General features: G+C 55.9%; 5 protein-coding genes across 5 annotated transcripts; 3 read left to right on the forward strand and 2 right to left on the reverse strand.

The window, feature by feature from the left end:
* Positions 1-710: 710 nt before the first annotated feature.
* On the forward strand, positions 711-1559 carry TOMM5 (translocase of outer mitochondrial membrane 5). Its single transcript, XM_036403292.2, has 2 exons — positions 711-907; positions 1217-1559. Exons 1-2 carry the CDS (start codon positions 787-789, stop codon positions 1249-1251), a joined length of 156 nt encoding a protein of 51 aa, XP_036259185.1. The 5' UTR covers positions 711-786; the 3' UTR covers positions 1252-1559.
* A 3505-nt stretch (positions 1560-5064) lies between these two features.
* EMC4 (ER membrane protein complex subunit 4) lies at positions 5065-7163 on the reverse strand. The gene is made up of 5 exons (XM_036403183.2): positions 7074-7163; positions 6892-6991; positions 6359-6512; positions 5371-5531; positions 5065-5144 (listed from the first exon to the last, which is right to left on the reverse strand). Exons 1-5 carry the CDS (start codon positions 7148-7150, stop codon positions 5109-5111), a joined length of 528 nt encoding a protein of 175 aa, XP_036259076.1. The 5' UTR covers positions 7151-7163; the 3' UTR covers positions 5065-5108.
* Positions 7164-12075: 4912 nt separating this feature from the next.
* Positions 12076-21053, reverse strand: POLR1E (RNA polymerase I subunit E). Its single transcript, XM_036403952.1, has 12 exons — positions 20929-21053; positions 20742-20845; positions 19447-19523; positions 18380-18465; positions 17718-17773; positions 16485-16629; positions 15104-15211; positions 14660-14756; positions 14350-14483; positions 13561-13642; positions 13318-13449; positions 12076-12426 (listed from the first exon to the last, which is right to left on the reverse strand). The coding sequence occupies exons 1-12, from the start codon at positions 20987-20989 to the stop codon at positions 12267-12269; spliced, it is 1242 nt and encodes a 413-aa protein (XP_036259845.1). The 5' UTR covers positions 20990-21053; the 3' UTR covers positions 12076-12266.
* Positions 21054-21278: 225 nt separating this feature from the next.
* On the forward strand, positions 21279-28182 carry ZBTB5 (zinc finger and BTB domain containing 5). Its single transcript, XM_036403940.2, has 2 exons — positions 21279-21356; positions 23973-28182. The coding sequence occupies exon 2, from the start codon at positions 23977-23979 to the stop codon at positions 25999-26001; it is 2025 nt and encodes a 674-aa protein (XP_036259833.1). The 5' UTR covers positions 21279-21356; positions 23973-23976; the 3' UTR covers positions 26002-28182.
* Positions 28183-35018: 6836 nt separating this feature from the next.
* GRHPR (glyoxylate and hydroxypyruvate reductase) lies at positions 35019-44014 on the forward strand. The gene is made up of 9 exons (XM_036404036.2): positions 35019-35344; positions 35951-36081; positions 36155-36227; positions 40032-40148; positions 40315-40403; positions 41435-41539; positions 42017-42152; positions 42488-42618; positions 43751-44014. Exons 1-9 carry the CDS (start codon positions 35274-35276, stop codon positions 43870-43872), a joined length of 975 nt encoding a protein of 324 aa, XP_036259929.1. The 5' UTR covers positions 35019-35273; the 3' UTR covers positions 43873-44014.
* The last annotated feature ends 24376 nt before the right edge of the window (positions 44015-68390 follow it).

Below are 68390 nucleotides of genomic sequence, written 5' to 3' on the forward strand. Positions count from 1 at the left end.
CCCCTGGCTGCTGTCACTGCCCAGTGCCACGCTGGCTCTGTCCCTGCTGTGCCTGGGGCTCCCTGCCCTGTGCGCAGCCCAGCTGTGCCCAGAGTTTGTCCCTTCTCCTGGCACTGTCCCCGCCGTGCTGGCAGCCCCTGCGTGTCCCTGGCAGGGATCTCCGTGAGCGGGGCTGCTGCGCTGCCCCGGGGCAGCCCTGGGGAGCTGGGCTGGCTCTGCCCAGGCTGGGCACGCTGTGAGCTCACTGCCTGCCCAGGGCTGGGGTTAAACCTCCTTTCCTGAGCCCCAAGTGCTCCAGGCTGCCAGGGGTTTGGGTGCTGACAGCCTCTGCCCGTGCCTGCGACACGCCACAGACTCAGCTGTCCCTGTCCCTGTTTTTGTTCCTTGTCCCACTCCCTGCCCCTGAGGCTGTCCCTGTCCCTATCCCGGTCCCCCTCTCTGCTCCTGTCTCTGTCCTCTGTTCCCTGTCCCTCTGTCCCTGTCCCTCCGTCCCCTGTCTTCCTCCTTGTCCCTCTGTCCCCGTCCCTGTCCCCCTATCCCTTGTCCCCATCCCTGTCGCTGTCCCTCTGTCCCTGTCCTTCTGTCCCCATCCCCGTCCCGCTCCCCTCACGCCCGACCGGAAGTGGCGCCATCCCCGCGCGCCGGCGGCGTCCCCGCGCTCCGTGCGCACGCATGCGGCCGCCGGTGTTGCGGGAGGCGCGGCGGGTCCGGTCACGTGTTTCCGCCGCGCGTGGCAGCCAGCGGCGCCGGGGCAGGGTCGGGATCGGGATCGGGCTTCGGTCCGGGATGTTCCGCATCGAGGGGCTGGGGCCCAAGATGGACCCCGAGGAGCTGCGCCGCAAGATGCGCCGCGACGTGCTCGCCTCCGTCCGCAACTTCGTCATCTACGTCGCACTGCTGCGGATCAGTGAGTGACCGGCTGTCGCGGCCCGGGCGTGCGCCGGGCCCGGGCTCCGGGGCTAGGCCGAGCCCTCGTTCCCGCGAATGTCCCGGGCGCATATGCCGGTCCGGGCTCCGGGGATGTCCCGGCCCCGCGTTTCCGGGATGTGCCGGTCCGAGCTCCGGGGCTGTCCCGGCCCCGCGCTCCCGGGACGTGCCGCGGCTCGGTGCCGTGGCGGGGCCGCCCGGGGGGTGTCTCGGCGGCGGGCGCGGTGTCTGAGCTGCTGCACCAACCCGCAGCAGACTGCGCCCGACTCGGCGATGTTTTCTCCCCCAGCTCCGTTCATCCTGAAGAAGCTGGACAGTATATGAGCCCTGGGAGCCGGCGGGAGGACCTGCGGCTGCTCTCCCCGGGCACCCGCGGCGGAAGCGGCGCCACATGGCTCCCGAAGGTGTCCCCTCGGCGGGGCCGGACGGCAGCGCCCGCGGCGCCGGCAGCGCGGGCGGGCCCGCGGGGGAGCTGCGGCCGTGACGGAGCGCTCGCCGTGCCGTGAACAAAGCCCCTGTGCACCCCACACTGCGGCTGCCCAGCTCACCCCCCGTCCGTGTGAACGCCCAGCCTGCCCTGCACCCAGCCCAACAACAGCCTGATGGAAATAAACGGGAGAGCAGCTGTGCCACGGCCCTGGTCCTGCTGTGTTTGTGATAATTGATTACAGTCATGGAGCTGGCTGGGGCTGGTTCCCTGGCTGCTGCCTGGAACCCCGGGAGGGGAGGGGAGGCAGGGCAGAGGGGCAGGGGCACAGGAAGGTGCAGCTGGGGCTGGGATGTCTCCAGCCAGGGACACTCCAGGCCCTCCCTGGGCAGCTGTTCCAGGGCTCTGCTGTCCCTCCATGGACACAAGTTCTCCCTCCTGCTGCCCTGCACCTCGCTGCCCTTTATTTGATGGCCACTGCTGCTCATCCTGGCACTGGCAGCACCGAGCAGAGCCCGGCCCGTGCTCTGGCAGCCCCTGGAGATGTTGGGATGAATTGATGGCATCCCTGGCAGCGTTCCCTTCTGCAGCCTGCCCAGCCCAGCTGCCGCAGGCTCTGCCCAGCACACGGATGCTGCACAGCCCAAACCATCACACAGCCCAATGGCTGACATGAGCTGTGCTCTTTTTAGGGTCTGGAGCTGGATCAGGCCTGAAGCTCTCCCAGAGACCTGCATGCACTAGGACCCCACAGCTGTACACAAAAATGTGTTTGCAGGTGGGGCAGGGTGGGGCTGTGCCAGCTCTGGTGGCCCAGGAGCCGCCAGGATCTGCCCTTGGCTCATAGGTTTGGGGTCCTGGAAGTGCAGCTCAGCTTTGGGAATTGGGTGATAATTTGGGAGCAGTACCCTGTGCCTTGGAGGCTCCCTGCTTGCAGCCTCAGGTGCCTGCTGCATCCAGGCAGGTTATCCATCTGCATGTGGCTGTGGATTCCCCTGGGAAATGAAATCCAGGGCATTCCTGAGCTCAGCTGACCTGGAGGCTGCAGGGAGGAACAGGGCGGGGGGATTTCCTTCTGTTGTGGCCCAGGAATGTCCCTGCCAGGTGCTGGTGCTGGGGACAGTGCTGACAGCAGGCTCAGGGCTCTGAGGTCTGGCTGGGGTGGCTGTGGTGTGCCACACGCTGACCTTGGTGAAAGGATGTCACACAACACACTGGTGTCCAGCACAGCCCCAGACCCCCATGAGATCCACATGGGATGCCCAGGCCCTCGTGCCCCTCAGAGCAGCTGTTTCTGTGCCTTGGTGTGCCCAGAAATGATCCAGCCATCCCAGTTTGGTGCAGCTCTCTCATCTTCCAGCACTAGCCAGGTGTCTCTTCCCACCTGTCACCCACACTGGTGTGTCCCTGCCTTACAGGTGGCTCTGCTGAGGGTCCCCTCCCGGGGCAGGCTGTGTCATTCCTGTCACACCCACTGTGACTCCTGCTGCTGTGCAGGATGAGCAGGAGTGTCTGAGCCGCAGGTGCGGTATGGCCTTGCCAGAACCTCAGGGAATGGGGCACACAGGGGGAGGAGACCCTCCCAGTGCCACTGGTGTGCAGTGTCCCCTGGAGGGACAGGGGGTGCTGCCAGGAGAGACCAGAGCAGTGGCTCATGGCCATGATTCCAGGTGGCCAGGAGGGCCCAGGGCTGTGACAGCAGCACAGGGCAGTGACTGTCCCTGTGCTGGCCCTGCCCAGGCTCCATCTCCAGGGCTGGGTCCAGCTCAGGCCCCTCAGCTCGGGCAGGGCCCTGAGGGGCTGAAGAGTGTCCAGGGAATGGAGCTGGGAAGGGAATGGAGCCCCAGGAGGGACTGAGGGAGCTGGGAAGGGAATGGAGCCCCAGGAGGGAGTGAGGGAGCTGGGAAGGGAATGGAGCCTGTCCAGGGAACGGAGCTGGGAAGGGAATGGAGCCCCAGGAGGGACTGAGGGGGCTGGGAAGGGAATGGAGCCTGTCCAGGGAATGGAGCTGGGAAGGGAATGGAGCCCCAGGAGGGACTGAGGGGGCTGGGAAGGGGCTCAGGTGGAGCAAAGGAGGTTCAGGGGGACCCTGTGGCTCTGCACAGCTCCTGACAACGCTGCCAGATGAAGAATGGATTGCACCTGGTGGGTTAATACAATGATCATTTAGGGAAATCATTAGACTATGGAAGGGCACAATCCAAAGCGCAATAAACATTAACCAAGGAAAGGAGTGAGACGCTCCACTCCAGTGATTCCAGGCCCCACCCATTACTGAGTTAGGCCAGCTCTGCCAGCCTCTCTCCTAACTGGGCACAGCAGCACCAGTTCACCGAGTGCTCAGACACAACTGGGGGGCACTGGCCAGAGACACCCCTGGGACAGGAGGACACGTGTGCCGTCAGGGCCACCAGAGACAGGAGCACGTGTACCACCACACCCCGGGACAGGAGCAGAGGGAACGGCCTCAGGCTGGGCCAGGGCAGCTCAGGGTGGGCACAGCAGGAATTTCCCCATGGAAAGGGGGCTCAGGAACTGCCTTGGCACTGCCCAGGGGGTTTGGAGTGCCCAGCCCTGCAGGTGTCCCCTGGAGGTGGCACTCAGAGCCCTGGGCTGGGGACAGGGTGGGGATCAGGCACAGATGGGCTGGGTGGGATTTTCCAGCCTGGATGAGTCTGTGGCAGCTGTGGCCATTGGGAAATGCTGTACTGGGGTGACACCCCGGGACATGCACAGCCCTCAGCTGAGTGAGGAGTGACACCATCCTGTCCCCACCGCATGGCCCTGCCCCATCCCTGCCCCAGTGCAGCTGTGGTGCCACTGGGAACACTGGGAGCTGGTGGGATGTACTGGGACTGGGCTCTGGACCATCCTGGAGTCATGGATCACACTCCAAGGCCTGCAGAAGGCACAAGGCTGAACTGGGAGGCACTGGTCCGTACTGGAAAGCAGAGGTCTGGGCTCTACTGGGAGCAACAGTGGAAGAAATTACTGCAGAAGTGGGGACAAAAGTATGAAAGAACAAGAGAAAAGGGCAAAAACAGGGCACAAATGGCAATAAGTGGTGAGAAAAACAGTCAAAATGGGGAAACTACCACAGTAAAATGGTGAGATGTGGCAGAAACCAGCAGTGTGGGCACACCCAGCACCATCCCAGTGCAGGCCCAGTGCTCCCAGTACAGCACTGGCCTGCACCACAGGTCTTGTGGCACAATCCCAGTAAGGGCTGCCACAGTCCCAGTGTGTGCCCAGTGCCTCCAACACACCACCAGCACTCCCAGTACATGCCAGTGAGCCACAGCTCTTCAGGCAGGGTCCCAGTATGGCCCCAGTGCTCCCAGAGTGACACCAGCATGACCTACAGTCAGATCCCCAGTGTTCCCAGTATGAACCCAGTGCTTCCAGCACAGAGCCAGCCTCAGGCTGCAGCTCTCCCCAAGCGGGCCACAAGTATATTCCCAGTGTTCCCAGTATGGGTCCTGTGGCTCTGACAGCAGCTCCCGTGCACGCCCCAGCACAGGCCCCAGAGATCCCAGTGCTCCCAGTGCAGGTCCCAAGGTTCCCAGGGCACTCCCAGCACAGGTTTCAGTGCACTCCCAGTGCTCTCCCAGTGTTCCCAGAACAGCCCAATAAACATTTTTCAGCTCACCCCAACCCAGTGCTGCTTGGGCTGGGTCCCCAAACACTCAGAATTCCCCCCAGAAACGATGTCACCATCCTGCCATTGCCTTTATTGGTGGGTGGGCGCAGGGGGTCACAAGATCAGGCCCCCCCCAGTGAACTCCATTCGCTGCCAAGAGGGGAGAGAGGAAGGGGTCAGTGGGGGGCCCTGGGGTCTGACCCAGCACCCCTGACTCTGCAGTGTCCCCAACACCCTTCACAGTCGGGTGACCCCAGAACCCCCCGACTCTGCCCCCATCACCCCTGACCCTGCAGGCTGAGCCCAACACCCCTGACTCTGGGCTGTCCCCAGCCATCACCCCCCACTCTCCAGGTGTCCCCAGCAGCCGTCTCACCTGCGGGGGGGTGACAAAGGCCAGCCAGTCTGAGGGGCGGGTGGGCAGCAGCCCCATGGCCTGGCATTTGTAGAGGGCCAGTGCCAGCCCCAGCCCATTGCCCACCAGGAACACGAGCCCCTGCAGCGCCCGCCGGCTGGAGCTCTCCAGGGCCTTCAGGGCTGGGGACACAGGGGATTGGGGTGCCTCTCAGTGACACCCAGGCTGCGGGGCTGGCATGGGGGCAGGGGGGTGGGCAGCGTCACTGGGGAACTGCTGGGCACAGGGGAACGGTGGGGGGATGACTGTGGGAGACATCTGTCTGTCTGTCCATGGGGCTGAGGGGACACCCAGGGGACTGCGGGGACACCCAGGGGACTGCGGGGACACCCAGGGGGCTGTGGGGACACCCAGGGGACTGCGGGGACACCCAGGGGCTGTGGGGACACCCAGGGGGCTGTGGGGACACCCAGGGGACTGCGGGGACACCCAGGGGGCTGTGGGACACCCAGGGGGCTGTGGGGACACCCAGGGGGGTGAGGGGACACCCAGGGGGCTCAGGGACACCCAGGGGACTGTGGGGCCACTGTGGGACATCTGGGGAGTGTGGGGACACCCAGGGGGCTGTGGGGACACCCAGGGGACTGTGGGTACACCCAGGGGACTGCGGGGACACCCAGGGGATTGAGGGGACACCCAGGGGGCTCAGGGACACCCAGGGGACTGTGGGGATACCCAGGGGCTGTGGGGACACCCAGGGGGCTGAGGGGACACCCAGGGGGCTGTGGGGGCACCCAGGGGACTCTGGGGACACCCAGGGGAACTGTGGGGCCACTGTGGGACATCTAGGGACTATGGGGACAGCCAGGGGACTGAGGGACACCCAAGGGGCTGTGGGGACACCCAGGGGGCTGTGGCACATTCAGAGGGCTGTGGGGACACCCAGGGCTCTGCAGGGACACCCGGGGCTGTCCCCGTGGGGCTGTCCCCACACGCGGGCTGCACTCACTGGCAGACAGGGACATGAGTGCCTGCAGCGGGCGCCAGCCCATCATGCAGACCATCATGGCCGGGAAGATGGAGATGGTGTTGCCGGCCATGTACATGATGAACAGGTTCATGGGGATCTGCTTCAGCGGCGCCAGAGCCACGTCCCAGCAGCGCTGCAACCACAGGGGACAGGGGCATGGGGACGCGGTATTTGGGGACCCAGGGAGGGTGTGGGGACTCGGCATTTGGGGGATCCCGGGGCAGGGAGCGCCCGTCACTCGTGCCCGGGGCTGGGGGAGGGACGCGGGGCAAGGACCACCCCCACGGGGAGCCTGAGGCAGGGAGCGGCCCCCAGAGCTGCCCGGGGTGTCGGGGACCAGGGAGCACCGCTGGGGACCCGGGGGGACCGGGCCGGGGGCTGCCCCGGTGGGGTGGGAGTGCGGGGAACCCGGGCCAGGGACCGCTCCCGCAGAGGTGCCCGGGCCGTGTGGGGACACGAACAGCCCTCCAGCCCCGCGGAGTGCCGGCCGTCCCCCGCTCGCTCCCTCACACCTTCTCCATGAGGATCTTGTCGCTCTCGTGGACGCCGCCCTCCCCCAGCTGCCGGTCAGCGAAGCCGAGCGGGCCGCGGCCCTCGGCGGCTCCGCGGGGCCTGCGGACAGCGGGGCGGGTGAGGGGCCGCTCGGGTCCCGGGTGTCCCCCGGGTGTGTTCCGGGTGTCCCCCCGGGCCTCACCGAGCCCCTGGCGCCGCCCCCAGGTCCAGGGCCCACTTGAAGCGCCGGCCCCGCAGCGCCGCCGCCGCCGCCGCCATCGCTGCGCCGCGTCACGGGGACAGCCGCGTGCAACGTCATCACGGGGCGCCGGCCGCGCGACAGGGACACGCCCCCCGCCACAGACTGACCGACTGACACGGACAGACAGACACTGACAGACACTGACACACACAGACACACACAGACACACAGACTGACAGACTGACGCGGACAGACAGACACTGACAGGCACTGACACACACAGACACACAGACTGACCGACTGACACGGACAGACAGACACTGACAGACACTGACACACACAGACACACAGACTGACAGACTGACACGGACAGACAGACACTGACAGACACTGACACACACAGACGCACAGACTGACAGACTGACGCGGACAGACAGACACTGACAGGCAGACAGACAGACACAGACACAGACACACACAGACACAGACAGACACACAGAGACAGACACACAGACACACACAGACACACACAGACAGTGATAGACAGACACACACAGACACAGACAGACAGATACAGACACAGACAGACACACAGACAGCCCCTTCCTCACACAGACTGAGAGACAGATACAGACGCACACACACACAGAGGCACACAGACAGACATGGCCCCTTCCCCACGCACAGACAGACAGACACACAGACAGACAGCCCCTTCCTGACACACACAGACAGACACACACAGCCCCTTCTCCACACACAGACAGACACAGACAGACAAACACACACACACAGACATACATACACAGACAGAGACAGACACACACAGACATACACAGACAGACAGACACACACACACAGAGCCCCCCCGCCCCGTTCTGCCCCCGTGTCTCGTTTCTGCCCCGCGCTCCCCGCAGGTTTATCCTGGGGGAGCCGTGATCTCCAGTGAGCTCGGCTGGCTTCTGTGAAAAATGCTATTTTGTGATTGGCTTTTGGCAAATATTCAAGTGAATATTATTTGTGTTGTGTTAGAAAGTTATGCTGTATTAATTCTCTTAAATAGTGTGTTAAATATAGTTGTAGGTTATAACATAATGTTAAAATAGAAACTTTGCTATGTAAGATACTTTTCCTAAAGAAAGGACTGGCACTGAGATGGCAGCCACAGGACACCTGAATCTTTCAGAGAAATGGAATTTATTGCTCCATTATCAGAAGAAATGAACTTCTTCCTGCCTCACTCAGCCCTGAAGAGCTGTCAGCATTCAGAGGAAGCAGCTGACACTGCCCAGACAGAATCCTGTCTTTGAATGGAATTGATGCACCATGGATGAGGTGTATGAATGTGCAACAGGCTGTTGTTTTAAGGGTTAATCCTCTGTTAATGTGGGCCTTTTTTCAGGCTTATTTTGCCCAGAAAAGGTACCCAGACTGTCCATAACTCTTTGTTTTTATTGTCTCATATTATCCTAATCCAAATTGTCCAAATTATTATTACTCTAATTGTATTACTATTTTGATAACCATTTTATTACTATTAAACTATTAAAATTTTAAGAACAAGTGATTGGCGTTTTCCACATATACCATTGCCCTCCTTCCCCTCGCTCCCTGCTCTGGTGAGCCGCAGGCTCTGGGCAGCCCCAGCACGGCCTCGCCGACACCGGGAGGGGCCCGGGGGTCCCGCAGCAGCTGCGTGGGGGCTGCCCAGGGCACGGCAGCACCTTCTGAGCCCTCTCTGACCCAGGCTGAAGGGTGCTCACCGGCCTCCCCGAGCTCCTCTCTCCAGAGCCGTGCAGGGAATGCGCTCACAGCTCAGGGATGGGGCCCTGCCACACCAACTGCAGCAGCACCTCACTGCAAACACTGCTGCGAAAGCAGCTGCTGCTGTCTCCCTCCTCCCCCTGAGGCAGCGGCTGGGGTAATCTACAAGCAAGCAGGTCCATAGTTGTCAGCACCCAGGACATCCCTCTGTCTGTCCTGAGCAGCCCAGACCCTGCCAGGGGGCTCAGAGACCCTGGCACAGAGCCCAGGATGCCCCTGTGGGATTGATTGTGACCCCTGGGGCAAGTTACCAACCTTAGAGGAAGATCAGCAGGCGATAACAGTTTAGATAGAATAATAGTGAAGTTATCACGAGGTGAAAAAGTAGATTTTGGGGTTTTTGGTATGGGGGTTCAGGGGGCAAGATGGAGGGATCTGGGCATGTCCAGCCTTTCTCCTTCTTCTTCTTGGCCTCCATCTCCTGGGTGATGTTGGCACTTTTGGGTTGGTTTAGAGTAGAAGCTCAGTGTCTAACACAGGTGACAGGTATTGGGAAGTAACTGTAAATATTGCACAGGTAGTTTTTAGTATAAAAAGATAACCCTGCCCTGGGGCAGGCAGAGTGCCTCTGACTGTCCTGCTGAGCAGACCTGGGCAGGACAGGAGAAATAAGGAACAATAAACAACCTTGAGACTGAGAAATGAAGAGCTCTGACTGCTTCTTTGAGTGCCAGGCTGGGAAAAGAGACTTTCTAACACATCTTGGGGTCACTGTGAGCAGCTACAGATCCCGACACATAGTGATGCCATTTTGGATTTTGCCTTTTTTCTATGTTCTCTGTATTCTTCACACATATCTTTGTAGCTCCGTAGCCTATTGTATTAGTGACTAGATTTCCCAGTAATTTTCCATGGCCTTGCCCTAGGGAAAAAGAAAAATTCCAGAGCTCAAGCCCCAGGGGGACAGAGCCCCTGTGCTTTCTTGGCTCTTTCCTGGCTCCCAAGGTTGAGAGCAGCTCTTGGAGATAGATTTCATGGACAAAGTGCAGCCAGTGCCAAGGGAGAGCTCCAGAGAAGGGGCTGGACCTGGGGGTGGGGAATTCCATCACCAGTTGTGCACCACTTGGTCCTTTTTTTGTCAATTATGCTGATTTGCTGAACTTAAGACAAACTGTACTCATCCTACATGAGTGGGATTTTGTGGACATCTTTCCATAACTGCCCCTGAAAGCCTCCAAATGAAAAAAAAAACCTTTTATATTACCTCGTTGCTTAAATTGTGCCAAGTTTCATTTCCAGGATAGGGAAAAAGGCAGCAGTACAGGGAATGTGCTCTGCCAGGACCCCCAGCACGCCTGGCTGCCCCGGGCTGGAGAAGCCCCCCATCCTGGAGCTGCAGCACTGGGAGCTGCTCATGTTGCAGCTGCTTTGGCAGCGAGTCCCTGTTTGTGCTGGGAGGGTCAGGGACGGACACGGTCTGTGTGTCTGTCCAGCCGCCAGCCAGCAGAGTTGGAACTGAGCTCATCTCCTCCCTGCTCAGCCTGGGGAGCCGTGTCCAGCTCTGGGCTCTCACTTCCAGGCACACACACACTGGGCAGCCCAGGAGGACGCTGAAGGGGCTGGGGCATCACTGCTGCGAGGGACAGTGAGGGAACCAGGGACACTCAGCCTGGAAGGCCCAGGGGCACCTTCTCCATGGCTATAATGCACACAGACCTATGGTCCCCTGCCCCAGAGCAGGCTTTGCCCCGAGCAAGGCAGTCCTGTCCGGATAGCTCAGTCCCTCCTGGGGACACAGTGCCTGAATACCCAGGCCACTCATAGCCCTGGCTACCTTAAGCAAGCTTAGTGGATTTCAACTCTTTAGTGATTATCAGCTCTCCTAGGATTCCAGCTCTTTGCTTGCTAAGGCACCTGTGGGCTAGAGGGAAAAGCAGAGAGAGGAGAAGGAGAAATAGTCCTGGTGGTTCCACAGCAATGGTTTTATTGAGGGGTCTGTGAAGGGTTCCAGCGATGGCTCTTCTTCTGTCGAATGGGCTAAAACAGCCCCTTTTTATAGGGTACAGAGGGATCCAAACTTGCCCAATAGTAGGGGTTAGGGGAAAGTGACCTATGGGGTTACAGAGATAAGCTATGGGGCGAGAGGCAGAAGACAGGAGCTTATTTTGCTGTCCCATCATGACTCAGCAATCCCTACTGTTAAGTCTCAGCCCTCCACGGAGCCTTAGCCAATTCTATGGGGTCTACACACACCTATGCATCTATTTCTTTTGCCACAACACACTGCTAAAGCTGAGACCACAAGTCCCTACTATGGCCAGGTCTAGTCATTCCCACATTCTCCTCAGGGGAGAAGGGCAGCTGCAGGGAAGGTGGCCGGGGACAGGCCAGAGGCCAGAAGCACACAGGGTCAAAGGAGGCGCCCTCTGAACATCTGGAAACTGCTTCACTGTGAATTTGTGGAGTTCCTGTAAGCAGAGGCACTCCAAAGTCACCTGGACACAGCTGGGCAGGGTGGGCCCGTGCTGAGCAGGGAGAGGGACTGGACACAGAGACCTGCAGAAGCCCCTTCCAGCCTCCACCAGCCCTGTCGATGATTCCTTGGAGCCTGCAACTCCCCCAGCAGCAACGAACACAGGGTGTTTGTGCCACTGCTAATGAGGGGTGAGAAGTGGCTCTTTGAGGTGTGCCAGGAGATACACACATCCCACGAGGACATAACAAACCCAAATTACTGTGTGATGTCAGAGAGATGATGTCCTGTGACATTCCATGCTCTTGTTTCACACGCACCAGTGTGGTGGTGATCCTGTTCCTCACGAGCCCTCCCAACTCCCAGAGCCTTACTCAGTCATCAGCTCCCGTGAGGCTGACCACAGCAGTGAGGATTCAGAGGAACCAGACTAAAGGATCTCTCCAAGGGGCTGGGAAGCCACAGCTGTGGGCCCATATTCACTGCTCTCCATGAAGGTGAGACCAGCTCCAAATCACAGAACTCTCCCTTCCCCCAGGAAAATAGCCAGGATAGGAAAAGTGACAAAACCTGTGAACACCTTTACAGGTTTTGAACACAGGATTACACTGGCACTCCAGAGAAACGAAAAGGTGTATGTAAGTCACACTCTTGGGTCTCCCTACTTCTGACCTTGAACCTGGGAGGGGCCATGAACCAGAACCTGCCACCTCAAACTGTTCCCTTGTGCTCCAGCACAACCTCCATTTCACACCCACACTGACAAACTAGAAAAAAAAGGTTTTATTATAGCTTTTTCTATATAAATAGAAAAAAAGCAGCATTTTTCTGAGGTGAAACCCTCAGCTTGGGTTTCAGCTGGGTGAGGGCTGATGCTAGACCCCAGCCCAGCAGATGAAGGCATCCCCATGACATTCTGAAGGAGGGGCTGTGTCCCCCCAGAGCTCCTGGGCTGCTCAGCTCATTTTCTTGCGCTTGCGCTGTCCCTCTGGTGCCTTCTGCGTGGGCAGGGGCAGGGACAGGGTGCCCAGCTTGTGGTTCTGCTCATTCTCCAGCCCTGGCACCCCCTTGGCCTTGGACACCCTGAGCCGCAGGGCCTTGGCGATGTCCAGGATCCTGGAAAGCAGGGGAAATGCCATTGGGGGGCTCAGCCCCACAGGAGAAATGCCATTGGGGGCTGAGCCCCACAGGAGAAATGCCATTGGGGGGCTGAGCCTGCAGGGACCCCACAGGAGAAATGCCATCAGTGGGGCTGAGCCTGCAGGGACCCCACAGGAGAAATGCCATCGGGGGGCTGAGCCCCACAGGGACCCCACAGGAGAAATGCCATTGGGGGGCTGAGCCCCTGTGCCTGACCCCACGGAGGGCCTCGAGGTGTCTCTGTGCACAGGGATGCCCCGGAGGCAGCAGCTGCAGCACCAGGGCTGCGACGCAGAGCCCTCCTGGGACAGGCACTGCTGCTTTCCCAGCAGGTCCCAGCCTCCTCCCTGCTTCCCCAACAGGCCCCATGCTCCCAGCTGCAGGGCAGCACCACCCAAACCCAGCATCCACTGCCAAAGCCAACGTGGACTCCTGGAAAAGCTTAGTCCCAGAAAGAAAAAGGGAAAATGGATGGAAACCGACAGCAGATTGCTCTTAAAGCCACTAAATCCACCACTTCTGATCAAAGAATAGAGGATAACTGTGGGCAAAATAAGTGGTGGCATCAAAACCGATGAGGAAGCTTGAAAACCAAGCAGTGCCCAAGGGCTTTGGTAAGACCCAGTAATAAGTGAAGTTTTGGCCAGAAAGCCTGATCCAATGGACTCTGCAGGGCCAGGGACAGGAGCACAGCTGGAGCAGAGCTGCAGCTGCCAGGGAAATGCAGGTCCTGCACCCGCAGACTACTGCCTATCCTTGCCCCCCCAAGGGAAATTAAAGCCCTCCCCAGGTCCAGAGACACTCCAGGGCTCTCCCAGGCTCCCTCTGCAGAAGGATCCTGGCAGGTGTGAAGAACAGGAGACTCACCTGCTCTCTGAGAGCTTCAGGTCGTTCTGCAGCACGGTGAGATCCGTCTGGAAGTTGTTGATGTGCAGAGCCAGGGCAATGACATAGGCGGTGATTTTGGCCTTCATGGATGCAGAGATTAAATTCTGGATGCTGTGTGGCAAGAGGGAGAACTCATGAGATGTGGAGTGTAAGGTGTGTCTGTGGCCCCTCAAGCTGAGCTCTGCCATGCCTGTGCCTCGAGCCCCACACACCATCCCTTACCTGCCATTGTTGTAGGTCAGCGAGGTGAAATTCTTCATGAGCTTCTTGCTGATGATGTGAGGGCATTCAGGACCCATTGGATCTAGGGCAGAAAGGGGCTTTGCAGTGGAATGAGGAGCACACTCTCTACCTTGCACTGCCCACCAGCACAGCAGCACGTGTATCATCCTGACACTTAGCATGGAACAGCAGAATGTGTGTGACCCGCTGTGATCACCGAGTCCAACCCCAGCAATCCCAGCACTTAGTGCCTCTTCCCAGGAACACAACAAACCTAAAACATACCTCTCAGTGTTCATTTCTAGGTCTCTTAATGCTTCAGGCCTGAGAGAATCCCTACAGCTTTTATTTTCTTAGTAAAAGCAGCCTCCCAGTTCCATTCTGTACAATCTAAAATGCACACACACCTATGCATTATTTCTTTTGCCACAAAACACTGTTAAAGCTGAGACCACACCAACAAGTCCCTGCTATCACCAAGTCTGGTCATTCCCACATTCTCCTTAGACAAGTCCTGGGTGACAGCTGTGTCACAGCAACACAGGAAGATACTTAAAGCCAGGCTTGCCTCTTCCTCCTCCCTCAGCCCTGCCGAGGACTGACAAAGACACACAAGTTCTAAGGAGGATGGCAAGTCTGGAAAATCTCAGCCAAAATGTTTTGTGTGGTGCTGTTTCAAAAGCAGGACCCTGAGCATGGCAGGGGTATGATCCACACACTCAGCTGGCAGGCAAAGGATGACGAAGACATTCCCAAAAACATGTGTTTATGAGCTGAAAACTCTCTTACGCTTCTTCTTGATCACTTTCTGCTGGCTGAACTTGATGAGGGTGTCCAGGAACCAGAGGCATCTGGCTTTGTGGTCCCTGCTCTTCTCATCAGTGGGCAGGAACTTCAGCTCCTCCAAAACAAAGGAGCAGAGGCTGCAGGAAAGAGAGGGGGAGCTCAGCTGCCCTTGCTGCTGTGCACACAGGTGTCCCCCACATTCCCCGAGGCAGGGGCTGCTCTGCTACGCCCGGATCCCACATCCTCCCTCTGCCCTGAGCCGTGGCACGGGCAGCAGCAGCCCAGTGCCCCTCAGCCCCTGCAGTGCCCTTACCTCCTCTCCTCTGCCCTCTTGGCCATCTCCTCTGCAGTGATGCTGGCCAGGGCGGCTGCTGGCACCCGCAGCGCCTCGTACTCGGCAGCAGACAGGACTGGCAGGAGCTTAAGGACAACAACAAGCCTGGCCTCGCCCTCCCAGCAGGGCAGCTCTGTCACACTCAACTGAGGAGACGTGGGCAGGGCAAGGGGATGGAGCCTCCAACAGGCTGTGGCACAAGCAGAGCCCACCAACACTCCCCGTGGAATGCTCCCAGCAGAGGCAGAGCATCCTGCTCTCCACAGGAATGGGCAGGACACGGCACCTGCAGCCCCAAAACCCCAGGGCAGCATCACCTCACTCGCTCCCAGCCCTTGGCCTGTGAGGGGCAAGGGCTCAGCTTGCCCCCAGCACACCAGATGGCTCCGTGGAGACTGAAGCCACAGTGCACAGAAAAGATACTGTCCTCAAACCTGTAGACGTGCTCTGGCCGCTCAGCATCCTCGTGGCACGGTGGGAGGAAGGCAGAGATGTTCTGCACATCATCCTGGGCCACATCCTGCATCAGCCCTGGGGAGGGAACCGGCACAGGAGCGCTTGGGTCGTGATAACCAAAATGCAAAGAACAGCAGCACAACCCAAATCCTTCCTTTAGAAGCAAGTTTAATCCAACGGGTCAACACTACTTTAGTCACAACTGGAGTTTCAGACATTTACAACTTCTATCAAGAACCTTCTTGTCACAGACATCTTTTATGAAAAATCCTTTCCTTAGGATTTTTCCTCTTGAGAAGCTGAGGGGCCTCAGGAACAAAATGTAACCAATGGTTATCTGCTGCTGTGGAATGCAACAGGGGGATCTGAGATTGGGCTCATGCTGGTTTTTTCTAATTAATGGCCAATCACAGTCAGCTGGCTTGGACAGAGAGTCCGAGACACAAGCCTTTGTTATCATTCCTTCTTTTTCTATTCTTAGCTAGCTTTCTGATGAAATCCTTTCTTCTATTCTTTCAGTACAGTTTTAATGTAATATATATCATAAAATAATAAATCAGCCTTCTGAAACATGGAGTCAGATCCTCGTCTCTTCCCTCATCCTAAGACCCCTGTGAACACGGTCACACCTTCTGTCATAAAAATTTAGAAAGGCCTCTCCGGACTAGAGAAACATCTAGGAAAGGAGGGTACCAAGATGTGGGCAGGACACAGTTTTGGCACCTGTGTTGCAGTGGACACCCACTTGGCACAGAGCAGCTCTGAGAGCACAGTCAATATCCACCCTGGAACAAAAGGGACGAAAAGTGGTGGGGTCTACAGCCAACAGACACCTCTCCTGTTTGTGCCAGGGACACTCCTAGGATCCCAGAACTGCTCTGGAGGGGTCTTGTCTGCCCTCCTGCCCACAGCCAGGGCAGCCCCAGCTCCCTTCTGCCACAGCCTGGAAGCCCCCAGGGATGGTGACACCACATTGCGCTGTGCTGTGTCCCAAGGCTGCACCACCCTGAGGTAAGAAGGTGCCTTTTCAACAGCCATGCCACAGAGCTCAGACCAGCTAAAGGCATTGCCTTTCTGCCAGTGAACCCATACCGCACAGGAGCTTCCAAAGCAGGCAGGAGGGACACTGATGTCACAGGGACCTTTCCTCACTCAGCTAACACCAACACCAAGCCCAGCAGCACCAGAAAGCAGCGGTTCCTCTCCATGTACCCATCCCAGCTGCTGAACCAGCTACTTCCTCATCACTTAAAGAAAAGCCCTCTTCTTCCTGCCACACTTGGCATGGACAGACAGCACAAGGCACTTCAGGCTGTGCTGCTTACAGCCCGAGGCAGAGCCCCCTCACCTGTCACTCCCTTGGCATCGATGACGTTGGCAGCTGCCTTGGTCACAGCCGTGCTCACGATGTCGCTGCCCACGGCGTTCATGCGGCGGGAGCTCAGGGCGCGCTTCTGCTTGCTGGTCCCGAAGGCCTCGATGCACAGATCCATCTGCACGGGGCAGAGCACACTCTGCAGCACCCTGAGCACCCCGGGGAACACCAACCCTGCTGCTCCTTACACACACACGGCCTCCAGGAGAGCTTTAAACTCCTCACGAGGCAAAGCCCGCAGGCGCGGGATGTGCAGGGCTGCGAGGGCAGGAGGTCACTGGGGTGGGGGCCAGCCCAAAGTAACCAGGAAAATCAGGAACCCAGGATAATCAGGAGAACACTCCTGAGCCAGGCAATGTCACTGCCGCATTTTCTGAAAAATCCCTTCACCAGGATTTCTTCTGCTGGGAAGCTGAGAAGCCTCAGAGAAAATGAAAACAATTTTATCTGATTTGCTTCTCCTGCGTTTGCTGCTTTGGAATGTGGTTGGAGATTGTTTATCCAACTGGTGATTGTTTCATTGGATTCTGCTGAATTGTTTTCAGTTAATGGCCAATCACAGCCAGCTGTGTTGGACTCTGGAGAGCCACGAGTTTTTCATTATTATCTTGTTAAGCATTCTGTATCTTTTCTTTATTATTTAGTATCATATCATATCGAATCAATATCATATCAATGTCATATCATATAATGCCATAAAATATCATATTTATATTTCATTATATGATATAATATAAATATAATAATAAGTTATAATAATGATATAATAACATTATAATATGATATAATAATATTATAATACTATAATATCATATCATATTGTATGAATATCATATCAATATCATATAATATCATATTTATATTACATTATAAGATATCATATAAATATAATATGATATGATATAATGATACAATAAAATATAATAATATAATAATAATGTAATAATATAACAATATTGTTTCAATATCATACAATATCATATCATAATAAATTAGCCTTCTAAGAACATGGAGTCAGATTCATTTTTCCTTCCTGCCACAGGGGACCCCAAAAACACCCCAAGGCCATGCCTGTGCTGCCTCCTGGGCACGGGGGGAACGCTGGGCCTGCACAGGTTTGCCCTGCAGGACACCAAACCTCCCAGGCCAAGGCAAGCACCTGTCCCTGTCAGCCACAGCAGGACATGGCACAGCTCCCAGCTTTACCTTCTCCCTGTAGGATTTGGTCTGGTAGTCCTTGGTGTCGTCAGGCATCACGTTATCTGCAAAAGAGCAAGAGTCACTGTGCTTGGGCAGGAGCAGCCAGCAGGGGAGTGCCTTCAGCCCTGTGATGACAGACTGGCACAGGACCTCCTCCGTGTGACCTGGCTACTCAAAGGACACACCAAACATGAGAACCTACAACAAAAAAGGCTTTTTCTACAAAGTCCAATTCATGGACTATGGCCAAACCCACGTCCTGCTGCACAGGGTAAAAATCAGCTACCAAAAGATGTGATCTTTTGGCTTCTTATCCTGGGTTCAATGGCAAAAAACAGTCCTGCTGGATAAAACCTGGGTGGGGTTTTTTTGGGTGGGTTTTTGTTTGTTTGTTTTGGGTTTGTTTTTGGGTTTCTTTGGTTTTTTTTTTTTTTTTTTGTTTTTTTTTTTTTGTTATTCAGGGATCCAATTCCTGATGAGTGCCAGGCCTCCCTCAGCAGAACACACCCAGACAAGGCTGCACCTGAGCAGTGACACCTTGTGGGTGACTCCCACCCCAACGCCCAGCCTGTGCTCCCCTCTCCTGGCACGCTCAAGTGAAGGATTTGCCCTTGCTCCCTGCCAGGAAACAAGAGCAGCCCAGCAGCTGTGACTGCCAGCACCCCCACCTGAGAGCAGGGGCTGCATGTTGAATATTTCAGCATTGTAGACGTCCATCTGCCCAGAGCTCTTGTCCAGCACTCCAACAAAGTACCTGGGGAGAACAGGGGCAGTGATTAGTGAGAGGCAGAGCAGTGGAAATTATCTAAATTACAAGGTCTTCTCACACCCCAGCAGCTCTCCTGCCTTCAGCACTGTGATAAACCAGGCTATCTCCAAGGCATGTGGACATATAAAAACAGAAGGACTTGATGCTCTGAGTAAATGCAGAAGTCTGGAAACAACTGAATTGGGTAAAGTGTAGGTGCCAGGGTTCTGCTATTTTCTTTTGCCTTTTTTTGTTATGCCAGGACTTGATGGCCATAGCTTGAACAACAGCCAAATGTCCAAATTTCCTCCCAGAGCTCAGGATCTCCAGAGGTGCAGGCAAGCAGCACTTCAGCCCACAGAATGACCTGTTCACCAATGTTCAGAGGCAGGAGCACCTAACTCTGCCCACAAACAACACTGAATTCACAGCTGCACCACACACATTTGTTAAACTGCATTTATCTCTCCAAACCTGAGCAGAAACAAACCCTCGGTGCTCCTTTTTCAGCTGCAGCATCTCACTGCAGATGGACAGATGGACACTGCTCCATCTGAGGATCCACCTCTGCTGGGTCAGTGCTCAGGCAGCACAGAGGCTGGTGTGGGCATTTTTGAGAGGCTCTGCAGGAGGGAAGCGAGGTCCTTGTGCAGAACATCTCAGCTGGAAGGGCCCCACAGCATTGACCCTTCAGCTGCTGATAAAGGCAGCTCCTCCAGCCCAACTCCTCAGTAACACAGCTCCATCCTGCTGCTGCACTGCTCCATATCCTCACCCCAGACAGGTTTTCAAACTGGTCTGATTTACACAGCACAGCTTCCACCAGGTGTGCAACAACAGCCAGAGCTTCCTGCCCCAATCCCTGAGCCCCAGGGAGGGAGCCCTGAGATGAAGGGAAGGGAAAGGAAAAAGGGGAGAGGGAAAAGGGGAGAGGGAAAAGGGAACTCTGTGTGTGAGCAGGCCCTGTGCTCCTCCCCTGCCCCATACCTGCACAGGGAGTTGCACTTCATGACCTGGCTGCCAAAGTTGTGCCCCACGTAGCAGAGCCGCTCCGTCTCCGAGACCTGGGAAAGCAGGAGAGATCCTTGGGAAGGGCTGGGGGAAACCAGGAGAGATCCTGGAAAGGGCTGATGGGAAGCAGAGAGATCCTGGAAAAGGCTGAGGGGAAGCAGGAGAGATCCTGGAAAGGGCTGGGGGAAACTCCCTGGAGCTGCCTGAGCTCTGCAGTGCCAGGCAGAGGGATCAGCACAGCAAACCTGCAGAGTGTCCTGCAGGGCCCACCCCAATATTTCAGTTTAAAATGTGTTTTCCAAGGATTCATTCAAGGTCCAGAATTGGCAAGTGCCTGAATTCAGCAGCTGCAAAGGCAGAGCCAGTCCTGACAGGAGTGCCCCAGGCACCTCAAGGTACCCTCAATGCATCATGACAATGTGGTGGTTTCTCTGCCCTGCTGCATTGAGTTTCCCAAGGATCTGGGCTGAAAACTCATTTATTCTTTGAGTGGATGTAAAGATTAAAGCAGCATCAGAAAGCACCTTCTGATTGCAGCTCAGCTCCCTCCTCACTGAGAGACCCCGCTTGGGCTGCACTTGAGCTGAACAAAGACTCCTTAGGAGGAGATTTCCCAGTCAGGGCAGAACACACTGGATTCCATTACCAGGTGCCCCCCAGGAGCTGGGCAGCAGCTCCCCAGAGTTCAGCGTGTCCCTGCTCTGCCAGCTGCCCCTGCAGTGTCCCTCAGCCAGTCCAGGGACATTCCTCTGGAGCCCAGGGACACATCCCAGTGCAACACGCTGGGCCAAACTCGGATTGTTTCACAAGGTCTGCTGCAGAGCTCGGCAGAGATCCGCACACTCCCACACTGGTCTGGGTCATTAGAACGCTCAGAGCCCACCCAGTGCGAGCCCTGCCATGGCAGGGACACCTTCCACTGTCCCCGTGTCCAGCGTGGCCTTGGGCACTGCCAGGGATCCACGGTGGGCACCCTGTGCCAGGGCCTGCCCACCCTCTCCGGGAGGAATTTCTCACCCCAACGGGAGGGAAGCCAGGGCCACGGCCCTCCGCAGCAGGAGCTGCTCGGTGGGATCGCAGTCGGGAGCTCCCTGGGCCGGACCCGGCCCCGCTCCCCGTCTGCACCGGCCCTGAAGCGCACGGGAGTAATTAATGACATTTATCACTTTTACCCCGTCGCGGCCGTTATCCGGCTACTGCCTTAGGGTGTACAACTATCACTGTGCCCGAACGTTTCTGTGCCCGGCGTCCCGGAGCCCCCGCGGCCTCACCAGGATCCGGCGGTGCCTCTTCCGCGGGTGCGCCGAGTCCCGGTTCCGGTACACGGTGAAGCGCAGCGACTCAGGCCGCTCCAGCCTGCCGTTGGCGAACCGCACTGCGGGACAGGAACCCGTGAGCTCCGGGGCCGGCCGCGGTGCCCCGTGACCCGCCCCGAGCCCCCGGCCCGCTCCCGCTCACCGAGCGCCGCCGGCCGCTCGCCCTCGGGGTCCCCGCGGTAGCGCCAGGTGGCGGCGGCCATGGCGAGGCGGTGTGTCGGGATGCGCGGCGCGGTTCCGATGCCACTCCCGGTCCCGGCCCCGCTCCTCCGCCTCTTCCGCCGCCGCCTCCTGTCGTGACAATAAGCTCAGCCCCGATTGGCCCAGACGAGACTCTGCCGCGGCGTAGGAGTAACGAGGCCGTCGATTGGCTGTGGGCAGCGCCCGCGCCGGCAGCGGCCGGAAGTGACGCGAAGTGTCGACGCGGCGGGGCGGGGCGGGCGGGGCCGGAGCGGCGGGAGCGGGGCCGGGGCCGAGGCCGAGCCCAGTCCCAGGCCCAGTCCCGAGCCCAGGCCTAAGCCCAGTCCCGAGCCCGAGCCTCTCACGGCCCTTCCCGCACGGACACCGCAGGTGAGCGGGGCGGGGGGCGGCGGTGAGGTGGAGACCGGTGACCCCGGCGTCAGGCGGGACCGGGGCTCTCCGGTCTCCCCTTTATGTCCCGTGCGCGGCACGGAGCGGAGTCTCCCGGTGCCCGGAGCTGGTGCCGCGCTGGGTGCAGGTTCCTCTCTGGGAGGGGCGCGCATCGTGGCTGCTGTAGGTGATGCGCAAGGGAATAAACCGGGCAAAAACAAGGCAGAGTCTGGGGAAGAGCGCCCGTCAGCAGGAGACACCGGGTATCCACCGCCAGTTACCGGCCGCACTTCTCAAAGGCTCTACATGACTCGGTTTTCGCCGCGCTGAGTATTCCAGTGATACCTGGCGATGCTCTCCGTGTTCTGAGTCCACCCAGGGACACACGGTGGGATCCCTGGCATGTCCCGGGCAAGGTGAGGAGCTGCCCAGCAAACACAGGCATGAGTAGAAAGAGAAAAGCAGCGAACTGTCCACGTCTGAGCATGGACTTTCTGAATCAGCAGGCTTTCATTTGGTCCCTCCTCAAAAGTGTGATTCTGGCCGTGTGGCCTTTTTTTTGGCTGCTTTATGGTCCTGTGCCCATCGATGCTGTGGAGTTGCTGCTGGAGAATAAACGTGAGCACAGGAACTTGTGCGTGTGTGTGCCTTGGGCACACCGATCTCACCAGGTCTTACACTTCGCTGTTTTTTCATGAGGAAGAGTTTGGATATTGCCGAGGATCACCATGTAGTGTTGAAATGAATCCACTAAGACAGGGCTGATGCTCTGTAAATGAGAGTTAGGGAAGGAACCACCCTGCCTGGTGCTGGTTGTGCTGCTGGGCAGTGCTGTGCTTTGCCAGCAGCCCCAGTGCTCCTGTGGAGGGTTACCCACCTGTATGAGCAGGGTATCAGAGGGGCAGCACGCTGTCACTGTGATCACACTGCCTTACAAGCCAGGACTGAGTGTTTTACTCACGGCTGTGAGGTCACCCACGCTGTCCAGCACAGCTCTGTGGTGCTGAGGTCAGCTCTGTGGCACAGCCTGGGCTGTCACTGCGCGTCCTTGTTCTCCAGACTGCTGGCTTTGGTACTGTGCCCATCTGGTGGTGCTACACTCAGGCCAGTTACTGTTTGTCTGCTTTTCAGCCGTCACCTTTTGTCTTCAAAAATGCCAGCTTTAGGAGGTGGAGATGAGGGTTTGAGTCCTTTCTTCCTGAGATGGGGGTAGTGGGGTAACTCTAAGAAGGGGTTTAGTCTTCCATCTTTGGCTTACAAGACCAATGTTTTTATAAACTATTAGAGTTAATTAGAGTTTGAGTAGTTTTCTAAGGTGGCAGTACGGAATAAAACTAGAATGATTGTGAGTAAGTGAAAGAGGCTAATTGCCAGGTTCACTGCAGCCCCACCAGGACTCAGCCATAGGATCATACAGCAGTTGGGGCTGGGAGGGCACCTTGTCTTGTTCCAGCTCCTGCCACAGCAGGGACACCTCCCACTGCCCCAGGTGCTCCCAGCCCCGGTGTCCAGCGAGGCCTTGGGCAATGCCAGGGATGCAGCTGGGCACCCTGTGCCAGGGCCTCCCACCCTGCCAGGGAGCAATCCATGCTCTGCTCCTGTCTTTCAATTTGAACCCACTCCCTTTCTCCATCCCTGCAGACTCTCATAAATGTCTTGTCCCACCCTTGCTGCAGCCCCTTCAGAGCTGGAGGGCCATGGTGAGGTCACCCTGCAGCCTTCCCTTGTGCAGCTGGGCAGTCCCAGTTCCCTCCCTCTGCTCACAGCACGCCCGCTGCCCCGCTCTGTGGTATTCACGCCCTCTGAACAGAGAGAAGCTGTGAGACGAGAGAAGAAGGAAAACACGATTCTTATCTCGCTTGCTGTGCCCATGTTGTGCTAAAGTAGAATGCAATATGGAGATGATTTACCCAAAGTGAGGATGTTTTGTGCCCCTGGCCTATCAGGGCCAAGAAGTGTGTGTGTGTGGGACTGTTGTGATGATGTTCACAGGGGTCTTAGGATGAGGGAGGAGACGAGGATCTGGCTCCATGTTTCAGAAGGCTTGATTTATTATTTTATGATATATATTACATTAAAAATATATGAAAAGAATAGAAGAAAGGATTTCATCTGAAGGTTAGCTAGTTAATAATAGAAAAAGAAAGAATGATAACAAAGGATTGTGTCTTGGACAGAGAGTCTGAGCCACCTGACTGTAATTGGCCATTAATTACAAACAACCACATCAGCCAATCCCAGGCCCACCTGTTGCATTCTGCAGCAGCAGATAACCATTGGTTACATTTTGTTCCTGAGGCTTCTCAGCTTCTCAGGAGGGAAAAATCCTAAGGAAAGGATTTTTCATAAAAGATGTCTGTGACAGAATGTCACGGGACAGTCAGGGGAGAATCAGAGATGAGGGCAGTTCTGTGCAGTTGTGAGTAAGAGTGAGTGCATGGCAGATTCAGTTTAGATGAAATGTACATAGTGTAGTATAACAAAGTAATTCTTTAGCCTTCTGATGGTGGAGTCAGATGCGTCATTCTCTCTCCCCTTTGTCAGAGTCACCTTTGATGTACAATACCGCTCTGCTCAGCCCGCTGGTCCTCACCGCGGTCCTCTTGTGCTTTGCAGGACCATGGATTTCCCGGGGCACTTTGAGCAGGTCTTCCAGCAGCTCAACTACCAGCGGCTGCACGGGCAGCTGTGCGACTGCGTCATCGTGGTGGGCAACCGGCACTTCAAGGCGCACCGCTCGGTGCTGGCCGCCTGCAGCACGCACTTCCGCGCGCTCTTCACCGTGGCCGAGGGCGACCAGAGCATGAACATGATCCAGCTGGACAGCGAGGTGGTGACGGCCGAGGCCTTCGCCGCGCTCATCGACATGATGTACACCTCCACGCTGATGCTGGGCGAGAGCAACGTCATGGACGTGCTGCTGGCCGCCTCGCACCTGCACCTCAACTCGGTGGTCAAGGCCTGCAAGCACTATCTGACGACGCGGACGCTGCCGCTGTCGCCGCCCAGCGAGCGCGCGCAGGAGCAGAGCGCGCGGCTGCAGCGCTCCTTCATGCTGCAGCAGCTGGGGCTCAGCATCGTCAGCTCGGCGCTGGGCTCGGCGCAGGGCGCTGAGGAGCCGGCGGGCGCGGCGGGCGCGGCGCTGCGCGGGGGGCTGGAGCAGCGCGCCGCCTTCCCCATGCGCCGCCTGCACAAGCGCAAGCAGTCCTCCGAGGAGCGCGCCCGCCAGCGCGCGCGGCCCGCCCTGGACGAGCCCGGCACTGACGGCGCTGCGGAGAGCGGGCAGCCCGTCGTGCACTCCCGCGAGGATTTCTTCTCGCCCGACTCGCTCAAGATGGTGGACAACTCCAAGGCCGACGCGGTGGCCGATAACCAGGAGGACAACACCATCATGTTTGACCAGTCTTTCGGTGCTCAGGAGGATGCCCAAGTGCCCAGCCAGTCAGACAATGGCGGGGGGAACATCTCCCAGATGTCCATGGCGTCCCAGGCCACGCAGGTGGAGACCAGCTTTGACCAGGAGGCTGCTGCTGAGAAGAGCAACTTCCCGTGTGAAAACCCAGAGGTCAGCCTGAATGAGAAGGAGCACATGAGGGTGGTGGTGAAGTCTGAGCCCCTGAGCTCCCCGGAGCCCCAGGATGAGGTGAGCGATGTCACCTCCCAGGCAGAGGGCAGTGAGTCCGTGGAGGTGGAAGGAGGGGTGGTGAGTGCAGAGAAGATCGAGCTGAGCCCTGAGAGCAGCGACCGCAGCTTCTCGGACCCCCAGTCCAGCACCGACAGGGTGGGGGACATCCACATCATGGAGGTGTCCAACAACCTGGAACACAAGTCCTCTTTCAGCATTTCGAATTTTTTGAATAAAAGCAGGGGAGGTGGCTTTGGCGCCGGCCAAAACAACGACGACAACATTCCCAACACCACCAGTGACTGCAGGATGGACAGCGACGCCCCGTACCTGATGAGCCCGGAGTCGGGGCCCGCCGGTGGCCATTCCTCTGCTGCTGTCTCACACGTGGAGAACCCGTTCAGCGAGCCCACGGACTCCCACTTTGTGAGGCCCATGCAGGATGTGATGGGCCTGCCGTGCGTGCAGACCTCCGGCTACCGAGCAGCAGAGCAGTTCAGCATGGATTTCCCCCGCTCGGGGCTGGGCCTGCACTCGCTGTCCCGGGCCATGATGGGCTCCGTGAGGGGAGGAGCGGGCGGCTTTCCTGGCTACCGGCGCATCGCCCCCAAGATGCCCGTGGTGACCTCCGTGCGGGGCTCGCAGCTGCAGGAGAGCTCGTCGGGCTCGCAGCTGATGCTGAACGGCGGCGCGTCCTTCGAGGGCGGGCACCTGTCGCAGCCGGGCCCGCCGCAGCTGACGCGCGCCTCGGCCGACGTGCTGTCCAAGTGCAAGAAGGCTCTGTCGGAGCACAACGTGCTGGTGGTGGAGGGCGCGCGCAAGTACGCCTGCAAGATCTGCTGCAAGACCTTCCTGACGCTGACGGACTGCAAGAAGCACATCCGCGTGCACACGGGGGAGAAGCCCTACGCCTGCCTCAAGTGCGGCAAGCGCTTCAGCCAGTCCAGCCACCTGTACAAACACTCTAAGACCACCTGCCTCAGGTGGCAGAGCAGCAACCTGCCCAGCAGCTTGCTGTGAGCGGAGCAGCCTCGCTGCCGGCGGGGAGGGACAGCGGCGCGCCCGGCGCCGGCACGGCTCGGCTCTGCCTTTGGGGATATCCGGTACCTACCTCGCGGGTGCCGCCGCCGGGAGCCGCGCGGCGGGATGGGGATGCGACCCCGCGGCGGGGATGGGGATGGGGCCCCACGGCCACCAGCCCCTTTGCAGGGCAGAGGGGCGACAGCACGGGGGTCTCCTGAGATGGCACGGTCTGACAACAGCAAACTGACAAACTGACGTGCGCGTTTCTTTTCTCTTTTTGTTTTTTTTTTTTCCTTCTCTCTAAAGCATTTTGTAACAGTGAAAGCATTTAAATGATTACTGTAACATGAGTTGCTGCATTACATGAGGATGGTGGTGCAGACCCCTTTACCTTTAAAAGAGAGAAACGGCTTAGGCTGCACCTGTCTGACATAATGCTTTAAAATACGCTAATTATGAGGATAGTTCTAGGATTATGAATGTATGTTTGGCTGTTTTGTAGTAAAGGACACTGTGTAATCAAGGTGCTTAAATTAAATCCCAGACAAGTAACTTTTGGACTGTCAGGTGTACATATAACTTTAACACAGCAAGATCTGGATATTTGGCTGTTTTTTTTGGTTTTTTTTTTTTTGTAGAAGCGAGTATTAAGTGGTAAGTGAAGTACTGTCTCTTGTTTGTGCTATTCCTAGCAGTATTTTAACCAGTTTGTATCTCCAATGTTACACTTCTATATACGCAGAAGTTTGAGCAGAGCTTGTCTTTGTCTGTTGTTTTGAAGGAGAGGGAATTTGTGATGGCTTTTTTGGCCGCACAAGGCAGCACCTCGCTGTTCCCAGATGCCCACAGCCCATCTGGTCCCCGTTATGGCGCGAGCACGTTGTCTTTTGCTCTTATCTCCAGCCTTTAATTTCCTGCCCTGCGCACTGAGTGACTTCCCTTGGCAGCTGTGGGTCTGTCCTTGGAGCCAATGGCTCCTGGGTCAGGAGCAGTCCTCCTCTGCCATATTGCACAGAATCACAGAGTATGCTCAGCTGGAAGGGAGCCCTCAGGATCACTGTGTCCAGCTCCTGGCCTTGCAGGGGATACCCCAACCATCCCATTTGTGCCTGACACTTCTTCGCCTCAGGCAGCTTTGGGGTTGTGACCCTGTCCCTGGGGATCTTGTTCAGTGCCAGACCACCCTCTGGGTGAAAAACCTTTCCTGATAGCCAACCTAAACCTCCCCTGATTCACCCTCAGCCGTTTTCTCACGTCCTGTCACAGGTCACGAGAGTGAGGAGCTCTGTGCCTGCCCTTCTGCTGCTCCTCAGGAGGATGATGAAGGCCCTGGTGAGGTCTGACCTCAGTGTCCTCTCCTCCAGGCTGAGCAAACCAAGTGCCCTCAGCTGCTCCTCATGAAGCTTCCTCTCCAGAGCCCTCACCACCCCCTGGCCTCCTCTGGGCAGCCTCTAACAGCTTAATGTCTTTGGTATGATGGTGCTCAAAACTGCCCCAGCACCTGAGCTGAGGCTGCCCCAGAGCAGAGCAGCACAGGACAGGACAATCCCTCCCCGACCCTGCTGCTGACACCCCCAGGATGTGGCTGGCCCTCCTGGCTGCCAGGGCACGGCTGGCTCACATCCTGTAAAACGTCCTCCTCAAATCCACTTAAGATAGTGTCATAAAAGTACTTTTCCCCTTACATTTAAAAAAAAAGCTAATGTAAATTTAATTTTTTTAAAAATGGCACCATACGCACGCAGCAGAAATTTATCTTTTTCTACATAAATCATGTAAATCTCTTTTTAATTTCCTCTTCTTGGTGCCACCATTACTTAACACTGCCTGCAGCCTCCTTTCTCCCTTGTCAAAGGGGCACACGCACTGTGCTCAGCAATGTTAAGTTTTAAAATAAATTTCCAGAGCCTTTCTGCTGGTGGTAAATGCAGCTCAGCTGAGAGGGGCTGGGTCAGGGCTGCAGGGTGTCCTTCTGCTCAGGTGAGGCAGGGGAGTCCCTGCACCTGCCTTGTCAGCAGGTGTTGTTTGCACCTTGACCATCTGAGGAGTGCAGAAACATAGGAGATGGGTGGGTTAATTCCTTTAAAATGTTACTATTTTGTTATAGGAGTTACTTAATGGTCATATCTCTGATTTTTTTTTTAAGCATTAAAATAACACTTTTTTGAAGCAGTGGGATATGCTGTGTTTTGTTTTAAATTTCAGTATTGGGGACTAACAGCACTGAGCTGCATAAACACTCTCCCAAACATCAGTAAAATGCAGTATTTTGTACTTTAATATTTTCTTGTGTTGCTTTTTCAAGTAACACTGTTTCATCTTCATTGCATTTCTAGTGTTTTGCATTTCAAAAACAAGGCTTTTTTTTCACTTTGTGTTTCCTGTAGCACATCCACATTTTTGAATTGTTGCAATGTTTTGGAATAAAGCATCTCTTTGCGCAGTGAGACTAACTAGGAACTAATATGAGCAGATAAACACTTGACTGGACTCCTGAAGTGTTTTTATAAAGATTTTGATGTGGAATATCAGTTCTGTATTCTTTCTTTGTGAAGAATTTCTGAAGGAGCGCTTTTGGCAGCGGCAGCTTTAAATTCCATGGTCAGTTGGTGTGAGCCTGGAGCCTGCAGCTGCCTCGCAGCCTTCTGAGTCTTCCTGAACACAGCAATAAATTCCTGGGGATAGCATGAATGAACACGCGGGGCCTGAGCTGCCCTCTCCACCCCACAGCCTGGAGAGCTGATGCTGGACTGTGCTCAGAGCTGAGCTTTGCACAGGGGATCTGGCCTGGAGGCCTGGGGCTGTCTGTTCCAAAGCACCTGGAAATAAACCCTGCATTCTGTGTGGCTGTGTCTGCCTGGCTTCACTGCTGCGGGGCTCTCCACGCCAGCCTGTACAGAAAAAATTGTGACTGCACAAGGGATCATAAAAACCTCACCTTGGTAATAATTTTGTCCCCTGTAGCGTTCTTTGGATTACTTTTGTTGATGACGTAATATTTACACAGCACCTGTGAAATTCATGATCCGTGGTCACTGCTCCTCTCTGAATCCCTCATGGGAGTGTGAAAAACACCAATCACTTGTTTTTAAAATTTTAAAAGCTTAATAATAATAAAATGGTTATTAAAAATAGCAATACAATTAGAGTAATAATAATTTGGACAAATTGAATTAGGACAATATGAGACAATAAAAACAAAGAGTTACAGACAGTCTGGGTACCTTTTCTGGGCAGCACAAGCCCCAGAAAGAACCCAGGTTAACAGAGGATTAACCCTTAAAACAACAGCCTGTTGCACATTCATATACTTCATCCATGGTGCATAAATTCCATTCAAACACAGGATTCTGTCTGGGCAGTGTCAGCTGCTTCCTCTGAATCCTGACAGCTCTTCAGGGCTGAGCGAGGCAGGAAGAAGTTCATTTCTCCTGATAATGGAGCAAGAAATTCCATTTCTCTGAAAGATTCAGGTGTCCTGTGGCTGCTATCTCAGTGTGAGTCCTTTCTTTAGAAAAAGTATCCTACATAGCATGGTTTCTATTTTAACATTTTTTATAACCTAAAACTATATTTAACACACTACTTAAGAGAACTAATACAGCACAACTTTCTGACAGAACACAAAGAATATTCATTTGAATATTTGCGAAAAGCCAATCATAAAATACAGGCATTTTTCACAGGAGGATGTCTCAGGTGCAGGAGGTGCTTGTCTCAGGGGAGTTCTGGGATGGACACCTGAGCCCCGTGCTCCAGTCCCCGTGGCAGCTGATTTACCAGCTCATGTCTGCTTCTTTGAGCACCTGGGGAGCCTGGCACACCTGCTCGGACACCAGGCCAGTCCCTGTTGTCACCAGAAACCTCTCAGATGCTTGGCCACCATCCTGCAGTGTCACAGCAGCTCCACCACCACCACCACCAGCATCCCCAGAGTCAGCACTGAGGACTCTTGGAGAGCAGTGAGCTCCCCCTGGACCCACACCTTCTGGGTCCTGGCCACCCTTCCCCAGCTGCCTCATCCTACTCCAGAGAAGACAGCTCTAACTCCTGGCCCTGCACCTGTCCCATGTCCCATGTCCCATGTCCCATGTCCCATGTCCCATACCTCATGCGTGGGACATGGTTTTCACAGCAAATCCAGTGCTCATTCCCACTGCAGTCTGGGCAGTCCCCAGCCAGCTGGGATGCCCAGAGCACACTGCCTTCCTCCCCACCAGCATGGCCACCAGCCTTTCCTGCTCAGTCCAGGTTACAAACCTCCAGAACTATTTCTGGCAGGCCCGCACAACCAGCCATGCTTGTGGATCCAAAGTTACTGATAAATGTGTTACAGTTCCTCCCGTGATGCAGGGCAGCTCCCCCCGCCGGTACTGCTACCAGAGAAGTGATCACTGATATCCCCAGCCGGGGCCTGTGCACAAACCACAGACAGGACAGGGCTGCTGGGAACGTGCCTGGAGCTGTTTGATTTCCCAGCATCACTCCCATTCCATGGCTATGGCAATGGGAAGATGCCACCAGCTCACATCCCAGGCAGCAGACACACAACTCAATGTCACAACTCACTCCAGGAGTTTTTTGCCCAATCCCACAAAGCAAAAGCACATTGACAGTGTTTATATCTGTACAGTAACTATTCTATATTGACAGTAGTTCTGTCCAATCACTATAAGCACAGGTACCTGTGGTTAAACAATGCTTGCTTATTTCAAATACAATACCTGCTTGTGAGCCTTAAAGCACAATGCACAGAGCTCCGTTATTAAGCTTCAAACTTCCCAATATCTTGCTAGATAAACTTTCTGTAGCTCAGGGAGTTATTCCAGACAAGCATTAATACACAGACCATTGCTCTATTTGTCCTTGCTTTTCTACTTTTTACATAATTTTTCTGCTGACCAATCTCATGGCTGCTGCTCAGCTCCAATCCCAGTTCTGCTGTCTCTGGGGCCTGCCTTTTGCAGCTTTCCTAAACCCCTCTGATTTTGAGGATTCCCACAGATTGGGATGGGATAATTGGATAATGGGGTGATTGGGATGGGATGGGATGGGATGGGATGGGATGGGATGGGATGGGATGGGATGGGATGGGATGGGGTGGGATGGGGTGGGATGGGATGGGCAGACACCCACCCCATTCTCTGGCTTTTTGCAAGGGGCTGCCACGCCTGTAGAGGCTCCTGTATCCTCTGAAGCGCTGCCATCTGTGCCTGGGGTGGCTGAGGTTTCCCTCCAGAGAGGGACAGCTGGGGTTTGTTGTGTCCCACCCTGGCATCAGTCAAACACCAGTTGTACCAGAGAGGGTGGCATTCCCAGCTCTGCCCAAGTCCTTGCCTCTTGGCAGCAGGAGGGAAGGATGGATGGATGGATGGATGGATGATGGATGGATGGATGGATGGATGGATGGATGGATGGATGGATGGATGGATGGATGGATGGCAGTGTGGAGGAGTGGCAGCCACACCTGGGGGGCAGAGAGCTGTGGCAGTGTCCCACCACACACTCCTCTCCCTCTCTTCCAGCCCTCTTTGAAAGGTTTTCAGTTTCCCAGAGCTGGGACAGTCAGCTCTGCCTGCAACAAACCGCGAGGTGCAGACAGAACCAGGCATTTACACATGTGTGTGGGTTTTACCCAGAAACCCCCAAAACGGGAAACTGTAGGAGTGTCGGGGGGTGGGATGGTCGGAATGGATGGAGATGAGAGATCTCTGCAGCCAGGGCTTGGAATTTGGGGTTTATTGCAAAGGGCCACGTGCAGGGCCCTGCTGGAGCTGGCAGCCACAGCTCAGAGCAGTAAAAAGAGAAGAGAGGGGTAAAGAGGATGAGAGGGTGAGAGAGTAAGAGAGCAAAAGCATAAGAGAGTAAAAGGGGTAAGAGAGCAAGGTTCCCATTGCAATACCATAAATCTTCTTCTGTGTTGAATATTCTGATTCTCACTAACCAATCTAGTACAAGGTACAAATCCTATAGCATTTACATACAGCCTGGAAGAATCATTACATTACCACACTGTGCTACATTTTAAACACTAAAAACTCCTCTTTGGGCCCTTCTGCCAAGCTGGCAGGGCCTGCTCTGAGCCTTGGGCCTGTCTGCAAGCAGAGGGTGTTGTTCCATCAAGAGGGGATCACCTTCAGCAGCCACACCATTGTTTTCCAGTTGTTCAGTAACTGAGGGATCTCAAGGCTTGCTTTCATTTCAGTCTTGCTTGTAGTTCCCATATTCTCAAAATGTTTTGCCAGGCAATCATATTTGTAAGACTTTCCTGTTCCATCTTCCCCAACAGGAAACAAGGGATGGTTATCCAGAGCCAGGGTCACCCTGAGGGCAGTGTCAGCACCACAACCTCCCCTCAGCAGGGACCAGGGAGGGCCGGGGGACTCCACACCACGGTAAAGGAGAGCATTTACAGGTGCTTGTAATGGACAAAACCAGATTGTGGCCAGAAATGTGCACTCTGTTCTGTAAATAAACCTTCTCCGGGGGTCTCTGTCTCTCTGTGCCCCTGGCCCAGAGCGTGGAGGCTGCTGGAGGGTCTGGGGGTGCCTGCACCACGTCCATGGGGGAACTGGAAAAGCCCAGCAGGAGGAGCCTGGAGGTGTCACCCTGGAGAGCAGGTGCTCCTGACACTAATCCAGACTGATCAGGGGGCAGAACAGGTGTCAGCCCAAATGACACCCAGCTCAGCAGCACAAAACAAACTTTCAAGCAATTATTAAAAAATAAAACCAATTCTGCTGGCATAATCTGACAGCGTGCTGATGGTACATCATGATAAGGGAAATCCCACCTGGAGCAGCAGAATGAATCCCACATGGAGCCATGTTCTGGTGCCTGTACCTTAAACTGCACCTTCCCCCTGCTCACAATGGTGTCGTGTGTCCCTGTCTGCCTCTGCTCCTTCCAAGAGACAGCACTAAGCTGTGTGAACTGCCGAGATCACCGTGCCCTGGGTGTCGTGTCCCTAGCTGCTCACAGTGACTTTAAAAAATGTTAGAGAGTCTCTTTTCCCAGCCTGACACTCAAAGAAGGAGTCAGAGCTCTTCATTTCTCAGTCTCAAGGTTGTTTATTGTTCCTTATCTATAAAATCCTTTCTCCTGTCCTGCCCAGGTCCGCTCAGCAGGACAGTCAGAGGCACTCTGCCTGCCCCAGGGCAGGGTTATCTTTTTATACTAAAAACTACCTGTGCAATATTTACAGTTACTTCCCAATACCTGTCACCCATGTTAGACACTGAGCTCCTACTCTAAACCAACCCAAAAGTGCCAACATCACCCAGGAGATGGAGGCCAAGAAGAAGGAGAAAGGCTGGACATGCCCAGATCCCTCCATCTTTTCTCCTGAACCCCCATACCAAAAACCCCAAAATCTACTTTTTCACCTCGTGATAACTTCACTATTATTCTATCCAAACTGTTATGGCCTGCAGATCTTCCTCTAAGGTTGGTAACTTGCCCCAGGGGTCACAATCAAACCCACAGGGGCATCCTGGGCTCTGTGCCAGGGTCTCTGAGCCCCCTGGCAGGGTCTGGGCTGCTCAGGACAGACAGAGGGGTGTCCTGGGTCCTGACACCTGGGCTCCTGTGGCCACATTTCTCCTCACAGAGAAAAGCAAGGCCCAATCCTTCCCAAGAATATTTCTGGGTTTCACATTCTCTCAACCTCAGAGAAAATAATAATTTCATTTATTTATTATAATATTGTTATTGTATTTATTATTATCTGATTTGCTGTGCCTGTGTTTGTGCCACAGCAGAATGCAATGTGGAGATTGTTCACCCACAGTGATGGAGTTGTGTTTCCTTGGCCTGTCAGGCCCAGGTGTGTGTGTGTGTGTGTGTCAGGACTGTTGGGTGACAGTCATGAGATTCTGGGCAGTGTGAGCAGGGTTGAGTGCTTGGCAGATTCAGTTTAGATGCAATGTAACATGGTGTAACATAGTAAAGAATAATATTGTATAATACAGTAATTAATTAGCCTCCTGATGAGATGGAGTCAGGTGCACCATTCTCTCCCCTCCTCGGAGGTGAAAATATCCCCTGCCCGCACCTGCAGTCACACAAGGTGTTGGAATCAGCTCTCCAGGCAATTTAATCTGGGTTAATTCATGAGCAGAGTCTCACAGCCAGGCGAGAGGAGGCAGGTGACCCCCGTGGGACACCCCAAAGCTGCCACCAGAGGCTGTGGGGGGGTCTCAGGCCACAGGAGCCCCAGCGCTGTGTGTGTGTGAGAATGCGCACACCTGTACGTGTGCACACACACACACCTGTCCGTGAGAGAAAGCGTGAGCACAGGTGCGTGTGCATGCACGTGGGCATCACAGCGCCATGGACCCGTCAGGCTGCACGAGAACTCTGACATCCCCACCCTGTCCCCAGCCCAGGGCTGAGTGCCACCTCCAGGGGACACCTGCAGGGCTGGGCACTCCAAACCCCCTGGGCAGTGCCAAGGCAGTTCCTGAGCCCCCTTTCCATGGGGAAATTCCTGCTGTGCCCACCCTGAGCTGCCCTGGCCCAGCCTGAGGCCGTTCCCTCTGCTCCTGTCCCTGGTCCCTGGAGCACAGCCCGGCCCCCCCGGCTGTGCCCTCCTGGCAGGAGCCGTGCAGAGCCACAAGGGCCCCCTGAGCCTCCTTTTCCTGCGCAGGGACGTCCCCATGTCCCCGGCAGGGATGTCCCTATGTCTGTGCATGGACACACCTGTCCATGGACACACCTGCCGTGCATGGACACACCTGTCGTGCACGAACACACCTGCCCGCTCAGGTATGGACACACCTGCCCATGCATGGACACACCTGCCCGTGCATGGACACACCTGCCCATGGATGGACACACCTGTCGTGCATGAACACACCTGCCCGCTCAGGTATGGACACACCTGCCCATGCACGGACACACCTGACTGCCCAGGTACGGGCGGCCGCACGCACGGAGCGACCCCGCAGGAGGCGGGCCCGGGGCGGGGCGGCCCCGGAGAGGCGGGCGGGCGGTTCCGGCGTGCCCGGGGCTGTTCCGCTGTTCCCGCGCTGTCCGCGCTGTTCCGGTGTTCCCGGTTGTTCCGGTGTTCCCAGACTGTTCCGGTGTTCCCGGTTGTTCCGGTGTTCCCGGTTGTTCCGGTGTTCCCGGGTGTTCCGGTGTTCCCGGTTGTTCCGGTGTTCCCAGACTGTTCCGGTGTTCCCAGACTGTTCCGGTGTTCCCGGGTGTTCCGGTGTTCTCGGGGCTGTCCCGGCGGCTCGGTGACCGTGGCGGGTCGGGTGGCGGCGGCCATGGCCATGTCGGTGTTCGTGACGCGGCGGATCCCGGCCGAGGGGCTGCGGGTCCTGTCCCAGGCCAGCGGGTGAGCGCGGGGCGCCGCGGGTCCCGGTCCCGGTGCCGGTGCGGGTCCCGGTGCGGGTCGGTCCCGGTGCCGGTGCGGGTCCCGCTGTGTTCCGGTGCCGGTGCCAGTGTGTCCCGGTGTGTCCCGGTGTGTCCCGGGTCCCGGTGCCGGTGTGTGCCGGTGTGTCCCGGTGTGTCCCGGTGTGTCCCGGTGTGTCCCGGTGTGTCCCGGTGTGTCCCGGGTCCCGGTGCCGGTGTGTGCCGGTGCCGGTGTGTCCCGGTGTGTCCCGGTGTGTCCCGGTGCCGGTGTGTCCCGGTGCCGGTGCCGATGTGTGACGGTGCCGGTTCCGGTGCCGGTGCCGGTGCCGGTGCCGGTGTGTCCCGGGTCCCGGTGCCGGTGTGTCCCGGTGTGTCCCGGTGTGTCCCGGTGCCGGTGTGTCCCGGTGCCGGTGCCGATGTGTGACGGTTCCGGTGCCGGTCCCGGTGCCGGTGCCGGTGCCGGTGTGTCCCGGTGCCGGTGTGTCCCGGTGTGTCCCGGTGTGTCCCGGTGCCGGTGTGTCCCGGTGCCGGTGCCGATGTGTGACGGTCCCGGTGCCGGTGCCGGTGCCGGTGTGTCCCGGTTCCGCAGGTGCCGCGTGCAGCAGTGGGACTCGGAGGAGCCGGTGCCGCGGGCCGAGCTGCTGGCGGGCGTGGCGGGCGCTCAGGGGCTGCTGTGCCTGCTCTCGGACCGCATCGACCGCGAGGTGCTGGACGCGGCCGGTGCGTGCTGACCCCGCTCCCCCGGCCCGCCCCGGGCCCCGACAGCCGCCGCAGCGCCCCTCGTGTCTTGCAGGGCCCGGCCTGAAGGTCATCAGCACCCTGTCCGTGGGCTTTGACCACCTGGCCCTGGACGAGATCAAGAAGCGGTAACGCTGCCCCTCTCCTGCCCTGCTCCGACCCCGATCCATTCCCTCCCCCGCTCTGCACCCCCTGCCCCGTGCCCCATTCGGGACCCCCTCCCCGGCACACCCACATCCCACTGGTCCCTATTGGCTGGTGGGCTGCACCCCTGTGCTGCTGGGGTCCCCCCCTGCATGGCTGGGGTCACCCTCTGCACCCCCTGCATGGCTGGGGTCACCCCCTGCATGGCTGGGGTCACCCTCTGCACCCCTGTGCTGCTGGGGTCACCCACTTGCATGGCTGGGGTCACCCCCTGCACCCCCTGCATGGCTGGGGTCACCCCCTGCATGGCTGGGGTCACCCTCTGCACCCCCTGCATGGCTGGGGTCACCCCCTGCACCCCTGTTCCGGCTCCCTGGCCACTGGGATGGGCACAGGGCTGTCTATGGGCACTGGCACGGGCACAGGGCTGTCCCTGGGCACTGGGATGGGCACAGGGCTGTCCCTGGGCACTGGCACGGGCACAGGGCTGTCCCTGGGCACTGGGATGGGCACAGGGCTGTCCATGGGCACTGGCACGGGCACAGGGCTGTCCCTGGGCACTGGCACGGGCACAGGGCTGTCCATGGGCACTGGCACGGGCACAGGGCTGTCCCTGGGCACTGGGATGGGCACAGGGCTGTCTATGGGCACTGGGATGGGCACAGGGCTGTCTATGGGCACTGTCCCTGGGCACAGGGCTGTCCCTGGGCACTGGGATGGGCACAGGGCTGTCCATGGGCACTGGGACGGGCACAGGGCTGTCCCTGGGCACTGGGATGGGCACAGGGCTGTCCTGGGCACTGGCACGGGCACAGGGCTGTCTATGGGCACTGGCACGGGCACAGGGCTGTGCTGGGCACTGGGATGGGCACAGGGCTGTCCATGGGCACTGGCACGGGCACAGGGCTGTCCATGGGCACTGGGATGGGCACAGAGCTGTCCCTGGGCACTGGGATGGGCACAGGGCTGTCTATGGGCACTGGGATGGGCACAGGGCTGTCCATGGGCACTGGGATGGGCACAGGGCTGTCTATGGGCACTGTCCCTGGGCACAGGGCTGTCCCTGGGCACTGGGATGGGCACAGGGCTGTCTATGGGCACTGGCACGGGCACAGGGCTGTGCTGGGCACTGGCACGGGCACAGGGCTGTCCATGGGCACTGGGATGGGCACAGGGCTGTCCTGGGCACTGGGATGGGCACAGGGCTGTCCATGGGCACTGGCACGGGCACAGGGCTGTCCCTGGGCACTGGGATGGGCACAGGGCTGTCCATGGGCACTGGCACGGGCACAGGGCTGTCCCTGGGCACTGGGATGGGCACAGGGCTGTCCTGGGCACTGGCACGGGCACAGGGCTGTCCTGGGCACTGGGATGGGCACAGGGCTGTCCTGGGCACTGGCACGGGCACAGGGCTGTCCCTGGGCACTGGGATGGGCACAGGGCTGTCCCTGGGCACTGGCACGGGCACAGGGCTGTCCATGGGCACTGGGATGGGCACAGGGCTGTCCATGGGCACTGGCACGGGCACAGGGCTGTCCATGGGCACTGGCACGGGCACAGGGCTGTCCCTGGGCACTGGGATGGGCACAGGGCTGTCTATGGGCACTGGGATGGGCACAGGGCTGTCTATGGGCACTGTCCCTGGGCACAGGGCTGTCCCTGGGCACTGGGATGGGCACAGGGCTGTCCATGGGCACTGGGACGGGCACAGGGCTGTCCCTGGGCACTGGGATGGGCACAGGGCTGTCCTGGGCACTGGCACGGGCACAGGGCTGTCTATGGGCACTGGCACGGGCACAGGGCTGTGCTGGGCACTGGGATGGGCACAGGGCTGTCCATGGGCACTGGCACGGGCACAGGGCTGTCCATGGGCACTGGGATGGGCACAGAGCTGTCCCTGGGCACTGGGATGGGCACAGGGCTGTCCATGGGCACTGGGATGGGCACAGGGCTGTCTATGGGCACTGTCCCTGGGCACAGGGCTGTCCCTGGGCACTGGGATGGGCACAGGGCTGTCTATGGGCACTGGCACGGGCACAGGGCTGTGCTGGGCACTGGCACGGGCACAGGGCTGTCCATGGGCACTGGGATGGGCACAGGGCTGTCCTGGGCACTGGGATGGGCACAGGGCTGTCCATGGGCACTGGCACGGGCACAGGGCTGTCCCTGGGCACTGGGATGGGCACAGGGCTGTCCATGGGCACTGGCACGGGCACAGGGCTGTCCCTGGGCACTGGGATGGGCACAGGGCTGTCCTGGGCACTGGCACGGGCACAGGGCTGTCTATGGGCACTGGGATGGGCACAGGGCTGTCCCTGGGCACTGGGATGGGCACAGGGCTGTCCCTGGGCACTGGCACAGGGCTGTCTATGGGCACTGGCACGGGCACAGGGCTGTCCCTGGGCACTGGCACGGGCACAGGGCTGTCCTGGGCACTGGGATGGGCACAGGGCTGTCCATGGGCACTGTCCCTGGGCACAGGGCTGTCCCTGGGCACTGGCACGGGCACAGGGCTGTCCTGGGCACTGGGATGGGCACAGGGCTGTCTATGGGCACTGGCAGGGCACAGGGCTGTCCCTGGGCACTGGCACGGGCACAGGGCTGTCCCTGGGCACTGGCACAGGGCTGTCCATGGGCACTGGGATGGGCACAGGGCTGTCCATGGGCACTGGGATGGGCACAGGGCTGTCTATGGGCACTGGCACGGGCACAGGGCTGTCCCTGGGCACTGGGATGGGCACAGGGCTGTCCCTGGGCACAGGGCTGTCCCTGGGCACTGGCACGGGCACAGGGCTGTCCATGGGCACTGGCACGGGCACAGGGCTGTCCATGGGCACTGTCCCTGGGCACAGGGCTGTCCTGGGCACTGGGATGGGCACAGGGCTGTCTATGGGCACTGGCACGGGCACAGGGCTGTCCCTGGGCACTGGGATGGGCACAGGGCTGTCCTGGGCACTGGCACGGGCACAGGGCTGTCTATGGGCACTGGCAGGGCACAGGGCTGTCCTGGGCACTGGGATGGGCACAGGGCTGTCCCTGGGCACTGGGATGGGCACAGGGCTGTCCATGGGCACTGGCACGGGCACAGGGCTGTGCTGGGCACTGGGATGGGCACAGGGCTGTCCCTGGGCACTGGCAGGGCACAGGGCTGGGATGGGCACTGGGATGGGCACAGGGCTGTCCCTGGGCACTGGGATGGGCACAGGGCTGTCTATGGGCACTGGGATGGGCACAGGGCTGTCCTGGGCACTAGGATGGGCACAGGGCTGTCCCTGGGCACTGGGATGGGCACAGGGCTGTCTATGGGCACTGGCACGGGCACAGGGCTGTGCTGGGCACTGGGATGGGCACAGGGCTGTCCTGGGCACTGGCACGGGCACAGGGCTGTCCCTGGGCACTGGGATGGGCACAGGGCTGTCCATGGGCACTGGGATGGGCACAGGGCTGTCCTGGGCACTGGGATGGGCACAGGGCTGTCCCTGGGCACTGGGATGGGCACAGGGCTGTCCCTGGGCACTGGGATGGGCACAGGGCTGTCCATGGGCACTGGGATGGGCACAGGGCTGTCCTGGGCACTGGGATGGGCACAGGGCTGTCCCTGGGCACTGGGATGGGCACAGGGCTGTCCATGGGCACTGGGATGGGCACAGGGCTGTCCTGGGCACTGGCACGGGCACAGGGCTGTCTATGGGCACTGGCACGGGCACAGGGCTGTCCATGGGCTGGCAGGGAGCACCCAGTGCTGGCTCCAGCTGCCCTGGCAGCCCCCAGAGCCCGCTCTGCTGCAGGGGGATCCGCGTGGGATACACCCCGGACGTGCTGACCGACGCCACGGCCGAGCTGTCGGTGGCGCTGCTGCTGTCAGCCTGCCGCCGCCTGCCCGAGGCCGCCCAGCAGGTCCGCAGGTGAGCGAGGGAGGCAGAGCCCCGCGGCTGTGCCAGGGCTGTGACAAGGGGCTGTGACAAGGGGCTGCGGCCAGGGGGCTGCAGGGGTTGGTGCAGCTCGCACCGAGCGCCTGGGCAGGGCTCTGTCCGGTCCCTGACCCTGTTCCTGTCCTGCTCTCCCTGCCAGCGGCGGCTGGACCACCTGGAAGCCCCTGTGGATGTGTGGGCATGGCCTGTCCGACAGCACCGTGGGCATCATCGGGCTGGGCAGGATAGGTAAGGCAGGGCTGGGCTTGGGGCCTCACCCTCAGCCTGGGCTGCTGAAGTGCTCCTGCTGGAGCTGGGAGGGCTGGAATGAGATGGTCTTTGCAGGCTTTTCCAGCCCACACTGTTCTGGGTCTCTCTGTGGCCTGCTGCTTAGCTGTTTAAAGCCTGTGAGCACAGCGAGGGGAGCCTGCAGAGCATCCCCAGCAGCTCTGCTGCCCCACCAGCCTCAGCCCTAAAGCCTCAGCTGTTCCTGTGCTTCCACCAACCCCAGCCCCGCAGCAGCCTCTGCCTCCTCCTGCCCTCAGTTGCACAAACGCAGTGGCAAAGTCCATGGGACACTTGGCACCATCCAGCTGTGGAGTTTGCCATCAGGCAGCCCTTCCTGTCCCTGCTCCCAGGACAGCCACGGGCTCGGTGTCCCCTTTCCAGAGCAGGACCTCTCCATCCAACCCACAGCCAGACAGGGTGACCCCACTGCTGCAGCCCTGCAGAGGCTGCGGGTGCTGGTCCCTGGGCTGCTGTGGAGCCTCGGCAGCCCAGCCCTTCCTCCCTCACTCCAGGTGTTTTGTGGAGAGAGCCAAAAACTCCACAACTTTGTGAAAGTTGCAAAGCCGGTATGCTTATTATTACAGCGCCGGACGCACGTGGGGATTACTCTCCTTAAAAGACATCCGTACCTCTGGGAACTTTAGGTCCCTTTTAATCCCCTCTCAGATACATATGCATATAATTTCCCAATAGGTTCACACATATTCATTTTTACAAATTTTCCGTGACATTTGCTGCTAGTTCTTGTTTATCAGAAAGAATTCCTAGGTCAGGCTGACCTGCTCTCACAGCTGTCTCTGTCTCTCCCTATCACCCTCTGTCTCTCCCCCCTTATCTCTGTCCTTCACTGAAGCAGTTTCTCTGAGCCCAGGCTTTTGCAGTCAGGCTAAATAGCCATGATTTCCAACCACAGACTCAGCTCAAAAATGTACGTTTCACCTAAATCGAAATGGATTTCTGCTCTGGAGAATTTCTGCTCTGTCTCACTGCAGGACAGGCGGTTGCCCGGCGCCTGAAGCCCTTCGGGGTCAGGAAGTTCCTGTACACTGGCAGCGGCCCCAAGCCCGAGAGCGCGGCAGAGTTTGGGGCTGAGTTTGGTGAGGACAGCCCCAGGGCAGGGCCAGGCACCTGCCCGGGAGCGGCAGGGGGGTCACTCAGGGTCTGTCACCTGCAGGTGGGAGGTGGGGGTCTGGGGGCTCCTGGGGGTACCCGGGGTGAGGGGCTGCCACGTCCCGGCCGTGCCCCACGGTGGGGCTGACAGGAACCCCTGCCTCCGAGCCAGGGGATGGCTGGGCTCACAGGGGTTCATCAGAGCTCTGTGGGAGCTGCAGCTGGTCCTGCTGCTGTGCCCCTGCCCTGTGAAAATTGGGGATTTTCTGTCAGCTCCATTCCCACGAGGAAGCTGGACACAGAGAACGGGAGCAAAATGTGACAGCTGCTCCTGGCAGGAGGGGGCTCTGGTGGGCTCTCCCCACGGGCTGGGTTCCAGGGGTCCTGCAGGGGCTGCAGCTGGCCCTGGAGCTCTGCTGAGGGCAGGGCTGGCTGCAGTGGGCCGTGTCCCTGTTCCTGCCCAGTCCCGCTCGCCAGGCTGGCCGAGGAGTCCGACTTCGTGGTGGTCACCTGTGCCCTGACCCCGGCCACCCAGGGCATGTGCAACAAGGACTTCTTTGGCAGGATGAAGAAGACTTCTGTGTTTGTCAACACGAGCAGGTACTGGCAGCCCTGACCTGTGCCTGGAGAAGGCAGACCTGGCCCTTGCACAGGTCTGAGAGGGTGGGGGGATCTGCTGGGCTCTGAGTCCAGGCAGCAATGCAGCCTTCATGGCTGCAGCATGGGAGCATTGGGAGTGAGCCAAATACAAGATCAATAATCCAGGAGCACCCAGCTCTTCCCCCAGCGTGGGCAGCTGGAGCAGGGCAGCTCGGCACTGCTGGGACACTCAGGCACACCAGAGAGGGTCAGAGCTCGGCTCAGGCACTCCTGGGGCCCTGTCCCTGTGTCCCTGGGCTCTCAGCAGTGACCCAGGCTGTCCCCTGCCCGCGCAGGGGGGCTGTGGTGAACCAGGAGGATCTGTACGAGGCCTTGGCCCAGGGGCAGATCGCGGCCGCCGGCCTGGACGTGACCACGCCGGAGCCACTGCCCACTGACCACCCGCTGCTGTCCCTCCAGAACTGCGGTGAGTGTGGGGCTGGCAGCCCCTCCTCAGAGCTGCTGCTCCGCAGGGACGGGTGTGACAGGGACACCTGGGCACCAGTAGTGCTGGCAGTGGGTGCTGGAGCACAGGACAGGCCCAGGGTGTGTTTAGGTGGGCTACAGTGCAATGCAGGGAGCTGCTGTGGGGTAAAAACCCATCAATGTGATGCCAAACAAGTGTGGGAGCTGTTTTAATTTTCCAGAAGGGCATTGAGATAACCCCTGTGATGGCCCTTCATTCAGTGTGTGACATTCATGCATGACCTGGCATAGCAGGGGCGTGAAAGAGAAACCAGCTCCCAGCTCAGGCCCTGCCCAGCTCGAGTGTTCTGAGGGCTCCTGGGCACCAGCTGTGGTGGAAAATTCCCCTCTGGCTGAAAGTGGGCTGCTGTGTTTGCCTGGGCGAGTCCTGGTCCCAGGAGTGCTGCTGGGCTGTGTGGGCAGCCTGTTACCTGGGCACCTCAGGCACTGGGAGGGTGGGACGTGGGGCAGGTGCAGGCCAGGACTTAGACCTGTCTTCTCTGGAGAAGGACGATGCAGCTGAGGAAGGATGGCTAGGAAGGAGCTTGCTTGGCCAGTGTCTCACAGGATGTCCTCCCTCTGTGGGGAGAGGGTTTCTGGGGTAGGAAAAGTATGTTCCAAAAAGAAACCACAGGAACATCCATGAAAATTTGGAACTGCTCATGGCTGTCTCTTTCTGAAGTACAAACCTATAGCTACTGCTTTATCTTTTTGCTAAAACTCATTTTTTATTTGTTTGCATTATTCTCAAAGTAGGCAGTGTGAGGAGTGGTAAGAGCTGAGGCTTTCTGGAAATATTTACAGGACTCGGAGATTTGAGAGCTCTGAAACAAGACCAGGCAGGGCACAATTCCTACACGTGTATTTAATGAGTACATTGCTTTTAGCTGTAATATTACATATTTATCCATGCACAAATAACACCCACGGGAATGCTGTACCTGTGAGAGCCCTGGCAGGGGCTGCTGGGGCAGGGTGAGGTGAGCAGAGAGGGGTGAGCAGTGAGGTGAGGGTTGAGCACTGAGGCGAGCAGAGAGGTGAGAGGTGAGCCGTGAGAGCCGAGCCGTGTCCCTGCTGTCTGTCTGTCCCCGCAGTGGTCCTGCCGCACATCGGGAGCGCCACCTACGCCACGCGCAGCACCATGGCCGTGCTGGCAGCCAGGAACCTGCTGGCCGGGCTGCGAGGGGAGCCCATGCCCCACGAGCTGACCCTCTGATGGACAGAGCCCGTGGCCAGGCCCCGATGGACACACCCTGATGCCCAGACCCTGCTCCAGCAGCGCCCAGGGACGCCAGCCCGTGTCCCCTGCCCTGCGGTGCCCAGGAGCCAGTAAAGGGCCATTAAAGAGTAGCAGCCAAGCCAGTGTGGTGCTGATGTTATTTGAGAGCAGGGCGCGCTGTGGGTGCCAGCTGGCCGTGGGGAGGGCTGGCCCTGGACGGGGAATGCTTGCCATGCTGTAAGGGAGCTGCTGCAGCACACCTGGCCTCAGAACCTGGCTCTGGGCACGGTGAGAGGCCAGGAGTGCCTTCCCTGGGCTCGTGGCCAGCAGGGGAGGGGAGGAAACAGCTTTGTCCATGCATCTGCTGCCGCACAGGAGCTGCTGCTGCTGCCAGCCCACGCGTCCAGCGGTCCCATGGAATCAGTGGCACTGCATAGTCCTCTCCTTGAGAGTCTAAAGAAAAGCACAGACCAGGCTTGTGCAGCTCCCCGGGACCCTCCAGCTCTGCCTTTGTGTCCATAACCAGTCCCAGGCACAGCTCAGAGTGGATGGCAAGGTGGAATTCACTGGGAGGTTCTGGTACCCCTTTGTAGGTTCAGTGCAGCTGCCCTGGTGGTTCTCAGATGTGCAGTGACATTTGCTGGTGCAGAGGAGAGCCTGAGCAGGGCCTGAGCCTCCAGCTGCCAGGAGAGCCTGATGGACACGTCTCGAGGGCTTTGGGGACTCCTGTGTCCTGCAGCCACTGTCCCACTCCCATAGCTGGGGCTGGAACCTGAGCCCCCCTCTCCGTGCCACTGCTCACGGAATCATGGAATGGGTTGGGTTGGAAGGGACCTCATGGATCATCTCGTTCCAGCCCACTGCCATGGGCAGGGACACCTTCACTGTCCCAGACTGGGGCAGGCCCTGTCCAGCCTGGCCTTGGACACTTTTGGGGTGTGGGGAGCCACAGCTCTGAGGAACCTGGGGTGCATCTGGCCCACGCTGCAGCACGGGGCTGGATCTGCCCCGCAGTGGGCACTGGCCCCTCTCCATGTGCCCTCCCATCATCAGTGACCATGAGGCAGTCAGGACAGTCCTGTCACAGCCACACCATGCTGCCCACCCCAGCCACCCCTCAGGTGTCCCCTGTGTCATCTCTGGTCACTGTCACCTGTCCCAAACCAGCTCTGAGTGCTCCCAGCCCCATGCCAGGGAACATGCTGAGGGGCACACCTGGGCTCAGGTTCTCCGTCCTCCATATCCTTCTCCATCCTCCTCCTCCTCGTTCTCCATCCTCCTCCTCCTCCTCCTTGTTCTCCATCTTCCTCCTCCTCCTCCTCGACCATTGCCATGGGTTTGTACAGGTTTTCCCACTGCTGTGCACCAGGACAAGCCCCGCTGCCCCCTGTGCCTTCTCCCCTGTGCCCTCACCAGGCAGGGCACCAGAGTTTTTTGGGGCCAGCAGCACGAGGGGAAGGAGTGAGGAGCAAGCAGAGGGCAGGAGGGGTGAGCAGCAGGCAGCAGCATGGATGGCCCTGGCGTGGGGAGGGAGCCAGAGCCCAGCACAGAGCCTGCAGCCAGAGCTCAGGCTCTGCCAGCACACCCCGTGTCCCCTCCTGCCCCAAATCCCTGCTGGGTTTTCCTGGAGGCTCAGTTGTGGGAATCTACAGAATCAGAGGGTTTGGGAAAGCTGCAAAAGGCAGGCCCCAGAGACAGCAGAACTGTGAATGGAGCTGAGCAGCAGCCATGAGACTGGTCAGCAGAAAAATTATGTAAAAAGTAGAAAAGCAAGGACAAATAGAGCAATGGTCTGTGTATTAATGCTTGTCTAGAATAACTCCCTGAGCTACAGAAAGTTTATCTAGCAAGATATTGGGAAGTTAAAGCTTAATAATGGAGCTCTGTGCATTGTGCTTTAAGGCTCACAAGCAGGTATTGTATTTGAAATAAGCAAGCACTGTTTAACCACAGGTACCTGTGCTTATAGTGATTGGACAGAACTACTGTCAATATAGAATAGTTACTGTACAGATATAAACACTGTCAATGTGCTTTTGCTTTGTGGGATTGGGCAAAAACTCCTGGAGTGAGTTGTGACATTGAGTTGTGTGTCTGCTGCCTGGGATGTGAGCTGGTGGCATCTTCCCATTGCCATAGCCATGGAATGGGAGTGATGCTGGGAAATCAAACAGCTCCAGGCACGTTCCCAGCAGCCCTGTCCTGTTTGGGGTTTGTTCACAGACCCCAGCTGGGGGGATACCAATCTGTGAGAGCCTGAATGAGGGATGTGGGGCTGCAGGGCCTCTCCAAAATGCAGTTTGTTCCATCCAAGAGGTTACAGCAGCCCAGGGTGGTGGGTGACAGAGCTGTGCCCACAGCTGTCAGCTCCAGCTGCAGGCAGGCCTGGAGACCCTTTGGTTTTGGTTACAGTGCATTATAGACTTTTCTTTTGGTCACAATGCATTATAGACTTTTCTTTGCTGAGCATCTTCATACAGTAGAACCAATCTATACCTTAACTATTATCTACAGCCCATCATAACTACTGTAATTACCATATTCATGTTACTGTTCTCCAGTCACTAACAGTCAGTACATCACAGTTTAAGCCAGAAGTTGTTTTTCAGTTTTCTTGCAGTGGAAAATTCTGAGACCTTTTTTCTGCTTGCCACATTTGCTGCCTTGTTTGCCTGTGCTCTCTTTGTGCTTGGTAAAAACATCTTCTTGTTTGGGGTGGGTTTATCCTTTGCTCTAAGCCATAAAAACCCCTTCTAACTCACACAGCCTTTGCCTCTTTGGTTATCCAGTGAGACTGGCTCAGCAATTCTTTTCTTCTATATCAAAACTTGCCTCCATCTCTATTCCTTCTTCCTTTCACGGCCCAAATGCAGGTGTGTGTGTCCCTGCTGCCCACCTGCTCCAGGTGGGGTTCCTGGTGCTGTGAGAGGCCTGGCAGGGCTGCTGGCTGGGCAGGGGCGTCACCCTGGGGCCATTCCTGACAAACCAGCCGCTGCCAGGGCTGGGGCCGTGCTGCCACCCACCAGTGCCACCACACACGACAGACTGTGTGGGACTGCTGGGTCCCTAGGACCAGGGGAGGGAGTGAGCATCTGACTCCATGTTCTCAGAAGGCTATATTATATTATATTATATTATATTATATTATATTATATTATATTATATTATATTATATTATATTATATTATATTATATTATATTATATTATATTATATTATATTATATTATATTATATTATATTATATTATATTATATTATATTATATTATATATTATTACATTCATATCATATCATTAAAGAATGCTATACTAAAACTATACTAAACAACAGAGAAAGGACACATCAGAAGGCTTAACAAGAATGATAATGAAAACTCGTGACTCCTTCCAGAGTCCTGACACAGCTGGCTGTGATTGGTCATTGACTAAAAACAGTTCACAATTGTTGGATAAACAATCTCCAACCACATTTCAAAGCAGCAAAGCACAGGAGAAGCAAATCAGATAATTATTATTTTCTTTTTTCTCGGAGGCTTCTCAGCTTCCCAGGAGAAGATTCCTGGGCAGGGGATGCTTCCGAGAATGTGGCAGTGACAGAGCTGGGCAGGGGGACGCAGAGCAGCCGGGGGGACACGCTGCCCAATGGGCCCCAAAGCCCAGGAGCCTGGCTCTCCCCACCCTGACCAGCTGCAGCTTCCTGCTGGCCCTGCTGTGCCCACAGCCCCACTGTCCCCACTGTCCCCGTGTCCCTGCTGTCCCTGTGTGCCGTGTCCTTGTGTCCTCACTGTCCCTGTGTCCCTGTTCTCTCTGCAGTCCCCATGTCGCCACTGTCCCCATGTCCCCACTGTCCCCACTGTCCCTGCTGTGCCTACAGCCCCACTGTCCCCATGTCCCCGCTGTCCCTGCTGTCCCCGCTGTCCCCACTGTCCCCACTGTCCCCATGTCCCCACTGTCCCTGCTGTCCCCACTGTCCCCACTGTCCCTGCTGTGCCTATAGCCCCACTGTCCCCATGTCCCCACTGTCCCCACTGTCCCCACTGTCCCCATGTCCCCACTGTCCCCACTGTCCCTGCTGTGCCTACAGCCCCGCTGTCCCCATGTCCTCACTGTCCCCATGTCCCCGCTGTCCCTGCTGTCCTCACTGTCCCCATGTCCCCGCTGTCCCCACTGTCCCCACTGTCCCCATGTCCCCGCTGTCCCCATGTCCCCACTGTCCCCATGTCCCCGCTGTCCCTGCTGTCCCCGCTGTCCCTGCTGTCCCCGCTGTCCCCACTGTCCCCACTGTCCCCATGTCCCCACTGTCCCTGCTGTCCCCACTGTCCCCACTGTCCCTGCTGTGCCTACAGCCCCGCTGTCCCCATGTCCTCACTGTCCCCATGTCCCCACTGTCCCCGCTGTCCCTGCTGTGCCTACAGCCCCACTGTCCCCACTGTCCCCATGTCCCCATGTCCCCGCTGTCCCCATGTCCCCACTGTCCCCATGTCCCCGCTGTCCCTGCTGTCCTCACTGTCCCCATGTCCCCGCTGTCCCCATGTCCCCACTGTCCCCGTGTGCCTGGCTGCCAGCGCAGGCTGTGCAGTGCCCAGGGTCCCCCAGGCAGGTGACATCCCCCGTTCCCTCGGGGGGCCAGTAGGGTGCTCGGGCTGCCAGGCTGCTGCTCCCAGGATTAGCAAGGCATTTAAACATTTAACAGGTTCCCTGCAGGCAGGAGGAGCACGCTGCTCCTCTGGGATTTTAGCTCTGGAGAACCCTATAAATGGAATAAACCCACAGTGCCTGTCCAGGAGAACCCTATAAACCCACAGCCTACCCTATAAATGGGAATAAAGCAGGACAGGGATAACCCTGAGTATTTAGGGAAAACGCAGGAGAAAGGCAGGCAGATGGCATGAATATTAGTGCATGGAAATGACGAGCACTCTGAGAATTTCCCAGTGTGCTTCTGACTGGTTTGGGCTTGCTTTTATAATTAATTTATGGAAAGCGCTTAAATTGGGAATAAACACAATCTCGCAAATCCCTGCTAATCTCTGCCCGTATTTTTGAAATGATACCCTGAAGGTATAGTTCCTCACAATGATTAAACTGCTTTTCTTTTAAGAATTAAAAGGAGTTTTTGCACATGCAGTGTGAGCAGCCAGGCCCACTCTGGCTGCTCTGGGTGCAGGTGCCCGGGCAGGGCATTTCCCCACTGCATGCACGCCAAACCTGACCATATTTCCATTCTGGATTTGTGGAAAACGCCAATCACTTGGTTTTTAAATTTTAAATGTTTGATAGTAATAAAGTGGTTATCAAAATAGTAATACAATTAGAGTAATAATAATTTGGACAATTCGAATTAGGACAATATGAGACAACAAAGAGTTATGGACAGCCCGGGTACCTTTTCTGGGCAAAATAAACCCCAAAAAGGACCCAGGTTAACAGAGGATTAACCCTTAAAACAACAGCCTGTTGCATATTCATACACCTCATCCATGATGCATAAATTCCAGTCAAACACAGGATTCTGTCTGGGCAGTGTCAGCTGCTTCCTCTGAATCCTGACAGTGCCTTTGAGGTGGGAAGAAGTTCGTTTCTTCTGATAATGGAGCAATAAATTCTCTTTCTCTGAAAGATTCAGGTGTCCTGTGGCTGCCATCTCACTGAGTCCTTTCTTTAGAAAAAGTATCCCACATAGCACAGTTTCTATTTTAACAGTTTGTTATAACCTAAAACTATATTTAACACACTACTTAAGAGAATTAACACAGCCACACTTTCTAACACAACACATATAATATTCATTGTAATATTTGCGAAAAGCCAATCATAATGCTTTTTTCACAGGATGCATTTTTCACAGGATTCATGTATTTTAATGCAAAATATGACCCGGTGTGTTGTCAGCCTACGACTCAGAAGCACTCAGCTATTAACATAAATGCAGAAAGCGCCTCGAAAATGAAAATAAATGTATTTAATTAAGTGTTTGCTTTTCCCATGGCTGGGCTGTGGGGAGGGTGCTCTGGGTGCAGCACGGGGGGATTTGGGGGCAGCACGGGGGGATTTGGGGCTCTGGGTGCAGCAGCAGCAGAGCGGAGCAGCTGTGTTCACAGGTGGTGTTCACAGGGGTCCCAGGGTGAGGGAGGAGACGAGGATCTGACTCCATGTTTCACAAGGCTGATTTATTATTTTATGATATATATTACATTAAAACTGTACTGAAAGAATAGAAGAAAGGATTTCATCAGAAGGCTAAGAATAGAAAAAGAAGGAATGATAACAAAGGCTTGTGTCTCGGACTCTCTGTCTGAGCCAGCTGGGCTGTGACTGGCCATTAATTAGAAAAAACCAACATGGGCCAATCCCAGATGCACCTGTTGCATTCCACAGCAGCAGATAACCATTGTTTGCATTTTGTTCCTGAGGCCTCTTGGCTTCTCAGGAGAAAAAATCCTAAGGGAAGGATTTTTCATAAAATATCATGGCTACAGAGCAGCACGGCAGGGCAAGCTGCCCACAGTGGGACACCCAGGGTGCTCTGGGGCTGGTCTGGGAAGGGTCCAGGAGTGACAGCATCGAGCTGTGGGCAGCAAACAAAGATTTTGTTACACATTAAACAAAGATTTCATTATTATTTATTATATTATTTATTATATTCTTGTGCTGCAGTGTGGAAATCCAGGTAGGAGCCACCCAGGGCACAGGCCGCGCCTCTGGCCGGGCCTGTGCAGCTCAGCCATGCACGGAGGGAGAATTGCCCTTGTCCCCTCCAGCAGCCCCTGCGTGTCACAGCTCACGGCAGGAACTGAGGGGCAGCGGAGACCCTGCACCCCGCAGATGCAGGGACATGGATGGGCAGGTGTTCTCCTGGCACTGCCACCCCTGGCACTGCCACCCCTGGCACTGCTCTCACTGCAGTCCCTGCACATCCCTCAGCGCACAGCTCCAGCTCTCCAGAGAGGGCATAGAACCTGGGGTTGGTTTTTGCAAATAATATAATAACTATAATATAATATCATGTCATATAATATCGTATAGTACAATATCATAGAGTACAGTATCACATAGTACAATATAATATAGTACAATATATATAACATATGTAAGATCTATTCTGTAGAGTCATTTATTTCTCCCCTGCTGCAGTAATTTGTTCCATCACAACCCTCCCAGGGCTCTGCATGCTTTTTTTTTTTTTCTTTTTTCCCCTTAGCATTTCCCTCCTACACACAGGAGTGATAGGTTCTAACACAGTTTTTTCTGTCCTTAAGGGAAAAAGAGAGAGAGTGTGGAAGACTGAATGCTATCTTTGTTTTCAAAATAATGCTGCACTAATTAAAATGCTCGGGAAGTAGTTCTGTTCCCAGAAGAAATAAATAGTTTTGGCTGTTTTGCCCCATTAACTGCACATTACTTAAATACGTGTATTTTATAACATGCGTATTCACTCACCTGCTTGCTGTGAAAGTCAAATGCACGTTTGAATATGCATGATGCCCTTTAATGCACAGTAATTATTGGGTACATCACCACGGGCTGCTCCTGAGCCACCCCTTTGCGGGGAGCAGGTTGTGGTGGTGGCTGCAGGGTGCTTGGTTGCTGGAATGTTGGGGGACACAAGACAGATCAGGGACTCGGCACCTGGTTAACGTCAGAGATTGGATACCAGAATGCCCTGGCAAAAGCAAAAGAACTTTGAAAATTAGACCTGGATTGCAAGAAGATTCAATCAAGCAGGTTTACTGGAAGAAGAAAATCCCATCAAATTCTGCAAGCCAGAGATGTTGCTGTATGCATAGACTTGTGTCTGTGATTGTAACCCACTCACTGAAGTCAGTACACATTGCTGGTCTCCCTGAAATGGTACACAAGTGTTTGTACCCCACAATAAAATGGGATTCTGCTCACCCAGTCAGTCTCCCTGTCTCTCTCAATTTGTTTCTTTTGGGTCAATGTGGGTTTTTTGGGTCCATCTGTTTTTTTTTGCCGTGACACTCGGTGCCAGCTCTGGGCCATGGGAGCAGCCGTGTCCTGCTCCAGGGGTGCCCTGGGGTGGCTGCCAGGAATGGCCCCGGCAGCTCCTGCAGCTGCCCTGTCCCAGCAGAGCCCAGTTCCAGAGCCCAGGCAGCTCCTGCAGCTCCCCAGTTATTGGAATATGATCCCAATATTACCGGATGGAACGTGCCTGGGCTCGTCCGGCCCTTGCTGCTTGACCAAAGGTGGCAGCAGTGGTGGTTTCACCTCAGAGACACCTTTGGCTGGCTGGATGTTGCAGCTGGCACTCAGAACAAGTGCAGGCAAGCAGGAACTCAGGTTTACCTCTGGTGGAAAGGCTTTATGTGAGGTGAAGAGGAAAAGGTGATGGATTCTGCCATAGGGTTTAATCCAGAGTTTTATTCCAGTGTCACAGGTGTCTGAATCCCACAGAATCCCCCCCACATGGTCCCGTGTCTTTTAAGCTCGGGGGCAGGGGGAGGGAAGGGACAGGTGAGCCACCAGCCAGGTGGGAGGGGCGGGGTCTCAGGGGACAATGACACTTGGCTAACCCAATGACCCCAGGGCTGAGGGGCATCTTTTGAACTTTTGCCAATCACAGGACGCCCCTGCTGGAATGATAAGATTGACTGACAGCACTTAGCAAGGAGGCAAGGGGGAGGGGAAGGGAGAAGGTATTGGCACACCTGGGAAACTACTGGGATAGGTGAGACAGGAAATGGCATCACACTGCAACATCTCCCCCCAGTTTTGTTTAAAAAGAAGAGGACTGGGTTTGTGGTGCAGAGTGCTTGCCAAACCATGGTTGGTAAATCGATTCCTCCTCTACAGGAGGTTCAGTGCTTTCCACTGAGGGTTCCATGTCATCCATTGGAGCACTAATGGCTCCCAAATGGTAAACTTCAGGAGAGGGAGATGAGCTTGAAATTAACTTGAGAACCATGTGTTTGATTAGTCCAAAAACAATGCTAACAACTACAATAACAGTAACTAATATAAACAGTACTAAACCCACAGTTTTCAGAATAGATCCCAACCAGCCCGAGAGTCCCCAGCCTTTGAACAGTCCACTCAGCCAGTCGTCGGTTTCTCTCTTGATGTTGCTCCCAATGGTTTTCATCTTGTCGATCGTGGCATGGATGTTCTCTGCCTTTGATGACAAATTGAGGCAGCAGAGACCTTCAAATTCTTCACAGCAATGGTTGTGCAGAAGGTGCAGATAGTCTATGGCTGCCCATTCTGAATGGTGGCTTGCCTGGTAATTTCCTCCTCTGATAAGAGGTCACTCAGGGCAGTAGAAGTGAGGTTTGCCTGTTTTGCAACCCAACATTCCAATCAGCCTAATTCTCCCATGCTTTTTGCTGCCGAGATCCACGGCAGAAGGACTGTAATTGCGGTGGCTTTAGGTCTGGACCAGTGAACAATTTCCGAATTACAGTCAGGGTCTAATTGCCTTAGGTCTCTCTTTTGGATAGCCAATGTATGTGTGTTGTTTTTTGTTTGCCAATGAATTAGGTTTGTTCGATTTGGGGTTAACAGGCTCAGCTTGCCAAAGGTACATGGACCTCCGAGCAGACGAGGAGGGAGACCTGCCCATGCTCTGTCTCCACATATTAAAAACACGCCTTTTGGGAGTTCACGAGGCTTACAATCACCACCTGATGAGTGCGTGACTAGGACTGAATTTTCACACCAGTTTTTGTCTTTATAGTGTGGGTTGCTAGGGTCAGGATAGGTGTTTAGTTTAGCTTCCTGATATGGTAACTGGGAATTGAATTTAAAGTGAATGCAAAAGGTTGCATTCATGGAGCCTAAGAGATGGAACTCTTGTGGCTCCCTTTTTGGCACTGGTAACTTTCTCGCCCACTACTGCCAAAACAGTAAAGGATTGTCAGCAGGATAGCGGCCAGGAGAAGGTGCGAGTACGTTAACTTCATTTAAATCATTCCGCATTTCATTTGGGAACTCTGAGGATTTAAAGGGAACTCCCACCAGGCAAGTTGACAGGGGGTCAGAGGCCGTTGCTGTGGAGAGACAAATGTGATCTTGTCCAAGGGCTCTGGCCAAGGTGGTCCATACGTTCGCGTTGGGCTGAGGGACTATCCAGGAGATCACTGGAGGGATGATCACAAGTAGGATGAGGCGCAGGCTCGGTCTCATGGCGTCTCGAGACTGCACACGAACAACGGGATCTAAACCGGTAAAGGGAAACTTAAGACAAGCATATATTACAAACTATTCCAGAAAGGAGGCTTAAATGGAATTTCCTCCAGAGAACGCGTGCGGCGTTTCCTTCTCCAGGCAGCATTGGCAACCTGGGGCGCTTCTGTTGATTTCTCTGAGACCTTGGGAACATAGGGCCTTACCCATTTGGAAGGAACCCACTTTAACCCAGAGGGGGTGGACACACAGGCGTATCCACGTCCCCAAGTAACCAATTTGTAAGGTCCCACCATCTTCCAAGTCTCAGGGTCCTTTACTAAAACCGGAGGCTTTTCTTTCATCATCGTATGACTGCTCCCCCCAAAGTGGCGTAGGATGGGCGGGTTCAGGCTGTCAAAGGAACAATTCAGAAAATTGATTGTGAACAGCGCCCTGGACAACTGGATGTGGGGGGGTTCCACCTTCAGAACTTGTTGCTGCTGGTCCAGGACTCTTTTAATGTCACGGTGAGTCCTTTCTACAATGGCTTGACCTGTAGGGGAGTAGGGGATGCCAGTTTTGTGCTCTCCTCCCCATTGCTGCAGGGAGCTCCCGAATTCCTTGGATTTACAGGCAGGCCCATTATCAGTTTTCAACTCCTTGGGGATGCCCATGAAAGAAAAAGTCTGTAAGAGGTGCTTAATGGCATTGATAGATGATTCTCCTGTGTGGGCAGAAGCATAGACCGCTCCAGAAAAGGTATCTACACTAACATGTGTCGCAGACATCTTTCATGAAAAATCCTTTCTTAGGATTTTCCCTTGTGAGAAGTTGCAGTTTCAGTAACCAAAGTAAACAATGGTTATCTGCTGCTGTGGAATGCAACAGGTGGACCCATGATTGGTCTCCTGTGGATGTTTGGATTTCTTGACCACTCATGGCAGAGCTGGCTCTTGCTCTGTCTGAGACACAGATCTTTGTTATTCATTCTTTTCTATTCTTAGCTTAGCTAGCTGCTGAAGAAACCTTTTCCTTTCTATTGCTTTTTAGTATAGTCTTAATGTATCTTATATCATAAAATAATAAATCAAGCCTTCTGATCATGGAGTCAACATTCTCGTCTCTTCTTCACCCTGAAAACCCTTGTGACCACAGTCACAAACATGAACGTATTTCTGCCTTCCAAATGACTGTATGTGTGTAACATCTGTTTGCCACAGTTCACAGCTGTTCAACCCCCTAGGGTTTGCTCCCGTACTCACTGTAGCGAGTGCATGTTGTTGGCAATTTGGGCATGTGGCCACAATGGCTTTGGCCTGTTCTCAAGTGATGTGAAACTGATGAACCAAGCCAGGTGCATTTTGGTGGAAAAGCTGGTGGCTGATTTTTGCCTGTTCAAAAACATTTGGAAGTGTGGCCATCACTGCAGGTGCAGCAAGAGCATCTGCCCTTCTGTTGCCTTCAGGGATAAACCCTGGCAAGTTGGTGTGTGACCTGACGTGCATCACATAAAATGGTTGCTCTCGGTGGGTGACTAGCTTTACCAGTTTTGAGAGCAATTTGAAAAGTGCGATGTTAGACACTTCTTGCAGTATTGCTTGATCTGCCCTGGACACTACTCCTGCCACATATGCAGAATCCGTTATCAGATTGAATGGTTCTGAGAACCTTTCAAAAGCCCTAACAACAGCAGCCAATTCAGCAACCTGAGGTGAACCTTCCACCTCAGCAATGTCCGTCTCCCACTGCTGGGTTTGAGGATCCTTCCAAGTCATAACGGACTTGTGGGACCTCCCGCACGCATCTGTAAAGACAGTCAGAGCCTTTTTTAAAGGTCTCCTACTCAGAGCACTTCTCAATTTCAGAATAAATTGAACATCTTGTCGGAACATTTTATGGGCAGGCAGATGGACAGAAATTTGTCCTGAATAGGAATCCAGAGCAAACTGCAACACTTCATTTTCTTGAAACAATTGTCCCAATATTTGCATAGTATTTTGACCTGATTTTAACTCAATTGGAATGTGAATGCACTCAAAGTCACATCCTGCTAACTCCCTGATCCGGGTCCTTGCTTTCCGGATCAGTTCTGCTACCAGCTCCTGAGGCTTTGTCATTCTCTTGGACCTTTTGTGACTGAGGAAAACCCATTCTATGATCAAGAGAGGGTCCCTCTGGTCCTGGCCCTTTCTAGGTGTGCCCTTTGCCTTAGGTGTTTGTTTTTCCTCCCACTGGAAAATGATTCCATGGAGGTGTGGCGACTTACCTAAGATGATAAATTTGAATGGCAGGTCAGGCCAGCATCGGTTGGCCTGTCTTGTGGGCATTGCAATCTGAACCTTTTCTAGAGCTTTCCGTGCCTCTGGGGTAATAGACCTAGGAGCACCTGGGTCCTCTCCCCCTTTCAATAAATTGAAAAGAGGGGCAAGGTCTTCATTAGTCAGACCGAGCCATGGCCTTACCCAATTCAAAGACCCAGACAACCTGTGGACATCCACAAGGGTCTTGATCCTTGGATCGATTTCTAGTTTTTGAGGAACAATGGTCCTGTTTCCAATTTCTAGGCCCAAATATTTCCAAGGTGGCATCTTTTGAATTTTCTTTTCCTGGAGCTCGAACCCTCCAACAATCAATGCATTGATCGTTAGGTCAAGCGCATGTGTGAGTAGATCATCATTGGGGGCACACACGAGGATATCATCCATATAATGATAGATGATGGCCTTTTCTGCGGCTGCATGCACTGGGGAAAGCAGGGAAGAGACATACCACTGGCAGATCGCTGGGGAAACCTTCAGGCCCTGAGGGAGAACTGTCCAATGGTACCTTTTCATAGGGGCTTCCATGTTGATGGTGGGGACCGAGAATGCGAAACGCGGTGCATCGTCAGGGTGTAGGGGAATATGGAAAAAACAATCTTTTATATCAATAACAGCTAATTTCCAGTCCTGGGGAAGCATTGTTGGGGATGGCATACCAGGCTGGGGAGAGCCCATATCTTCAATGACATTATTAATTTGTCAGAGGTTGTGGAGGAGCCGCCATCTCTTTTTGTCAGCTTTCTGAACGACAAACACTGGAGAGTTCCATGGGGATGTGGTCTCCACAATGTGACCCTTTTTCAGCTGCTCTTCCACTAGCTCCTCAAGCGCCTTTATTTTTTGTTTACTGAGCGGCCACTGTTTCACCTCAACTGGTTTGTCTGTTTTCCACTTCAGTTTTTGGGTGTGGCCCTGCTGTTCAATGACTGCTGTACAAAAATCCTGTGGAGAGTCTGGAATATCAATTGTGACACCCCACTGGGCCATTAAATCTCTCCCTAACAAAGGTTCCGAATAATCTAACACAAATGGATAGATATTTGCCAACTGTCCATTTGGTCCCTCGATTTGGATGATGCTTTTGGATTGTCTTGCCAGTTGCAGGCCTCCTACACCTTGAACGTGACCAGCAACGTTTTGCAAAGGCCAATGTGCTGGCCAGTCTTGTACTGGGATCACTGTGCAGTCTGCACCCGTATCTACAAGGATCTCAATGCGTTTTTACTCCCCACCCCCACTGACATTACACCATAATTTGGGTTTATCTCTTCCAATAACTTGGATCCGGGTGACTGTGGGCCCTTGTTTTTCAGTGCCTTCAGGCAAAAACGGCACAGGGATAGCTTGTGCAACAATTTGACCTTTGGAAAGAAACAGGGGTGGGTGGAAACAGTGCAGCCCGAGAACGAATTGCTCAGGATCTGATGTTGTCATTCCTGGAGCAATTTCCATCTCTTGTGGTGTGTGTTTGGTGTCCCCAGTGACGATGTACTTACAGCGAATTCGGTGCCAAATACCCTTCTGATCTGGGTTGACAGGGACAAAATGCCAGTCCGTGTCTTTCAGATGGAGTGATTCTGTCAGCTGCAACCTGTAAGGCTCATTGACAGAAGACGTGGTTAACATAGGTTCATTTAAATCATAACAAAGGTTATTTTGTTGCATTTTTAACAATGGACCAGCAGACGTGGTCTTTGAAGCATCTGCTTCACTTACATAAATAGTAATATTACCGCACACTTGGTTTGTTTTGGTTCCCTTATTCCCTTGGCCTGCTCTTTTTGTGTCTGCACGCCTGGCAGGCCGGCGCTCCCCATTCAGTTTTTTTGTTGTTGTTGACCCCCTGGGAGTGTTTGTAATTTCCCTCCCGTGCCATTTCTAAACTCATCAAATTGCCTTTTCAGGGGGCACTGGTTACTCCAATGCCCAAGGCTGTGGCAAAGCAGGCATGGCTTTGTGGGGCCAACCATTGCTGGTCGTCGCTGCTGCCCAGGGTGCTGCTGTGCTGAGGGAATGGGCGCAGGGCTGGCAACGGCGACACGCTGAGGTGGTCTTGGCAGCAGCCTTGGTCTGGTGTCTTCAGCCACACTCATCAGAGGCACTTTCCTGTTACAGACTAGAAGCATATCTTTTAGTGTAGGGGGGGTTCTAGAGGAAGGCTCAAAATTGCGGCTCGACACTGTTCATTTGCATTTGTAAATGCCATTTCCTCTAAAACCTCTTCCCTTGCATTCTCTTTTTTAACTTGGACTTCAATGGCTCTAGTTAACCTTTCTACAAATTTCAGAAAAGGCTCTGATGGTAGCTGCTTGATCTTCCTGTAGGGCTCAAAAGGCCCCTCAGGTTGGAGGGAAAAGAATGCTTTTTCAGCAGCTTCCTTTACTTTCTGGAGTGTTTCTACAGGAATTGCGGTAGCTTGGATTGAGGGTGAAGACCACTGGCCTTCACCGAAGAGATGCTCAATGGTAATTGGCATGCCATTAGCACCTTTCGCTGTGTTTGGATCAGCATGCAAACCTGGGAGAGCCTCTTTTAGCAGTTGTTTCCATGCTAATTCCCATAATTTGAATTCTGTAGAGGTCATGAGGCATGAGAAAAGCTGTTTTAAATCATGTGGGACGACTACAGTCCTGCTCAATTCAGAATTTAAAAGGCCATGGAAGTATGGACTGTGTGGGCCATACTCCTGGTGAGATTTACAGATTTCCTTAATCAATTGACGTCCAAAAGAGCTCCAATTAGCAGTTTGGGCTGCTCCCCTGTTGTGGTTTGTTCTATGTTTGTTCAGTTTTCCCCCATAGTTGTGTTAATGGTTCTGCCCAGGAGTTCCAGTACATGTCAATCCCTGTACCCCTCCCACGTTGTCATGGTTCCCCCAATACATCTTGTTTGTTCCCCTCCCCTGGCCGCCTGCCTGTCACCCGGCACCCCTGCCTCCTTTTCCAGAAGCTTCTGGCTGGGGTGTTGGGTGATTGGCTCAGGGGCCAGGGCCCCACCCGCAACTGTCTCCCGTTGGTTGTATGCTGCTGTCAGTCCTCAATGTATTTTTGTACCCCTCTTCTGATTTGTTGTTCCCAACCCCGCCTATTCCCTATAAAACCTGAGGCTTTTCCCTGCCTCGGGGCTCAGACTTCAGCTCCCCGACCCATCACCGCCCCTTCTAATAAAACCTCCCTTCCCCAAGAAGCTCTGAGTCGCCCATTCTTCAGCGCCCTGCAGCCTTGGAGTTTCTACCCGCGGCCACTTGCCCTGAAGCATAACATTGCTTGAGCACAGGGCCTGGGTTTAGCGCCTGGGCGGTGCTCGACTGGCTGGAGGTTGGCTGGACACTGCTTCCCTAGCCTGGGCACTCTTTATCATCCGGCCACCGCTCCACTCCCCCTTGTGCTGCAGGCTGATATGAAACAGGAGCGAATGACAAAGTGGGACCCTGTATTGGGTCTGCAGATTCCTGCCCTGTATCCTTTGAATCGGAAGCAATGGGATCACAGATACAGCTGTGAGGAAGTGCAGTGGGCGTGCCCCCACCGTGGGAACCCAGGGAGGGGGCAGGGACGCAACAGGAACGGAGGAAAGCAGGGGGCGGGGATACTGTGGGAACAGGGGGCGGGGACACCTGGTGACGTCACTTCGGCAGACGCCCCCTGGGAGGAGTAGAGGGGCGGAGCTGAGGGAACAGCAGGTAAGGGAGGGAGAGGGAAGGTGTCACGAGGAACAGGAGAGAGGGATGGGGAAGGAATTTTGGGGTGCTTAAGGGGATCTTGGGAAGAAGAAGATGACCAGGTTGGGGATGGTGCCACATGGCATCCTCCATCTTGTGGACCCCCTAGGCACTGGGAGCCATTTTGGGCATCACTGCTCTCTGAAAAGCTAACACGTGCTCTGGGTTTCAGAGCAGGGCACACAGGGTTTTGGGAAAGGTTCCATGCAGTCTGGCCAGGACTTTGTGGACAAGGGAACTCAGGCATTTTAAAGAGCTCAGGGAGTCAACTTCCCAGTGCATGAGCAGGATTTGCTCTCTTTAAAATACCAAGTTTTGGGGTAAGAGGTTTAGGGCTGGAAGGGGGAGAAACAGGGAGAGCAGAGGTACATGGCTTAACATTTGGCTTTTTCTCCAATTCCCTTTGTTTGAGCAAGGCTGTTTGCACTTGTAAACTCCAGAACACAAATTTAGCTGAAGATGTGTTCCCAGACTCTCCCAAGGTTATCAATTCATGCCCTACTTTATCCCAAAATTTAATATTGTGGACTTCTGCAGGGGAAATTTGTGGGAAGTGTAGGAAAAGCCACCTTATAAACTGTTTCAATTTTCCTTTAGAGAACTTTACATTTGCACTGACTAAAATTCCAACAATATGGTAATACACTCCTTTTTGTGCTGTGCTTAACTTCGAGCCCATCTTAGACGTAAGTGGCACAGAACAAGGTCCTGCCAACCAAGTGCAAAGCCAGAATCAGCTACTGATTTCTAAAAAAACCACGGTGAAAAAGCGATGACGATCAGATGAAAGCTTTTCCAATGCAGCTGTATACACTGCTTTTAAAACTGCCGCGGCAGCAGCAGCAGCAGGGAATGGGGACCCGCCCCGGCCGCGTGGAGAGACAGACAAAGCGTCCCCCGCCCGAGAATGCAGCCCTGCCTCGCCACGTGGTGAGCCAAAACTGGGGCCACCCTGCACCGCGTTAGAGAGCACCCCCTGCCCTGGCACCGGGAGAGAGCGGCCCCTCCAAACCGAGAGAGAGCAGCCCCCCAGAACCGAGAGAGAGAGAGAGCAGCCCCCTGCACCGAGAGAGAGAGAGAGAGCAGCCCCCCTGGACCGAGAGAGAGCAGCCCCCCGCACTGAGAGAGAGCAGCCCCCCCTGGACCGAGAGAGAGCAGCCCCCCCTGGACCGAGAGAGAGCAGCCCCCCAGAACCGAGAGAGAGCAGCCCCCCTGCACCGAGAGAGAGAGAGAGCAGCCCCCCCTGCACTGAGAGAGAGCACCCCCCAGAACCGAGAGAGAGCAGCCCCCCAGAACCGAGAGAGAGAGAGAGCAGCCCCCCCTGCACTGAGAGAGAGCACCCCCCAGAACCGAGAGAGAGCAGCCCCCCAGAACCGAGAGAGAGAGAGAGAGCAGCCCCCCTGCACCGAGAGAGAGAGAGAGAGCAGCCCCCCTGCACCGAGAGAGAGAGAGAGAGCAGCCCCCCTGCACCGAGAGAGAGAGAGAGAGCAGCCCCCCTGGACCGAGAGAGAGCAGCCCCCCAGAACCGAGAGAGAGAAGCCCCCCAGAACTGAGAGAGAGAGAGAGAGCAGCCCCCCTGCACCGAGAGAGAGAGAGAGAGCAGCCCCTCCCGCACTGAGAGCTCCCCCCCACACTGAGAGAGAGCAGCCCCCCGCACTGAGAGAGAGCAGCCCCCCAGAACTGAGAGAGAGCAGCCCCCCCACACCGAGAGCCGGGCAGGCTGCGCTGCCAAGCAGGGGAAAGGGCCAGGCAGAGCTGTCCCACTCCTCCGACCAACGGCGCGAATTCCAAAAACAGCAAAACCACGCCACAGTGGGTTAAAGCTTTACAGGGTATCGCTTTTGCTCCGCAGAGCTGTGCAGCCTAAAATGCAAGAGCAAAACGGAACAGAACTCACGGCAGAGACTGTTTTTTGAGCTTCTACCCCCCCAAGGAGCAGAAATACTCACCGAAATCGAAGCTGTTGCTGGCAAAGTCAGGCAGGATAAGTCTCTTCACTTGAATAGGACCCCTCGAGCAGGAGAGGGTCCCCTATTCTCTCCTGGTAAATTCGCTCACCAGAAAGGAGCTGCACTTTCTGCGAGGCTTCTTGTGGGTTCAGTCCCAAAGTCTCTCTGGAGAGCTGTGCAACCACAGCTCTACCAATGGACGCTAAACTGTCTAAGTCTTTCCGAGGTTCTGAGATGACTTCTTGAGGCTGCAGATTCGATCAGCCCCACGTTGGGCGCCAAATTGTAATAAAATCCCAATATTACCAGGTGGAACGTGCCTGAGCTCATCTGACCCTTGCTGCTGGGCCAAAGGCGGCAGCTGTGGTGTTTCACCTCAGAGACACCTTTGGCTTGCTGGAAGTTGCAGTTAGGCACTCGGAACAAGTCCAGTCATGATAGAAACTCAGTTTACCTCTGGTGGAAAGGCTCCAGGCTAGGTGAAGAGGAAAAGGAGATGGGTTTTGCAGAGGGTTTAATCCAGAGTTTATTCCAGAGTCACATTTGTCTGAATCTTGTAACAGCTCCACAGAATCCCCCCCACATGGTCCCGTGTCTTTTAAGCTCGGGGGCAGGGGGAGGGAAGGGACAGGTGAGCCACCAGCCAGGTGGGAGGGGCGGGGTCTCAGGGGACAATGACACTTGGCTAACCCAATGACCCCAGGGCTGAGGGGCATCTTTTGAACTTTTGCCAGTCACAGGACGCCCCTGCTGGAATGATAAGATTGACTGACAGCACTTAGCAAGGAGGCAAGGGGGAGGGGAAGGCAGAAGGTATTGGCACACCTGGGAAACTACTGGGATAGGTGAGACAGGAAATGGCATCACACTGCAACATCCTGTGCCAGGAGAGCCCAGTTCCAGTGCCCAGGTGTGACCGTGTTCACAGGGGTTCTTGGAGTGGGAAAGAGACGAGGATCTGACTCCATGTTTCAGAAGGCTTGATTTATTATTTTATGATATACATTACATTAAAACTATACGAAAGGAATAGAATACAGGATTTCATCAGAAGGCTGGCTAAGAATAGAAAAACAAAGAATGATAACAAAGGCTTGTGGCTCGGCTCTCTGCCAGCTGGGCTGTGATTGGCCATTAATTACAAACATCCAAGATGGCCCAATCAAAGATCTATCTGTTGCATTCCACAGCAGCAGATAATCAATGTTTACATTTTGTTCCTGAGGCCTCTCAGCTTCTCAGAAGAAAAAATCCTAAGCAAAGGATTTTCCATAAAAGATGTCTGTGACACCAGGGTCAGGGCAGGCTCCAGGCTCTGCCACCAAAGGCTCAGCTCTGCCACCTCCACCAGGCTCTGCCTTCTCGGGGTCTTTAGCAAACATTCAGGAATCATTGTCTCACCTCTAAAGGTGAAGCCTGCCTGGCTGAGGGGAGCAGCCCACCAGCGTTTGGGGCAGAACCGTGAGGATTTGGGGCAGGACGGGGTCAGGCCATTGCTCTGGTGGCTGTCACCTCCTTGGGTCACCTGCTGCTACCTTTGGGCTGTGGCACATGACACTGGGCACCAACAGTGAGAGACAGAATTGACTTTGCCAGATCTCTTGGTAACTGAGGGGCATCTAGAGTGTCTGAGAGCTCACCAGCCGTGGTCAGAACACCCAGTACATCCGATCTCCCTGATCTCCCTCCCCTGCCATGTGGAAAACAGCCAGCAGCTCCCACCAGCTGAACTGGTGCTGGGGTAAAGATGAAATAATGACCAGGCACAGGGCTGATGTTTTTCTGCTGCATCCCTTCCTCCTGCTGCTGCTCCCAGCTGCTTTAGGGGCCTCGCCTGAACGGAGACCCCTCACCTGGGATGGGCAGGGCAGCACCCCACAGCTGCAGATGGGTGGTGTTCCCATGTGCCCTGTCCCCAGGACCAGGCTGTGCCCTGTCCCCAGAGCTGTGCCCTGTCCCCAGGTGCCACACCTGGTGGCCCTGCTGCCAGCCATGGGTCAGGCTGAGCTTCTGAGGAACAATGTGATCCTACTGTATGCCACCAGATTGTACATCAAAACTATTATTTCCAACATCTCTGGCTTAATTGTAAAACTATAATACAAATGACATTGGGGGTTTGCTGGAGTTAAATTTTAATAGCAAGCCAGTGCCCTTTTAATGACATTTTATACATTTAAATTGGGCATGATCCCTTTGGGAACAGTAATTTTATTCATGGAGATTATGTCTAATTTGAATATAAAAACACCACTAAAAAGATATTGGATTTGCTATTTTTCACTTGCAGGAGCTCCGGAGCCCAATCTTCCCAACTGGCTGGGCTGTGGCAGATGGGAAACTCCGGGAAGGGCAGGATGGGCTCCGTGCGAGCCCCGCTGCCGGCCTGGGCTGGCTCCGGGGGCTCCGGGGCAGCGCCAGCCCCCCGGGCACGGCTGCGGGGCGAGGGGCAGCCCCCGGGATGGTGCCCGGGGCTCTGCTGCAGCCCCGCACAGCCCCTGCTGCAGCTGCAGCCTCAGGGGGGGAGCTGCCTCCTGCACTGCCCCTCTCTCCTGCGCTGGAGCTGGCCAGAGCCCCCCAGTTCCAGCGCCAAAGCACCGCGGCTCCGATCAGACGGGCAGGGGGGTCCCGTCAGACGGGCAGGGGTCTCCTCTCCTGTCCCCCTCGGGGCACGGGGGGGTCCGGCTGGCTGGGCTGTGCCCCGCAGAGTCACGGACTGACAGCACGGTCTTCGGGACTGTCCCCAGCCCACGCTCACCCTGTCTGGGCACGGGGACCCTCCGGGGCTGAGGTGCTTTGGGGGCGAGGATCGGCGGCACGGCCCGCGCGGCTCGGCACGGAGCGGCCGGGGCCGGGGGATGCCCGGGGCACCGGGGGCTCCTGAAGCCGCCGGGCTGCTCGCCAGGAGGATGCGGAGCAGGGGCTCAGCCTGCCGTGTGTCCGTGCGGGGCCGGCAGGAGCGGGGACAGTGCCCGCTGCTCCCGTGCCGGGCCCGTGCGGTGCGCGGGACTGCGGGGCCGGGCGGGACTGCGGGGAACCGGGACCGGGACTGCGGGGCCGGGCGGGACTGCGGGGAACCGGGACCGGGCGGGACTGCGGGGCACCGGGGCCGGGCGGGACTGCGGGGAACCGGGGCCGGGCGGGACTGCGGGACCGGGCGGGACTGCGGGGAACCGGGACCGGGCGGGACTGCGGGACCGGGCGGGACTGCGGGGAACCGGGACCGGGCGGGACTGCGGGGAACCGGGCGGGACTGCGGGGCACCGGGACCGGGAGGGACTGCAGGGAGCCGGGACCGGGCGGGCTGAGCCCCCGCACACCGGAGCGGCTCCTTTCCCCCGGCAGCGCCTCCCGGCTCCCCGGGCCCCGTCCCGGCGGAGAGCAGGAGCCCCGGCGGGGCCGCCCTGGCCGAGCCCCCGCAGCCGCGGCGATAACGGCGCTGCCGGGCCCCGCACGGAGCCGCAGCCTCATCTCCGAGACCGGATAAACTGTTTGGCCTTTGGACAAGATTATTTCTGTTCAGAACACGATTGTTATCACTTAATTGAAAATAATTATCCAATGCAAATGGGCTTCAAGTTGGCAGCTGAGGTGAGGAGACGGTGCCTTTCCAAGCTGTCCTGGGGAGAGCCGAGGGCGGCGGGAGGGCGAGGCTGGGACTGTCCGCGGGGCTGGAGCGGGAGGACACTCCAGGGGTAATGTCCCCTTTGCAACAGCCGCACCCTCCGGGAAAACAGCCGGGGCCGAAACGCCCTGGGGTTTCATCAGCTGGGGCGCTGTGGTTTGCCTTGCCATGGCAGGGGGAAGGTCCTGTCTGAAGGTCCGGCAGGTGCTGGGGTGCCCCAGAGCCCTCGCTCGCAGGTGACAGCGCTCCCAGCCCGTGCCCGCCGGGTCTGTCTGAGCCCGGATTTGGGCACACGGAGGATGCGGGGCTGCTGCTGCTGCTGCGGGCTGGGAGAGCTGCAGCCGGTCCCACGAAGGGACTGGGCGCGGCGGGGATGGGGACAGCTCTGCAGAAACCAGCAGCAACAGCCCCCGGAGCTCTGACCCAGCCCGGCACCACCCGGCCGGGCTTGTCCCTCTTGTTTTGGACTCGCCCTGGCCAGGTGCAATCAGCCCACGGCTCCAAAGGTTGCCTGCGTCTGTGTGTTCTGGCCAGTGCGGAGAGGAGAACACGTGTGTCTGACACTGCCCCCATCCCAAACCCCGGGTCCCTGCTGAGCCCTCCTGTCCCGGCTGAGGGCAGCCCGAGCTCCTCCTGCCCGGCAGCTCGGCCCTGCCTCTGCTCCCTCTTCCTTGTTTCCTGTCCGGACGGACTTGCACCTTCCCAAATGCACACAATGCCCCTGCCAGTGCACAAATACACCAGAGAATACCAGCTTTCCACAACACTATTTCTATGATTTGACCAGACTGGAACAAGGTTAATTGAAAAAAAAAAAAAAAAAAAAAGCCAAACCCAATGTTTAAATGCAGTTTCATCAGGAGAAGTGCAAAATGCCTCTGCAAGAATTTCTGCCAGGACTTTTCAAACCTTGCAAAGCACAATTAGACACAGTCAAATATTGCCCTGGTTAAAGACTATTAGTTTTCCTTACATTTGTCATGAATTAATTTTTTCCGGCTGTATCAACAGTGTTTCCTTTATAAATACAACTGGCTCCTTTACATTGAAAAATTAAATTTGCTCTGATAATGAACTGAGGCACTAATAATCATTTTGCAATGCAAAAAAAGTGCAATTACTGGCTGCTGTGCCCTGTGGTGCCACGGTGGGTTGTCACTGACCCGCTCTGCCCTTGTCACCCCTGTCCCACCTGGAAGGAGCAGGATGGCAGTGCCCACCCCTGCTGGCACCCCCAAGGCTGGGGATGAGCCCAGGTTTGCTCAGTGCCCTCAAGGAGCTGCTCAGGGACACGTGGGGTGGAACAAGGTCTGCAGAGGGACTGAGGCTGTAGGAGAACACAGTATGGGTAAATGAAGGTGATGTAAAATGTAATCTTATCCCCCAATGAGTTGCAGCTGGACCCTATTACTAAAGATTAGGAGCAGGCCAGATAGTAACAGGCAACACCTGTAGCCAATAAGAACAAGTGGCCTAAAAGAGTGGGTTGGTGGGATCTGGAGTCAGATGGCTGCTGTGAGGACCAGGAGCAGTCAGTGCTTAGAGGAGTTGCCGATGAGAAACATTGAGGAGGTATGAAACTCTGAGGATATGAAATCCTTGCACTATAATGATAATAGAACTGTTGTAATATCTAAGATAACATCCATGTGCTTTCCACTTCGGTGAAGTTTTGGTCATGTGCTGCTTTTGGCAGGGATACAGTTAATTTTTTTTCCATTGGCTGGTAAGACAACAAATGAACTGTTGTAATACATGAGACAACGTGAGGCCAGCCTGGCACTGTGGGCTGCTGGTGCTGGCTGCAGCCTGGCCCTGGACATGTATGGGTGGTTATTGATGGTCCCTGCAGGCTGAACAGCAGCTGCACAGACAGACTGATGCTTTGAGATGGACTTTAGGGTAGGAACACTTCAAGGAAGAGCCAGACCTGTGCTATGTCACAAAGACACATCCAGATCCCCCCCACAGGTGTGCCATGGACACAGACACCTCAAATCACAGCACTCCTTCTTTCCTCAACCTCTCTGTGCAACAAATGATGGACCCAACACTCCCTTCTCCCCTCTTCACTCCCGGGACACCTGCCCCCATTACCCAACAAGACTCTGACCTCCTGATCCCCCCATCGTGTCTCCTCTGCAGCGCTGGCTCTGAGCTGCAGCCTTTATTTATTCACGCAATGTAGGTTTCCTCATGCTGCCTCACCAGTGCGTATCAGCTGTGACCTCCAGACACCGTCCTCTCCTGGGATGAGCATGTTTCCCAGTCCCAGGCATCTCTGGAGTAAGGGCTGACAGTTCTCTGAAGGAGGGGGAGAGCAGGCGGGAGCAGTGACAGGCTGAGGAACACTGTGGTTTAATGGAATAAAGCAGAGCTCCATGGAAGCAGCTCAGTCTGCCAGGCCTGGTGTGGGATTCCAGCACAGCACTGCCCTTTCACAGCACCTGACGTGCTGATATTGATGATGCTGGGCAATCCAGCCCTTTTTGCCATTTCTCTTGTCCTCTCCTCCTTGCTGAACGCAAACGATCTCCTGCTGCTTTATTTTCGTGCTGAACTCTCTGAGACCCATCAGCTGCCCACAGGAGCCTTAAGGGCGTGCTGGTGGCACTGGTGACAGCTGGAGCTGGACACAACCTGCTTTGCTCCAAGTGGTGCCAGCCAGAGCTGCAGGCACCAGTTTATGTCACTCCTGATCCACCCAGCAACAAGCCAGCCCTGTCCCTGTCCCTCTGTCCTCGCTGGTGGCACTCTCCAGATCTGCCAGTTCCC

Source organism: Molothrus ater, chromosome Z, assembly GCF_012460135.2.
Source record: "Molothrus ater isolate BHLD 08-10-18 breed brown headed cowbird chromosome Z, BPBGC_Mater_1.1, whole genome shotgun sequence".
Lineage (NCBI taxonomy): Eukaryota > Metazoa > Chordata > Aves > Passeriformes > Icteridae > Molothrus > Molothrus ater.

Coding starts and splice junctions, on each gene's coding strand:
- TOMM5 (XM_036403292.2), top strand. CDS start 787: ATGTTCCGCATCGAGGGGCTGGGGCCCAAGATGGACCCCGAGGAGCTG. Junction 908..1,216: donor CGTCGCACTGCTGCGGATCA/GTGAGTGACCGG, acceptor TTTCTCCCCCAG/CTCCGTTCATCCTGAAGAAG.
- EMC4 (XM_036403183.2), bottom strand. CDS start 7,150: ATGGCGGCGGCGGCGGCGGCGCTGCGGGGCCGGCGCTTCAAGTGGGCC. Junction 6,992..7,073: donor GGGGCGGCGCCAGGGGCTCG/GTGAGGCCCGGG, acceptor CGCTGTCCGCAG/GCCCCGCGGAGCCGCCGAGG. Junction 6,513..6,891: donor ACAAGATCCTCATGGAGAAG/GTGTGAGGGAGC, acceptor CTGTGGTTGCAG/CGCTGCTGGGACGTGGCTCT.
- POLR1E (XM_036403952.1), bottom strand. CDS start 20,989: ATGGCCGCCGCCACCTGGCGCTACCGCGGGGACCCCGAGGGCGAGCGG. Junction 13,643..14,349: donor GAAAGTGATCAAGAAGAAGC/GTAAGAGAGTTT, acceptor TTTCTGCCCTAG/ATCCAATGGGTCCTGAATGC. Junction 13,450..13,560: donor CTGACCTACAACAATGGCAG/GTAAGGGATGGT, acceptor CTTGCCACACAG/CATCCAGAATTTAATCTCTG.
- ZBTB5 (XM_036403940.2), top strand. CDS start 23,977: ATGGATTTCCCGGGGCACTTTGAGCAGGTCTTCCAGCAGCTCAACTAC.
- GRHPR (XM_036404036.2), top strand. CDS start 35,274: ATGGCCATGTCGGTGTTCGTGACGCGGCGGATCCCGGCCGAGGGGCTG. Junction 35,345..35,950: donor GTCCTGTCCCAGGCCAGCGG/GTGAGCGCGGGG, acceptor CCGGTTCCGCAG/GTGCCGCGTGCAGCAGTGGG. Junction 36,228..40,031: donor CTGGACGAGATCAAGAAGCG/GTAACGCTGCCC, acceptor GCTCTGCTGCAG/GGGGATCCGCGTGGGATACA.